This window comes from Nyctereutes procyonoides, unplaced genomic scaffold (genome assembly GCF_905146905.1).
Source record: "Nyctereutes procyonoides isolate TBG_1078 unplaced genomic scaffold, NYPRO_anot_genome, whole genome shotgun sequence".
Taxonomy (NCBI): domain Eukaryota; kingdom Metazoa; phylum Chordata; class Mammalia; order Carnivora; family Canidae; genus Nyctereutes; species Nyctereutes procyonoides.
The window spans coordinates 40,552,857-40,624,945 of NW_026575052.1; the positions used below are offsets into that span (position 1 = coordinate 40,552,857).

The window sequence follows — 72,089 nt, forward strand, 5'->3', positions numbered from 1 at the left end:
AGATGTTTTTAAGATGAGTGTTTTTAGATGAATCCATGTTGTTGCATGGATCTGAATCTCCTTCTGTTATCACTGTTTTATAATTCATTGTAGATTTATAGAACAATTTGTCTCTCCATTTTTCTGTGCTAGGCATTTTTTATATATATATTTTTATTGGAGTTCAATTTGCCAACAGATAGTGTAACACCCAGTGCTCATCCCGTCAAGTCCCCCCCTCAGTGCCCATCACCAGTGCTAGACACTTGTGTTGTTATTTCAGTCCCGTGACTAAAGCTGCTTTGAAAATTTTTGTATAGGTCTTTTTGAGAAGGTAGGCATTATTTTCCTGAGGACTAGAACAGCCTAGGTTGATTTTTTTCCATATGGACAACTGCATAAGTTTCCTACTGCTCTTGTAACAATACCACAAACTCAGCAGTTTAAAACAATACACACTTTCCTTATAGTTCTGGAGACCAGAAGTCCAAATTGGGCTTTCCTGGGTTAAAAAAAAAAAATCAAGATACTAACAGGGCTGTGTTTTTGTTTTTTTCCTGGAGGTTCTAGAGTAGAATCCATTCCCTTATCTTTTTCAGCTGCTAGAGCCTGTCCATGTTCCTGTGCTTCTAATAGTCTTCCATCTTCAAAGCCAGCAGCATAAGACCAAGGATCCCTCGGGCCGTTTCTGTCTGGTTCTGCCTCTCTTGCCTCTCTTGCCTCCCTCTTCCATCTTTAAGAACACTTGGGATTACATTGGGTCCACCTGGAAAATCCAAGCTACTCTCCTGTGCTAACCTTGTCTGTTGATTAGCAGCTTTAATTCCATTCATAATTGTGCTTTGCCACGTAAAGTACATTTTCACAGGTTCCAAGCTTAGAAAATATTATCATTTCAAAATCTTCAATATAGACTTCATTAATGAGCTACTTTACTTTTTTTTTTTTTTTTTTGAGACTAAGTCTTTGAAATCAGTGTGTATCCTACACTTAGACCACATCTCGATTTGGGCTAGCCACATTTCAAATGTTTATAAGCTACATGTGCTTGGTAGCTCTAGTATTAGTAAAGTTCTAGAAGCTTGCTGCTTTCACTTTTAAATTAAGCTCTCTGATCCATCTCAAAATAAGTTTTGTGTATGTTGTGTAAGAGGGCTCAAGATTTATTTTTTAACATTTATGCAGTTGCTCCAATGCATTTTATTAAAAAGACATTCCTGTCCTCATTGAGTTATGCTGGCTCCTTTATTGAAAAGCCAGTAATTGTATATGCTGTATCCTCTATTCAGCTCCTTTGATCTATTTATCTATCCTTATACCAATATAAGCTCATCTTTAATTACTATAGATTAGAATAAATCTTAAAATCTGGTAGGGCAAGTCCTCCAATTTTATTCTTCAAGTGTGCCTTTGCCTACCTTATGCCTTCTGTATTTTTTGGTCTTTGAATTCTGATAATCAGCAGTTTATTATTATTATTATTATTAATTTAAAATACAAATTAATTTTCTTTAACTCCAAATGTCTAAGTACAAAGCTACTTTAGAAAAAAGGGTGCAAGTTGTACCGCCTCCACTAGTCAAAAAAGTATGTGACAACAGGACGCAAAGACCTTCTGTGATGGATCCTTTTTTATTTTTTTTAAAGATTTTATTTATTTATTCATGATAGACACACACACACACACAGAGAGAGAGAGAGAGAGAGGCAGAGACACAGGCAGAGGGAGGAGCAGGCTCCATGCAGGGAGTCTGACGTGGGACTCCATCCTGGGACTCCAGGATCACGCCCTGGGCAGAAGGCAGGCGCTTAAACCGCTGAGCCACCCAGGCTGCCCCTGTGACGGATCCTAAGCAGTTCTACTCTTTTGATCTATTATACCACAAGTGAACACATGGAGATGGTTGGTGGAAAAACAAGCAAGAGTGAGGATAGAGAAGACAACTCAAAGGAAGGCTGATATATGCCAGATTACATAGAACTTTTGAAAGATTTATATTCTTTCCTAATTTTTAGAAGAGCCATAAATAGAATGTTTTATAATAAATATCAAAGCAAAATTTTCTCCCAAATATTTATTTTTTATATATGTATATATGCATTTCAATAAATTTAATTCATTTTATGACCAACAGACTCTAAGTTTTGAGAGGTGAATAAAATGAAGCATAAGAGAGTAAATTACATAATTTGTTGTCAAAGACTATAAGAGAAAGAACTGAAAGTAGTTCCTACAGTATAACCTATTATAGTAAAAAGTTTATTCTTCATTCTGTTAAATGCTCTGCTAAATGTTTAGTTCACTAATATCCCTATATATTTAGAGAACAATGATAATTCAAGGTTATAATAATATTACCTTAAGAGACTAGAGGATTTTTTCCACAGGAATATACACTTACTAATTATTAAATATCTGACCTTTCTAATTATCTCTTAAGGGTCAGGCACTTTGGCTGACTTTCTTCTGAGAAACTGAGACAGCACAGAAAGATTTTTGGTAATCCAATGTTAAGCATATTTAAATTTATTTTCCTTGAAAATGGATCATCTAAATATGCTATATATATTAATATTTTGCTCTCCATATTCCTCTAGTAACTGCTTGGGTCAGATTACACACCAGAATAATATTGCTATGGGGAGGAGGACTTGTTAAGTCAAGAGTTGGGAATGAAAGGGGAAAAAAATCATCTCTGTCTTCCACTTCCTGGTTTTGGCTTAGTACCAAATCTGAAGGCCAGTCCTGAATGCAATCCTGGGAGGGAATGTGATTCTCCAAGAAAATGCTTCTCAAAACTGTATATGCGTATGAATCACCGGGGATATTTCTTTTAAAAATTCTTTTCTTGTCTCACTCCCAGAAATTCTGACTCATAAATCTGGCATGGGGCCTAGAAATATGCATTTTTTAAAGATTTTTGTTTATTTATTTTGAGAAATGGGAATGGGAAGAGCAGAGGGAGAGGGTGAGAGAGAATCTCAAGCCAACTCCACACTGAGCTCAGAGGCCAATGCGGAGCTCAATCTCATGACCCTGAGATCACAACCTGAGCTGAAACCAAGAGTCAGATGCTTAACTGACTGTGCCACCCAGGTATTCCGAAAATACATATTTTAAATAAATGGTATTTATGATTCTCTCCCCCAAATTATAAATATTCATTGGGGATTGACTGTGAGTAAGACACTAAAGGAACTAGGCAAGGCTGTAGGGCCTCTAGAGTCTGGTCAGGTCCTTCCTGTAACAGAGCTTGTTTTTAGGAGAGGAGAATGGGTAGAGGAAAAAGAGGATGAATATGACCCTCATTGTGTTGAGACCCTGTGCTGAACCTAGAACCAACAGGCTAGGGCAGGCAGTGAGGCCTGAATTCCCAGAAAGAGGGTAAGATGAGCTTGGAGGGGCAGAGTTGGTGAGAGAGGATGTTCTGCAAGGGATGGGTTTAAAACTGGATCTACACAGAAGCCAGTTCTGGGACAGAAATAATGGATCACGAAGTCAAACTTTATAGATTCTTTTCACCTTTTGCTTTCTCCACAATTTTCATTCCTAGTCACGGAACACTCAGGAATGACTCACTGTGCCCCATCACTTGGTGACAAGGTATTGAAGTATACATGGTCAGTCGTGATGAGTTAGGGCATCCAGGACCTAGAAGTAGACACCCCATCACCTATGCCATAGTTGAGCCAGAGCCTTTACAATCAGGTTGTCTGTATTATAACTGAATGGGGATGGAAGAAATGGAATTTTACAATTGTTGAAGGTTCCATAGAGATAAAAAAGATATATACTAATCCTAAAGTCCTATTACCACCAGATGAAGAACTGAGATTATCAATCCAGCAGTTTACTAAACTAGAAGGGGAGAAGTTAAGGAATGGCCAATGCAAGGAGGTAGGTGTAGTATAGCTGTGTCAGAATCATAGCAGGGCATTAATAAGGTATGGTTTGTTCTCCTTTGCTGGGCTAAATTCATGTTTTTAAAAAAATTGTAGAACAAACCAATTAAGGGTAGGAGTTTACAAGGAAAAATCTTGGTCCCACTATGGCAAAGAATTTCAGTCTGGTATGTAAGATACAGTATCTGAGCCATGATATCTAAAACACAGCAGCTGACAGGTAGTGGTACAGAACCACCATGTATATCAAGGATTTTTAAACCAGAGCAGAGGAATTGTCCAAAATGCAGCTGGGGGTTGATGACAAAGACTCTAGGATACAACAGTAATCAGAGTTGTGGTCTATCACTACTGAGGACATCACTCTTCAGGAAGCAAGACCCCAAACTACAGTGAATTTTCAGGGGCATGCTTCAGATATCAAAGGGATTTCTGCAGTGGACACATTTTCAAAATGAATATCCAAACACAGGAACGAGAAAAGAATGTTCTTGTAAGACTGAGATCAAAGGTGATTTCTAAACCATAGTAACAGCTCAGAATTCCAGCTTGCAGAACAAGTGTTCAAGGTCAAAGCTGGGTCTCTCAGCTCCAAGCTAGAATTCTGTAAATACCTCTAGCTCTAGGTCAGATTTTGTCCTAGAGACAGGGAGACAGTCAACTGGTAAGAGATCAAAATCAGAGACAAGAAACCAAACTGGGCCTGTCAAAGGATCCTCTTCTTTAAGTTGGAACCGACTTTTTAAGATAACTATCCAATGAGTTGACCTAAACATTAACCAATTTTATCTGAATATCTTTGTTTCATACCACTAAGGCTTTGATCTTGACAGTAGTCCCAACTGTATAAATTTCAAAAGTGGTCACCTATTTAAGGATAATTTTCTGATGAAAACCTTGCAAATTTATGATACTACAGATTTAGCTTGTAACAAGCCTGATGATAACATTTATTTCATCATCTTTAGCTCTACTGTCTTAAGGGCCATAGAGAAGATGGTAAAAATTTCCCCAAATAAGAACACAGCATATGTTAACTGACCTCAGAAGCTTGTGTCTCTCTACTCCCTTATTATATTTCAAAACAAGAATAGTAATAATTATCTGTGATATTATTATGCCAAGCTCTCTCAAGAATGGAGTTTTTAGCAAAAAGAGACCTGGTCATATTTTGCCTTCTTGGGTTCTAACAGTGTACCTGACCAAAATAGTTATGCAAGAACTTTTGTCAAACACAGCACCTGGGTGGTTCAGTCAGTTGAGGGGCCAACTCCTGATTTTCAGCTCTGATCATGATCTCTGGGTCTTTTAATTGAGCCCCGTGGTGGGCTTTATGTTCAGTGAAGAGTCTGCTTGAGATTGTCTCCCTCCCTCTCCCTCTGGCCCTCCTCACCACACTTGCACTCTTTCTTTCTCTTTTTCTTAAATAAATAAATAAATAAATAAATAAATAAATAAATAAATAAATCTTGAGGATTTTCTCTCTCCCTGTCCCTCTGCCCCTTTCCCCATGCACACAGACTCTCTCTCTCAAATAGATAAATACTCAAAAAAAAAAAAAGGAATCTCTCTCTCTCCCTCTGCCCCTGCCCCTCCCTGTGAGTGTGCTCTCTCTCTAGAAAGCAAGCAATTAAGAAAGAACTTTTGTCAAACGAACAAATGACTGATAATTAAATATTCATTATTCTTTCATTTTTCTAAAGAACTATAGTATATTATTGAAAGAAAAAACAGACTATGAATTTATGTTTTCTTTAGGTATTTTGTTGCCTTTGCATACTTTCCTTTACTCATTGTATCCTCTCTTATCACCAAGGACTCCAGCAGAAATGCCATTGTTTGGAGAATAGCCAAGTGACAACTGTTATTCCTTCTCAAAGGAAGAGACTTCTTTAAATCTGCAGGAATTCTGCTCTGTACCTTTGATGTGAAAATTTTATCATCTATTTCTGGGAAAGCTTGCTATGTTATATAAGAATATAAAGAAAGAAATGAAGAGCGTCTACCAGCCTTGACTTCTGCAATCTACAGATTTCAGCTTCAAAGCAAAAACAGCAGATTAATTTCTCAAGTCTTGAATTTTACTTGGAAGGAAAACAACATTCAGATCTGATTTGCATCTTATGGCTCCGTTTTATAAATGGCAAAGCTGTAAGCTTGTGCGCAGAGCTCCGTCTGGGTCTGGCATCTGTGCTCAGGCAGTGAACCCTAAAAGTGGTGATGAGCTTTCTACCTATATCTGCTTTTTGAAAGATGTCACTGTGAAATGTGTTACTGCCCGCTAGCGTGTGAACAACACCCCAGCCAGAACCCTTTAATTCTTTGTTGTTGGAGACTATTCCCCCTCTGGTAATCACAGTCTTTGTAATGCCAGTGTCTCTTCGGCAAAGGTCATAGCTCAGAATGATCCACCTCTTCCCTAATAACTCCTTATTTGTTCCTTTCCTTAGCACCACGTAGCTATGCTATTCTTCACCTTACTGAACTTCATTTTTGCATTCCCTTATCCTTCCCTGAGCATAATTGCGAGCAAAGTGGATATAAGGTAACATTGACAGGTGAGAAATCATGCTATCATCTCCCTCAAGAATTATACCATTTTGCAATCTGAAAGGTTAAGATTTGGGAAACCAATCATTCCAAGTGACATCTTATGTAAAAGACACATCTAATTTTATCGTGTTGTTAAATCTTTATGCAGATGATTAAGTTTGTGAATTTTTCCACTGCAGAACAGACACATTATAACCAGCCCCTGCCATCCAAGTCTCTTCAAATTATATATATATATATATATATATATATATATATATATATATATATTTCATATAGTATGTGCATTTCACACACACACACACACACACACACACACACACACACATAGAGTCATTACTTAGGGGCTTTATCCTTTCTTGGTAGACATTTAACCCTGCAAGTCATATCATTTCTGCTTTAGGATGGGCAAGCTGGGGTTGTCTGCCCCTAAAACAAGTCATAGACATCTTACTTACTTCTTTTCATCATTCTAAAAAATCCAAGGAAAGTAAATTGATTTAAGAGAAAGAGAGGAAAATGTCCTTGTTTAAAAAAAAAGGATATTTTTATGGTTTTAGGTTGACAATTCTAACCTAATTCATCCTTCAAAAAACTCATTGGGATTGGTAGGTGAATCACAGGTATAATTACACACCAATTTCCAAATTTAGAAAATGTGCCACATGGGAAAACATATGGGGACTTCACAGAAATTGTTAGGGCAGCAGGTGGTTACAGAGTTGGGGTGAAAATTGTTTTTTTATTCTCAAGGTTAGGTCTTTTGGCTAAAAAACTATTCTCAAATGCTACTCAGATGACTGCCTACATTAGAATAACCTGAAAGCCTTTAAGAATCAGATTTCTATAGCTAATCCCAAGAGATTTTCATTCAGAACATCATTTGTGGGGCCAGGAAGTCTGTATTTTAGAAACTTTCCAGATGACCCTATCATACATCTAGATTTGGGAACCAGTAGGGAGAAGTTTGTTTGTTATGTTCATGAAACCTTGCAACAGAAGACTCTACCTTATAAATGTCAACTACAGATTAGGCATCTTGAGACTTTAGCAAACAGTAGATGAAATAGGTTGGTCCCAGGGTCTTAATGAATAGTAGAAGCACCAAGGAATTGCTTTAGCTGCTAATTGTCTCCACTTGGTCAAAGAAACATACCATCTAAGCAAAAATGTATTCTTCTTGTGCAAAAGAACTACACAGAACCAGTTTTCTGAGCAGTGGCCCCTCCAACCCAGTCATTTATGAGGAGTCCCATGGCTCAGCAACTCATGTACTGAAATTCTGAAGCTGCCACAAACATCCATTCTATTCTTTTACTTCAGACTAAACAAATTTAGAGGAATTGCAATGATTGAGAAACCTATTGGAAAGGTAGTGAAGGCCTCACACAGAATATAATTATTTAATGTATGCTTGAAAATATTGATTAGTCACCAACTGTTAAGCATATTGTGTCCCTTAGATAAAGTTTGTTAAGTGAATTTCTTAAATCTTCTGTAACCTTAATAATTGTTAAATGTATTATTTCTAAGCCATATGTCTAAAATCGCCCACTATTGTGGAGATTTGTTCATTTTCCTTTGCAATAATCTCAAATTTTGCTTTTTATATCTTGTGGATAGTTGTTCAGTGTACATATATCTAAGAATATTTTGCTTCCTTGGCAACTTGCTTCATTTATGATTATGTAACAAGCCTCTCTTTGACAATGTTTCTTCCTTAAAGTCGGTCTTGATGATATTAGTATTTCTTAGTAATTGTCTGGTATGCATTTCTTTCTCTGCTTTCAATTTTTCTTTCTCATATTTTAAATATGTCTTTCATAAGTAGTTTGTGGATGAATTTTTTAAGGCCTAATTTTTACAATCAGTTTAACTAGTAACTTGAATTCACTCATGAATATTATCATTACTGATATAATTGTTTTATTTTGTGCCTTTGGTTTTCTTTACTTTGTTTCTCTTTTCCTGCCTTTGACTATATTGATCAGATTTTCTCTGGTTATTCTTTTTTCCCTCCACCAGCTTGCCATTACACATCCCATTCCTATTCTTTTAGTAGTTCCATACATACTTCGTTTCAAAAAGTTTAAAAAGTACTCTCTTTATTATGTCCTAAGATCAGCAAAGATTTTTTTTAAGAGAGAGAGAGAGAGAGAGAGAGAGAGAGAGAGAGAGAGTCAAAGTTCTCTCTGGAAAAATAAACTGAGCAAACTTAAATTTTCTGAAAACTTGAAGTCACAGTATACTGATCTAGACAATAAATAGTACTTCAGAATTGAGTCATTTCTGTGCCTTCATTTTATGGGGATGAAGAAGAGACTGGAAGAGATCTCAGGGACCTCCTAGTGAAGGAGGAAGTCATTAAGAGCTCAAAGTTTCAGCAAGTCTACTTAGGGGGCTCTCACACCTCTCTGGATGTGTTGGATCTTCCTCTTCCTCCCATATGCCAGGAACCCTCCACAGACTCTCCACAGACTTCCTGCATATTCCTTGGACCCCTGTGAGATGGGGGCAGATGAAAGTCCCAGTGTGGACAGACCTGGTAGCCCACTTGTGATTTCTGTGAGGCATGGTCATACTCTTTGCTTGGGAAGTTTGACCATTCTTCACGAAGTCTCCAGGAAACTCCTCCTCCCTCCTGAGGAGCTAGACTTGCTGTTCTCTTTTGGAATTCCTGTTAATTCCAAGTCCTCTGTTTCCTGGTTGGACTCCAACTCATTAGCTTCTTGTTCAGTTTTCTGTTCTGGCTGCGCCTGCCCTACAGATGGATCCATCAGTCTGTCCAGCCCCAAGGATGGGAGTGTATTGATATCCAGAGGATTCTGTACAGAGCCATGGTGGTCCCTGGTCAGGTGTTCTGTTCTCCAAGGATCCTAACCATATTCTGGATTCTGGCAACTGGTTATCCCTGTGAGGACAAGACCACAATGAAAGAAGAAGTCAGAGTTAGGGATGTGGGACCGGGTTCAGGGTAATTATACAGACTTAATGGTTTGTTAGGATGCCTTCAGTTGCAGGAACCAGAATACCTCACTAAAACCGGCATAAGCAAGGAGGTTATTTATTGATTTATGGGCTTAAAAAGTCTCAAATGGGGCTATTTTTAAGTGATGCGCAATCTAGTGGTTTAAAAGATGTAACAAGTCCTCACGGTTTTTTTCCTCTATTCTAGCTCCAATTCTCTTGTATTATTTTATTTATACAGGACCTCACCTTATGGTCCTGAGAATGCTGCCAATAGCTCCCTGAGCTATTTCTTTATTATTTGTGTCTGCAGTGGAAAAAGATCATCCTTGACTCAGCATTTCAGGGAAAAGTTCTGGGACACTTGAGGTCACTGGCCCACTACTGGTTCAGTCACTCTAATCTAAGAAAGAATGCTCTTATTGGTTTAGTGTATCAGATGATACTCCACTGGACCAGAAGTACAGTTCGTTTCCTTGGAGCTACATGGATCCAAATTTCAAGAATCAAGAGATGTTGGACAAAGAAGAAGTTGTGCTGGCAGGGGCAGGAAAATGTCCATTGTGCTCAGATATACATGTCTTAGCAGCTATGGGATCCAACAATTCCTCTCCTTTTTATTTCTGATTTTTTGACCCCTTTGTGGTTTCTGTAAAAATGCTATCAATATGACTTCAGTCTTTTCAGTCAATGTTTCTTCTACCTGTCTGTTCCCAAACCCACTTCTTCAGGAAAAAGTTGCATCAGAAATAATATGATATTCCATTAGATTTATAGACTTTCTCATTGTCTAGGAGGCACTATTTTGATCAAAAGGTTTTAATGGGCAAATTTACCTGCATATAAGTCACTGTCTGTGGGGCATCTGAGTGGCTCAGTTGATGGTTTAAGTATCTGCCTTCAGCTCAGGTCATGATCCAGGGGTCCTGGGATTAAACCCCACATCAGGCTCCCTGCCCAGTGAGAATCTGCTTCTCCCTCTGTCCCTCCCCCTGCTTGTGTTCTCTCTTCCTCTTTCTCTCTCAAATAAATAAATGTCTTAAGAAAAATAAGTCACTATCCAGGAATTAAGGACTAAGGTGTCATCTCTGTTTTGTTTGGGATATTTCTCTGTTTGTTATTATTACCTTGAGTATGCTTAACCACTAAAACAAAATAATAAGTGTCAAATCAGCTAAAAGTTTGCACTTCTCAGTTAGAGGTTTATAATATCCTGGGGTATCCTCTATACTGGATACATGATGTCCAGGAACATTCACTCTATACTTGTACTATATTTATGGAAAGTGGTATATTTCTAACAGAGAGAGGGGGAAGGAGAAACTTTTGACTCACTCCCACATAGGTCTTGACTCTCAGAAGAAAGAGCCACATACTTATCTCATACAAAACTGGTCAATCTTGCTAGAGTCATTTCAGATAAAATCAGAGTAAGTTTAGCTACCATGCAAGCCATATTGCTGCCAGTAGAACAAAATGCTGACTGATCCCTGTTTTATTTTCCCTACATGCCCACAGTAAACTAAACTCTATATTGCATAAAGCTGCCTCATGTTAAAAAGTAGCCACCCATTGCGTGTCACAGTACCAATCCCGGAGGCACAGATGTATAGGGTGGGTGCGGGCCAAGGAGAAAACTAAAATGCTGTAGTCTGGACAATGGATACTCAAAAGTCTAAGACACTTTTCTTCTACCCACACATTTTTCAATGTGTGTTAAAATCCATTTGAGAAGGAAGCATGACAATGAGTCTGAAGAGAGATGGATGGGTGTAAAGCTGGCAAACTTTCATTGGCTTGAGTTTACCAATGCCTTGGATGCTCACAATTTCCAAACACACTTGTATCTCAGAGGAGGCTACCTGAGGAAGAGCCCAGCTCCCTAAGTACTTGTGACACAATCTATGTCCTCCACGCAGCTCTGGCTCAGACTTTGTCACCTTATAAATCCTGTGTCCATGTCAGTACAAGAGTTCCAGCTTCCTGCTGGAGAAAGCCCTGGTGACCCCAGGACTCACCAGCTCTCTGTCCTTGCCATGGCTGTGAAGGTTGCTGGGTCTGCAACTTGGCCCGGGCCCAAAAGTGTTAGTTCTTTGGACTGTCTTGAGTGAGAGCCTCAGCTGGAGAGGAAATGTTGCGCAACGTCTTTTGTCACAGATAAGATGTAATGAGTCCAGAGGATGTGTGATTAAAGGAAGCTCACAGGAAGTAGGGGTGGAAATTTTTGAGAACCATTTACAAGGCTTTTTACCTAGTCACGTGAGTAAAAAAAAAATTAAAAGCATCAAAAAGTAAAGGGCAGCTATTTGATTGAGACTGTGAAGGCAAATCCATTGAATTTGAGGCTGGTGGGCTAGAGAAATGGAGGAGGACAAAGGTTGACATGGAAATAAAAGTTACTCATAATTACCCCAGACCTGAATTGATCAATCTGTCTCTCTGAAGCTCACAATAGCTATTAAGTAATGATTTGACATTGTAAGGCCTGTGGCTAAAGACACCAAGTTTAAAAAGAAAACAGTGTACTTTCTTCTTCATAGCCAGGAGAGAGGGTAAGGCAGGACATGGGAACTGAGACTTAGGGAAATAAGCTGCTGAGAAAGGGTGAGTTCTTTGAAGAGACAAACCAATAAATACACCATGGCAGGAATCGGAAAACCTAGTGTCAGAAATTCTGACAGCGCAATCCATGGGGATTTTCACATGGACCCATGGATTTGAAGATTAGAGACAATTTATTGTTTTCCTTAAATTGGTGGTGTGGCTGCTAGCAACATAAAAAGCCATAATTCCACAAAATAGTATTTTAATGAGTGTAGACTGTTCTCTCCATAATATCAGAGGCATGGTGTGGTGGGGAAAAGAGTGAATTAGGAGTCAGGAAACCTGGGATCTAGGGTTGGAGATGCCCTGTAGAAACTCCTGCTTGCCCATTGCTTTGTCCCATCTGTCAAATACAGTTTGAATTAATTGTTCTTTAAGAAATATTCTAGCCCTAAATTTTAGTAACTTCAATAGATTGAACCACAACTAGTAATTAGGTTGCAGTTTTATTTAGTCAGATTATCTGTATGGAATCCAAATCTTACTAAACACTCTGAATTGATAATACCCAGAATAGGGATTTATTTGATAGAATGCAACCCTATGCCTTCCCACCACTTACGCATTTTGCCTTCTTGATTCTGTTGGTATCGCTTTAAACATGTTGTTTCCCCTCAGACTGTAGAGGAGATATGTTGTAGGCATCAAAATAAAATATGTAATTATTGAAACTCTTTAAGGGAAGCTTTGTGACTGCCATTTTACAGATAAAGAAACTGAGGATAAGGTAAATGGCCTAAGGTCACAGCGCTAATAAAATGGCAAAGCTGAGGTTTAGTTTCCAGAGTTGCTTCAAAGGCCATGTCCCTTTCCAGAGACCAAATGCTCCAGCTGAGTCCTTAGGAAATGGGCTCTGAGCCAGTTTTAAAATACTGTCTGCCTGAACTCTACCCCCAATCACACCCCCCATGACAGAGCACAGGCTAACAGGGCTCAAGAGACCTTGGTTATACCATGGGCAAAGTTGCCACCAACCTTAGGGATTTGGGAAAGGGTTGAGTCCCACACATTCCCTTCTGCTATTTTGAGATTTGAAATGCTATTCACACAACTCAATCACTTCTTCAGATGTGAATATAGTCTGTGCTTGGAAGTGCAATTTTTGTTCTCTTATTGGTAGCTTGCCTACTTGTCAATCAGTGTGCGCAGTAACCAGGAAGCACCTTATGAAGAAATTAGCAGACAGCTGGAATCTGACTCTACTTTGCTATATTTGGCCAAAACTAGGTTTGAAAAACATCTCAGAGTTAGGACAGGGTTCCCAGGTGCCTTGGGAAAACTTCCTGGCTGCCTTTCAGTGAATCCCAACTATTTCAATTCTCACATGGGGGAACAAGAGAGATGAAGAAGAAGAGGGTGTTTTTTTAGGAGCCAGAGCTTCACTTCTTTTAGGCAGAACCACAGCATGAAGTCCATGTGACCTCCAGTGAGGAAAAATTAATCTAAGAAATTGCATCACCTGTAAGTTGTTTTCATGAATTCTCTCCTTCCCCCTCTCAAAAAAAAAAAAAAAATACAATGAGGATACGTATGTTAACTCTTTAAAAAGAATATGGGGGAGATGTGTATCACCTTCTGGGAAAAATAGATTAAAAAAACCCTGATAATTGCCACTTTGATTTGCACCTCTGTGATAACTGCATTTAATCCTTTTCCTGCTGTTATAAGGGAAAAAGCAAAAATATACATACTTATTAAAGTAACATCTCCTCAATGTTAAAAAAATGACCGCATTTTCCCAAAAGAAAAAAAATGGCCTCAGTTCATTTAACAGAATACATTATTTACTCTAAGAGAAATTACAGCTTTAAGAATTCAAATCAGTAGCACCTACATGTGAGTAAACATTAGGCCAGTGTGTCCTGAGAGGAAGGCATGGTACCTGTTTTCATGTAAATGATTACAAACAGTCATTGTACTAGGAGCTTTAATACTGCTCAGGACTTACAGGATTGCACTCATGAGCAGTAAATCTGCTAACACAAAAGTCCTCCTCCTGGCTTGGAGTCCTAAATCCTATTCCGTGGTTCTCTCAACTGTAGGATGTAATGATCACCCAGCCCAAGGCTGCTGGGGAGCAGAACCAGATGGTCTTCACCTACAGAACTGGCATACCGACAGGAAGGTATCATAAGAACAGGGATTATTTTGTAATTAGGATCAGTCCTGGCATGAAAAAGTTGGGTTTTCAAAAGGTGCATTATGACTGAAAGGAATTATGGCTGATTTTCAAAAAAGACTTGGTTTTTGTTAAACTCGACGTTCTGAACCCTAAAGAAGGAGCTCTTCCTCCATCCCATCTGGCTAGAGTTGTCTTCACTGCATTTGCCAGGTCGAGGGATGGTTCTTGTGTAGGTTCCTGGGGCTCTTTGCACACTGACTACACTTTAGAAACTCATCACGCAGGCTGCCCAGGGCTTCCTACAGCTAAGGCATGGCTCTTCTAGGCAGGTTCCAGAAGACCTTTCACAGTCCTATGCCAGGAATCCTTAGGAAATGATGCATCAGTAGCATCTGTCCTGTGCAAGTTATCCCAGGCATCATTAGGGAGCAGGTCTGTGGTGACCAGGATAGCTTAATGCATAAAGACATAGATCGTTGCACATTCAGATTTTTCAAATTAATAAAACCACACATTATGCACACTGATCAGGGTTGTTTGTCTATCTATCGATCAATCATTTTCCTAATATGTTGGAATGCAACTCCATCCTTTCCCCTGCTTGTGCTTTATGCCTTCCTGCCTCTGTTCTCATGACTGTAAACATGCTACAGTTTCCGCTAAATAAGACTGTAGAAGAACATTGATTTCTTTGAACTGACCTGTCAACATCTTTTGGGAGGAAAATGGTGTGTATATTATTTTTTCTCTCCCATTCCTTGTATGTGTGTATACTGTGGTATGTACGTGTCATAACATTTTGACAATGAGGCTATCTTCAGGGGTAGTAAATTTCCCATTAATCAAGGCATTTAAGTATAAATAAGTTGGTGACTTGGCAGAGGCATTCCAGAAAGAAATTTCTTACCAGATGAATGTTCATTCACATGTCTCCATAGTCTATGGATACTTTAATATGTGGTAAGTATAACATTACAGTATGGAGGTTGTTGATTCAAGTGTAAACATGTAAAAATGCCAGTTTTCTAGGGTAGGCTTTCTCGTATGTTCTCGTCTCATCTATAATCCCATCTAGTTATAGATATTAACAAAATAAAGAGATCACAGGTGAGTATAAGTGAAAAATTGAGCACACAATTTCAGTAGAGATACAAGCAAGCTATACCATCATTATTTGTAAAGGCATGGAACACATTTAGATGAAAGTTCATGATTAACAACAGAATTTATGTGGTGCATATAAATCCATATTTAAAATAATTCTCTTATATTTGTGAAATTTTGATAATTAGGTTATGAGATCTCATCAGTTGATAAATATTTTTTGGTGTCAGCTCTGCTATTTTCTGCTTCATCCCCTTTCCCAGGCTCGCATTATCAGTATCATCTTAAAACCCCAGGCGTCTATTTGCAATGATTAAATCAGTGCCAACTACATAATGTTATCTGCAAATACCTTTAACTGGGCCCAGGTAAACTGCACTGTGTCCTAACATGCAGAACACAAACAAACGGATGGCATCGACGCAGCCACCCCGTGTAATGGAGCCCTGTCCTTACCTCTCTCCTGTGATGTGACACCCAGCAGGTGGCTTCACGGGCTGCAGCCACTACAGCCACCCAGGGCCCGTGTTCAGAAATGCCCCACCGTTGGCACAATGCTCTGTCATCACAGTCTTGAAATCGTTGATAACTGTATCTTTGAACTTGTGTTCTCTCTACTGATAATACGAGGGGATTTGCCTTTAAAAAAAAAAGAGTAAGAAGCAATAGTTTAGCAATTTTGAGAAGAGGTGAAATTATATGATTTGGAGAGAGGGGGTGGAGGGCACGGTGAACTGATGAGGACAATAGGGTAGGGCTGTCTGGCAATGTTGGAGCTTCACTGGCTTGGTGACCATAAATTTGTCATTGTCTGTACGATCTTCTCTAGTTATGTTCACCCACATAGCCTAGGTAGGAAGCAGCTGAAGAGTTAAACTTCAGGAGGGTTGAAAGCTGTAGAGGCAAACACAATGGAGGAGAGCAAGGAGCATGCAAAAGCACTTGAAATCCAAGCTGGGTGAGAAGGAAAATAATGACCTTGTGGGAGGAAAGTCACTAATGAACAGATGGATCGCAGGCCGATGAGTTTAAAGAAATGCTTTGACTGCCAAACTATAAGTTAGTTGGGAACACAAGAAATCCTGGTTAGCTAGGGGTGGGAGGCAGTTGAAATAAAGACTTTGGAGAAGGCACAGTTATTGGTAATTAAAAGCTGGGCGACGTGGAGATGTGAACATGGGAATGCATCGCTGAGATGCGAGATAAACGAAATGTGTGTGAAAAGGTTCAGACACAGAGCCCCGGGGGCTGAGGACTGCATTTTTCTGAGGTCTCAGCAGTGACAGCAGTCCAGGAGGAGAGAGGGGAAGCAAACTAAAATCTTACATGGGTGATGGTAACCAGGAGGAAGAGCAGGTGTTCTCACCTATGCCATGTGTTCAATTTGCTGGCTGGCTTGAGGGGAGAGTAACCATCACCCCGGTACCAGGTGCATATGGAGGGGGCACAAATCCCCTTCACACTAAAGAGAGAAAAGTGAGATTTCAAGATACAGTGAGTACGAGAAAGGAAAGAATGTTATCAAGCAATGAGGAGAGAGGAGAAAAGTAATTTTTAAAAATCATTTAAAATGTCTCATTACTTCCTGCAAAGATTAGGTCTGTCACAGTTCCAGTCAGAATCAGGAAATTACTGATTCATTAGGTTAGCTTTGTCGGCTGAGCTGGATTTGTCTCCACACTTTCTTCTGTGGATTCATATGTTTCAGGTTAAGATACCATGAGGATCATGAGCAACATGGGATCACTGGACACACAGTAGTTTCAACCTGGCCACACTATCAGAATCTTAATGTGGAAGAGTGGGATTCAGGTTCCAAGGACCCATGGGAGTGTGAGACAGCCTCAGCTATTGGGACACAAGACAGGGGTGCCAGCAGCCTGACTTCCACTGGGGCAGTGACTAAGTTTCAGGAGCTAATGGGATGGAGGAAATATGGGGACTCTCACAGAATGGATCTCATAGAGAACCACTTCATAACACAACCATACCCACTACACACAAGAATTCAATCTTTCTATAATTTATAATGGCATTTATTTATATCCCAAGGCTGTGTTAGCATGCATATGTTTCACTGCATCAGTCTTTAGGACTAATATTCAAACTGAAACATTAGGCAAGAATCCACATCTTCTGCTAAGATAACTGCAAAGAATGCATCTGCCCAGCTGTTCTGGGTCACTGGCCACATTGCTGTGATCCTCTATATTTTCTGGCTAAAGGATTTGCTCATCTACAACAGATTCCCACTTTTGTGATATGGCATAAAAGCAGAGCCCAGGATCATTAAAATGCTGAAATGTTGCAGGTTTGGTATATTATTTTTAACTAGCTTCTCTAATAAAATCTCATAATTAATCTGGGTGCTTAGGGAATAGGATGCTTTAAGCTTTTAAAAGTTATTGACTGTTCATCGGAAATGCTTTCCTTCTCTCCCTCAACCTCTTTACTAGCTGAAACTGGCCATAATTCTGGGTGTTATTTTCATTGAAGAATCATAGGTCTAGCTCTAGAAAGAACCTTGGAAATGATGACATTGGATGAGTGACTTATCAAAATCATGCAGTTAGTTAGGGGCAGAACCAGATTTAAAAATATAAACTAGTGAAATAGGAGCCCAAGAATATCCTCTAGATTAGTTTTCTTCACTCAGTCTCTGATAATAGAATAAATGACTTTTTACTGAAAATACAGAAATATATTTCAGATTATTTGGGGTCTCTGATTGTTGACAGAATATAATTTTCCTTCAGTGGATATTTGAAGATATTTTTCTGTTCATATTATTATTCTTAATTTTAGCCAGTGTCACTAGTCAAAAAAAAAAAGGCAAAGAAATGTTAATTTGCAGCAAGCAGAAAACCAAGGTTGCTTTGAGTTATACATGGACTTTTTGGTGTTATTATCAATTTAAATAAAAGTTCTACAGCTCCCTTTAGATGACTTTTGCAAGGTCATTGCTTTTGGATGAGTCATCACACTGCTCCTGGAAAATGACTTTAGGAATAAGTCATACGGAGATTTGAAAGAGCCTTGTTTCTCACTATGACAGTTATGCAAGTGGAAAGAATAGCCTTGAATCCAAAGAAAGGAATAGCTTGAACCAGGACATTTCAGTAACTATACAGACTACTTATTTCCAGAAAATGAACCTGTTTATCTCTATTAACTACAGAGTTGTGTATTGATACTATTTATTTGATTCCTGGGAAAGAGATTTGCCAAAATAATCTTAATTAATATGAATATGCCCATAGATACCAGCATCTCGGCTGTTTGGCCAATTGCATCCCTAATGAGGCAGATGTCAAATTTAGACACAAATCCCTATAGCACTTGGCTTTGGAAGCATGAGTTTTTTTATTCAGGACTAAAAGTCCATTTCAGACCATAGGTATGCATGGGTAATAGATGTGTCTCTTGATAATTTGATAGTTTATTTGGGAATATTCAGTATTAAAATTCATACATGTCATATTTTCATTGTTGCACTCATTATTTCTGGGCCACTGAAAAGAACTGGATGCTTTAATAAGAAGGACAAAGAGAACAGCTTTATTTTCATCAAAGCAGGTATTAAGATTTTTAAAAATGCTGCTTCTCCTTAAACTTCTTCTTCATTAATTTCTTAAACAATGACCCAAAATGAAATTTCAAGAGTTTTTCTTCTGCATTTGATATGTAAGTGAAAGAGTCATATCCCATTGTCACTGTGTACTAAGTTTCCACTAGGTTAGAATAAGTAGTACTTGTAAGATACTCTCATATTTATCATGAGCCTATGAACCATACATCTTATTAGTTGATAAGACTATGAGGTAGCTAAAGCAGGGTCTTCTCACCACCATTTCACTGTTGAAGAAATGAAAGCTCCAGAGTCATATGATTTGCTCTATGTGCCATAACTAGTTTGTGTTCCTTCAGAATTAAGCTTTATAAAATTTAGACAGCTCACTGATGTATGAGAATATTCAGACCTACATCTATAGAGCTCTATTTCTACAAATAAACAAAGCTCATGCTTCTCTATATCTTTATTTTTAGCTTCATAATTTTGTCATCCTCTTGGGCACTAGTCTTAAGAGCTCTTGAATACTCCTTAATTCTGAAGAACATCACTTTACACTTCCCAGGGAAGACCTCACATTTCAATGCTATTAACCCTTTGCTCCGGGATTAGAGAGTATCACAGTAACAGGTTTAACAGAGAGCTTCCAATGAGATAATCAGTTTACAAGGGCCTGAGAAAAATCAAGATCATACCAAGGACCAGGACTGGCCATGACCACAGCAGTGTCCTTGTCCTGGACAGAAGATTAATCTATGATCTATTCACAAGCTCCTTGAAATCCCTTCAGAGCTCAAGCCTATTATTAACATAGGCCCTTGCAAGGCTGTTGCCAGAAAAGACCTTGAGAATCAACCAGTCTAACATGTTCATTTTATAAACAAAGAACTCTGAGACAGGTCTTGATGGGTGAGAGAAGTGAGTCAGCATCTCACAGTGAGTTCAATTCAAGCTGAGGCTGATTCAAAGGCCCTGACTTCCAGACCCGTGATTAAGTGCTTTCATATTAATTTATAAACAACTTTGGGCTAGAAACCCATAGCAATTTTGAGGTAAGAATATCAATCATTATTTTATAGATGAGGAAACAGAAGCATGGGAGTTAAAGGATTTACTGGAGGCCAGGAAATGGTAGAGATGAGCTAGGATATGTGTTCTTTCCACACAGCACAATCCATCCCACCAATTTGTAGCTATTGGCTTAATCACTAAGTCACCTGAAAAAGTCCTTTTATCAGGATCTTGATTGTGATCACAATCATTATCATTCATTCACAATCATTCATTCAACAAATATTTATTATTGACCAGCTATATGCCAGGTATAGATATTGATAAGATACTCTTAAAAAAAAAAGAAGCTAAGTTTAAATACAGTTAAGTCTCATTCTTTACTGTGGTTATGTTCTATAAAATCTCCACAAGGCACTGGATTAGCAAATACTGAATCATGGCACCATAGAGGAAATACAGGGTGAGGTTCCTGCGAGTCTCTGCTCACATTTTCATCAATCGATGCGTAGCCTTGTTTATGTGTGTCTGTTTAAAGACACCTTATTAACATACATATTGTTGATTCATTTTCATTGAACTCAGCCAGGAGCATCATAACTTACCTGAATGAAGCTTGTCTAACACATGTATTTTCTCTCTAAGGCACATCCCAGCCTTCTTGCACTTGTGAACCCTCGACAGCACTTTAACACCATACTCATGTACCATTTTAGACAGGAAAACTATCAACAAAGAGAACACAAATTCAAAAAGCATAGTCCTAAATAGGTCCTGAAAAAGACACTTGCATATAGCCTGAGAACTGAAGTAGGAGGGCATCACCTTGGTTGACCTCAGCTGGGAACACATGCATCACGTGGCACAACTTTTTCACCACTCTGTCCATGTGCACCTCTATGAATGACTACTGAAGCACCTGGAGTACTGGCTTGGTGGTCCCAAATAAACAGAGTAAGTAGGCAAATTCACAAATGTGGAATCCATGAATAATGAGGTACAGATGTAATTAAATCATTTACTTGATTTACTATATTTATTAAATCAAATAATTTCAAATTCTAAACAAAACAAAATAAATTTAAAATAAAAACTCATTAAATATTTAGTAGTTTAAAAGAAAATTAAATCAGATTCCTGTCCTTACAGAGCCTGCAATCTAGAACCACAGGTAAACAGTAGACAAATAAACAAAGTACATTATTTTCAAATATGACTTCAATGAAGGAAAAGAATAAGGCAGGAGGGACAGTAGTATGATGGGGCTCTTTTTTTCTGGGTGGCCAGCATTAACTGAAATTTTGAGTCTAAACTGAGCACAGGAAGTTAGCAATAAGCATGACAACTCGGGAAAATTCTGGAGAATCTACTCTCACTGTTACCTCTCTTCCTTTTTACCTTGAGAGAGGAAGAAAGCACTCATAGCTCCTCCTAAAGAAGAACTTCTGCCAGAGAAATATATATATATATATATATATATATATATATATATATATATATATAGAGAGAGAGAGAGAGAGAGAGAGAGAGATGATATAGATATGTATAGATATAGAGATGTGCATACATGGATATAGATAACAGATCCAGATATAGTATAGACATAGGTATATCTATCTATATACACACACATAAAGGACCCTGAAATGAACTCACCCTCTCTCCCTACTCTTTAAACATCACTATTATAAATGAGGACTCAGGCCAATCACTCTGCAGTATAGGAGGGGATAGAACAATATGAAATTCTTTTTTTCAACTCTCAGTTAAGAGGTACTGACCCAGATTTTTGTATAAAGTGAAAGCAGTAATAAAGAAGTAAAATCAGTTCAAGGGTTTTCTAGGAAACATATCATATCCTTATCACAGAAGCAGATTAACACATTTTAGAGTTGGAATGGGCTTAAGAAATATTTTAATCTAATCACTTCATCTTATAGAGACAGGAACTGAAGCACATTTGCTCAAGGTTATAATTACTTGTAGGATCTGGGTAAAAGAGATTAATTTTAGATGACAAATTTACTTGGAAGGAGATATATATATTTATATGTCCAAGGCTTAATAAATTTTTAGTATTTGATAAAAGTTGAATTGTTAAAATATATGAATGGTATTTTTAAATGTCAACTGAATGCATTTAAAGAATTTTTTTAAATGTCTAAATGCCAATTCATTCCTTGCTAATAGGTAATCTAGTACTTTCTATCTATACATCAGGCACTGATGAGGCAGCTCTAATTCAAGCAAAGATCCCTTTACTAACTTGAATGTTATAGGCCATAAAACTTAGAATTGTGCCAAAGCATTTTCAAAATCAACTTTAAGCAGGGAACTAAAAATATTCAGTAAGGTTTTTAAAATTTAATCTAAAAAGTCCTCTGTATTAGCTTTTACCTTTTGTGAAGATATCTATATTCTCTATGGAATGATTATAGATCAAAACTGTTCAAGCCAAGATATAAAGACCTTAAAATGCTTTAGGGCTGACATTAAATAAATAATTAACCCCTAATAAGCAAATAAAAAGAAAAACTGGGAAAACATTTGCCACATAACTCAAATAATTAGCAATTCTAATATAAAAGTAACTTCTAGATATGGGAAAGAAGATACTTACCTCCATAGACAAATGTGCTATATAAAGGAATAGATAGCTCAGGAAAGAAAGATGAAAGAAAGAAAGAAAAGAAAGAAGAAAGAAAGAAAGAAAGAAAGAAAGAAAAGAAAAAGACAAATGCCTGTTAACCATATGAGAATATGGTCGATCTTACTAATAAGAAACAATTAAAATTAAAACTACATGAGGAACCACTTTTGCTATCAGATTGGCAAAATTTAAAGTGTGGGGAAATAGAAACTTTTGAAAATCACTACCATCGATGCAAAATGAAAAAAGCCCTGTGGAAGGAAATTTGACACTGTCTTCCAAAACTACATCTGCATTTACCCTTTGACCAACAATCTCATTTTTTTATATAAATTTATTTTTTATTGATGTTCAATTTGCCAACATATAGAATAACACCCAGTGCTCATCCCATCAAGTGCCCCCCTCAGTGCCCGTCACCCCATCACCCCCACCCCCACAATCTCATTTTTAAGAATCCTTCCAACATATGGCAAAAATAAAAAGTGATCTATTTACAAAGCTTTTCATGGTAGCCTTGTTTGTAGTAGCAAAAGACCGGCCATTACCCAAAGGGCTGTCAGTGGGTGTCTTCATTTCCTAGAGTTGCCTCAACGAATTACCACAAAGTAGGTGGCTTACAACAACAGAAACTTACCATGTCACATTTCTGAAGGCCAGAAGTCTAAAATCAAGATGTTAATAGGGCCATGCTCATTTTGAGACTGGGAGAAAGGAATCCCTTCCCTGCCTCTTCTAGCTTCTGGTGTTTGCCAACAATACTTGATGTTTTTTGGCTTATAGACACATCAATCCAGTCTCTGCTTCCATTGTCATGTGGCCATCTTCTCCCTGTGTGTCTCTCTTCTCTTTTTATAAGATTAGCCATATTGGACTAGGGTCCACACAATATATGAATATAACTTCATCTTAACTTGACTATATCAGCAAAGACTGTAATTCTAAATAAGGTCACATTCAAAGGTACCAGAGGTTAGGATTGAACACATATTTTTTTGTAAGGACACAATTCAACTCCACATTAGTGGATAGATTGAATAATCTATGGTGTATCAACACAATGGAAATCTATACACCTATCATAGGAATAATTAATATATCTATATGCTACTATAGAATATTCTCTAGAATATATTATTAAGTTAAAGAAAAAGCAAAATGAAGTAAAGTATGGATAATATGTTACTATTTAACTCTGCCAGGATTGCTTATGTGTTTATTTTAAATTATGAAATAATAATAATAATAATAATGGTAATAATAATAATGGAGTTACCTAAATAGAGAATAATACAGGTGGAGCAGAAATACAAGTGAAACCTCCACAGATATCAGTTGTTTTGTGCATCTGATTTCAGAATCATGTAAATATTTTATGTGATTACAAAATAATATTAAAATTTCAAAAGCAAACTCTAACCATCAAAAGCAAAGTGAAGTAAAATGAATCTGTGTTTCCAGTTGGTGGAACTGATAGAGGAACTATTCCAAATGACTCTAAAATGCAGTATTTTGAAAGTCCATCCCTTAGCACAAAGGGGAACTGTAAGAAAAAACAAAACAAAAAACAAAAAAACAAAACATAAACCTGAAACCACTTATGAGCAATCATATTGTTGGTGGCAGTAATCAGCCTGTTATGTGTATCATATAGATAATGAAGGAAGAAATCCAGTGATTATGTTGGTGTTAATGAAAACCAGGATTTTGGCCTAGGAGAAAGGTAATACATAATGAAATTAAGGTTAAATAAAAATTCCACGGTTAACAATTTCAGTTGGATACAGTGTGATGATGGTATTGTGATTATACTTCAACAAAGGGGTCTTGCCTTTTAGAGACAAACACTGAAATATTTACAGATGAAATAATAGCTTATCTGGGATTTGTTTCAAAATAGGAAGGGAAAAGGGGAAATGAATGGGTCTCTAAAAGAAACAAATTTTGACTATGAGTAGATAATTGTTTTTTTTTTTTTTGAATCGATAATTGTTGAACAAGGTTGTGGGTACATGGAGAATTCATTATACCATTGTCTCCACTTTTGTATATGTTTGAAATTTTTCACAGTATATTTTTCTATCTATACCATATTCATTACATACATATATAAGTGTATGTGCTATAAATATGAATAGGCATATATTGATTCATGTTCTAAATATTTTTACATTCAGACATATGCCTAAGTACATATACTTAGTAAGAACCATAAAAATGTATAAATTTCTCTAAATTTTATGTATTTAAGTAATCTCGACACCCAACGTGGGGCTCAAACTCACGGCCCTAAGATCAAGAGTCCAAGAGTCCTATGTTACACTGACTGAGCCAGTCAGGTGCCCCCAAAATATATTTCATTGACCTAAGTGCCCTATCACTTAACTTCTTGGCATTGAATATGCATTGCCCTGTGAGCAATCACCATGGTGGCCTCTCAGCAACAATGTCTACCACAGTCACCAAATTAAATACACCCACCTTCCCCTTGGGACATTTACCTACCTATATGGAAACTCCCTCAGAAAACAATAGAAATTCTAGTAATTCCCCTTCTTTTTAATTTCTCAGACTCAACCACTCCAGAGTTTCTGATTCCCAGCATGATGTACATGTAGCAATCACAGTGGTGTATGGATCGTGGGCACTCTCCTGCTGAATTTCTGCAATAGGGTTGAAATATGTCACCACTGACACCTGTTTCTTTTCTAAGCAGCACCAGATGCCTTGTAGGTTTGATCTAATTAAAATTTGTATATTTTTTTTACTCTGATCGTCTGTTCACCATATTAATTTGCTCATCAGTAGTAAGGTTCAATGACCCTAAAGTCTGATGATGAATCAGATGAATCAGATAAATCACACCTCTTCCCCTAGGAAGGAATGAGTAAGGATTTGGAGAAGGAAGTTCAGTGTTGGGGGGTTTACTGTAGTGAAAGCGTGTCCACGGAAAACTTGAGGCCAGAAGAATAGAGGCCCCACTCTTATACTTCTGTAAACCCTCTCACTTATACTTTTCAGGGGCCACACTTCAGCTACTAGTGAGTCTCCTCTTTCTCATCTCCAAGTTATACTCATATTTTGTTTTAAATGTATGGATATGCATGAATGTTTATACACATTTATTCATGTCATGGTCCAGGTATTGATTACACTTAGTGGAATGAATATATTTGTTTACCTTAACCTATTTATAGAGACATTTCCTTGGTTGTTCTCTATCTTCCATAGTATTCTCCATTCACGTTCATGGTTGCATTCTAGGTTTCTTCCTTGAGTGCTTCAGAATGAGGCTCTTGGAATAAAAGATAAAGCTTCAATCATTATGGCTGCCTTCCTCCAAGCTCTTTAACTTTTCTCTTTCCAAGAGTGTTGATACTAAGAACATCTTTTTCTGGTGAGTCTGAGATGCTATATTACCCTCACCAGGGAACTATCTGGACCAGAGCTAAGAAGGCCAACGGAACGTGCTAGAAACCAAAAGTAGGTTGTTTGTGTCTCAAGCAATTTATTAGGATTTAAATTTAAAACAAACGTTTTGATTTTGCACACATTTTGAGCAATTGACATTCTTTGGGATAAGAATTCTAAAATCTTGGATCAATTTACTGTTGACACTGATTTGAGCTTATTTATCCCATGTCCAATTGTGCGAAAAAAAGACTTGGCCAAGAAGGCCTAAAAAGCCACCTGCAGTCATGGCATTCCCAGGTCTAAAATCAAATGGTGAATACCAAGTGGTAAGTTGATCATATTTCCTCTGATAGCAGAAACCCCATGTGGCTCTTTTCCATCTGTCTATGCTATGATTATTAAATGCATTAACTGCTTCCCCTAAAGTATTTCTGCTCAAAACTCAATATACTTACCAAATGCCTTGGGGTCTGACTTTCCCTCTCTTGAAACTTTCTAAGAATTCTCAGAAAGGAAAGAATTTCAGAGTATCTTTGGACAAGGCTTCACCTTGGGTGGGGCTGTGACCAGCAGGGAGGATGTGTCATTGGTAACCCAAGGTGATCTGACTGTTAGTTACACCATCTGGCCATTTGGAGTGCCAATATGTAACGAGAGTAACTTCAGGCACAGTTCAAATATCCTGTGCATTCCTGCAGAAAGACAAGTAGTGCTCTAGCTTCAGGCGTTGTGGTCCTGACATCAGTGGCAGGGAAAGACCACGGAATGGGATGATTCCTCTGTTCTCCTTATCTGCAAATGGAGTCACAATTATTGCTTTCCTCTAGTACAAAATAGAAGCTGAGTTTCAAAACAGAGGAGGGTGGGTCACTCTGAGAAAATTTAACATAGTCACAAAAGCTAGTAATGCAAGAGGGTGTTTCTGAATGGAAACTGTGGTAAGCCACTGTTTTATTTTTATGCACAGTAGTCATTTTTCTTCTAAGTATGCAGTATACACTGGCTTACCTATTCCAGAGAAGTGGAGCCAGTGTCCTGATTGGTGGTTACAATCAGAATTCTTTATTTGTTTTTTCTATATGGAAGTTGTCACTTAATCCATAGAGAAAAAAACTAGAGCTACTCATAAAAGACATTCCAAAGGAGAGACATGTGAGGGACTTCCCTTTGCAAATCTAACTATTAAAAACATGTGATAAAGTTAGACTTACCTTCAAATTTGTGGAATATTTAGGTGGGAGACAGGGCTTTTTGTATGCTTCAGATCTACAATACTTACAGTTCGTTTTGATTTGATTTTGGAGTTGCAGTTCCCTTTTGTCCAAGATCATACACACACCCAACAGTCCAATCCTACCCAAATTTGTTCATTTATTTCATTTATTTGACTGGTCTGGCAATTCACATGGTTTTACTTAGGCCTGGGTCGTCTATGTGTCAATATTGAGGACAATTAGTAATTTAGTGACAGATTTCAATTCAAGTTGTATGTATGTCCTGGCTATATGACCTTGGGCATATTCTATTATATATATATATATATATATATATATATATATATATATATATATATATATAATCTCAGTTTCTTTATCTGTGACATATGGAGAATAAAATACCACAAAGATGATAAAAAGATTTCATGAGAGGACACAAGTATAATGCCCTTAACATGAAGGATAAGCATGAAGTTAGTATTAACTGTTGTTAGACTTAGATATGCTGAGTCTGCGCTATCAGAAAACTTATAATTCTTTCACTTTTGAACATGACCCTGAGCTCCCATTATTTCTCATTAAAAGCTGGGAGAAAGAAATAAAACCTATATGAAGCTGAATGGTTATTAGGTACATATAACTATACTTTCTATTAGATCTAAGGCATAGCCTAGGTAAATACGCTTACAGTATTACATGTGGCAAAAGAGAAATGTGTAAGCCAAGACTTGATGACTCTGGCTGATATGTAGCTGCAAATTTTAGGACTTAATTCAAGAGAATATTACTGCAGTTTCGACATGTGGATGCTTAGAAAATATAAAATTGACAAGATTTTATATCTATGTTATGTTTGAACCCAGGATTATTCTAGAAAAAAATGTCTTTCATTTATCCAAATTCATTTTCACACACACAAAAAAAAAAACAAATTCATTTTCACTCTTCCCTTCACAGTTGACAAAACTAGGTACTGGCTGTTTTTATAAGTATGTGGTTTGTGCTCTCATTACAAATGGAGTCATCCTAATAAGTCATTAGCAACGTGTGTAGCTCCCGGTACTGTAAAAACATTAAGATTTTGGTTAGAGTGAGAGATAATCCATAATTTAAGTGGGTATTAATTATGAAATTTGAGGCACTTAACTACAGTACCATAGACAAGCAGCTAGATATTTCAACTATTAGAAAATGATCCATTTTCTATTTGAGTAACCATCTTTACGGTGGGGGAGGGTGGGGAGGATATTAGCTTAGGATATTTTGCCAGCTGTCTGGAAATGAAACTAAAGCAATAGAAAAGGTATTACTCAAGATAACAGATAAGGGAAAAATAAAACAGAGGAGCTCTCAAGTATGATTTTGTGTGAACTTGAGTCTCTTAAAAGTCACTTTCTGAGGCGCCTGGGTGGTTCAGTGGTTGAGCGTCTGCCTTTGGCTCAGGGCATGATCTCAGGGTCCTGGGATCGAGTCCTGCATCAGGCTCCCCACAGGGAGCCTGCTTCTCCCTCTGCCTATGTCTCTTCCTCTCTCTGTGTGTCTCATGAATAAATAAAGAAATCTTTTTTAAAAAGGGGGAAAGTCACTTTCCACATGAATATTCTATAATTCTGAGATTATTAACTCTTGATAGGGAAGGAGTGAATTTAATAAAATCACCGGATTTCATGACTGACCCTCATGAGTAATCCCTCCTGTTAGAGTTAATGACACACATCACTTCAGGCTTGAAACCGTAGTATTACTTTGACCCACCATTCCCATTACCCACTGGAGACTAAGCCACTACTAGTCAGCTTCTACAGGGCTCATTGCCATTCTATCCTTCCCAGGTTTGCAGTCAAGCCCTAGGGCAAGCTTTCATTGCCTCTAACCTAGTCCTTTCAAACAGCCTAACTGCTATTTATAATTCCTACCTTATCACTTATAAACTCTCCTACACATTGCTACTAGGTTAATATTCCTGCAAAATAGCTTCAATCCTGCCATGCATTTGACCCAAATTTTGACGGTTTGGCAATGTCCAAACTCCAGAGCCCAGCAAACTTGGCCATCTCCAGTATGGCCGCAGTCTTTGACAATTCCCTTTATATGCTTTCTACACATCTTCATTTCTGGCACATCACAGTTACTTCACAGCCGAAGAACACACGCTATACTGTCTTATGTCTGAACCTTCTCCTGCTTTTGGTCTCCTTCAGGTAGCAACTGATGCCCTTAAAAGCCTTTCTGATTTACTTTCTGAAAACCTTTCTTACTCCTTCCCCATCATCCTAACAGGTAGCATTAACCAACATAAACATCATTCTTGCTTAGATCATCTGCTGCTTAGAAACATTCTGAGCATTTGTCCAGGTAACTATTCTGACTGATTTTGATTGGGCATGCATGATAAAATATTTGCCTTTTATCCCTTATATTTTAGTGGAAGTTTGAACTAAAGTAGGTGGTAAACACGGAATCAATTTTGTTGGATTTGGGGAGAAGAGAGGAGAGAAATTAAGACCAAAAAAGTCAAAGACATTTCTCCACCTGGCACCTACCCGGACCTGGTCTGAATCTAGCTGCAAGAATCTATGGAGGGGGCATAATCAAATCTACCACGTAAATCTGTTGTAGAGCAAGAAAGACAAACTATGGCCTCCCTGGTTGATTAGAGAGAAGAAAATGAAAAGCTGATCTGGACTGTCTTAGGATTGGTGCACAGCTTGCTTTGATACTGCACTACAGTCTGGGAAGGAACACTATCGTTGAATCCAGAGTCCGAGACTCCCATCCTGGCTGTGCAACGGAGTCACTGTGGGACCTCCAGCGTATCTTCTCTCTGCACTTGAGCTTCTTATGAAACAAATGAACCAGCCCTCTCAGGGCCCCTATCACCTTGATTAATTATAGTATGATTTATGAGTTCTATAAAAACTGTATCTCCTTTTTATGTAAACACTTTGAATATTGGGTCAGACCAAAAGAATGTTTACAGATACATGTATTAAAATATCTTACAGGCATTTCCCCTTGATCTCTCTGTTGTGACATTGAGTTTAGGGAATTATAAAATGCCTGAATGATTTTGGAAGTGAGGGGAGAATTGACATTTCTTCTCAGGCCATCCCTTCCTTCTTTCCTGCTCCATCTGGAATCTTTCTCCCATCCTTAGTCGTGAAGGATACAACCCTCGTAAACACCAACATATATGACAAGGAAAGCATTTCTGAGCTTGCTATTTTCCCTGCCTCTTTAGTTCATTCACAGCTCCTGTGGTCTCTAAGATCCAACACTGCTCACCTCCAATATTCACTAGATATTTCAGCAAATGTAAGAGAACTGAAAAAAGCAGATTTTTCTCTAGCACAGAATGTGTACCTTAAAGCCAATGGGACAAATAATCTCTTTCAGTCAAAGAAAGCTTAAAACACTAGATTCCCATCAAACTCCTATTACCTACTCTGTTTCCCTTTTGTTCTCAATAGTCTCATAATTGGTATAAGATGAAAACAACGCAACTCTTAGGACTGAAACCACTGACTCAAGAGCAAAGATCACTTGGTAGCTTTCTAACCTGAACTTAGAACAGTTCTAAGGTTCTGTCACTTAGAACCAAAGTGACACCCTCACCACAGGAGCAATGTACATTCTTGATGTCCTTAACAAGACCTCACATCCCCTGAGTTCTCAGAATGCAGTTAACACACTCTCCAGTAATTGCTATACCTATCTCATTTGCTGTCAGGTAATGCAGAGTGTCCGTCAGTTTAATTGAGCAGGCTCAGGAACAACTTTATTTCCTCTAAGCCTCTAAAATGTTAAAAGGAAAAAAGAATAAAATATCTATCTGTAGACATCCTAATTATCAAGTGATCCCTAAACTACTGATAAGAGATTGCTTCCAGGCTTCAATATTTGTACTTTTGAACAGATTAGAATCTCTTTTCTTTTCTTTTTTTTTTTTTTTTAGAATCTCTTTTCTAAAGACTTTGTTGGCTCTACCTGTAGGTATGTTGTGACTCACCTACGGAAGATTTGTGCTCTGTTTAGGAGAAAACACAGTCAAGCTCCTTAATTTGCTCACCGAAGAACACCACTGCCTGTCTCACTGTTGAGAGCACACTAGTTTCCTTACAATTAACAAGAAAACTCAAAATAGCTGCCCTTCAGTCATTCTCCAGAGAGCTCCTGTCAAAAGTGAATCTCAGATTAATGATATTCAAGAGACATCATTAAAGTCAAGTTTTCTCCTTCTAGTGAGTTCTAATAAGCAATGCACTTGGACTACATTAGCTTAATTCCCTTCCCAACTGCCTCTGGTGCCAACAGACCAGATGTCTCCTCCCAAGGCTGCTCCCACTGTGTGGGAGACCACCGCCACATTAGGCACCACTGACACTTTTGGCAGAAACTATAGTCTTGTTCTAGGTGACACCAGCTCCTACTGGCTATCGCTGCAGATGCCACCATTGACAAAGCCGATATTCTAAAAGTATAACACCAAATGGGCACTCTGTTTTGGAATCTATGAAGTGCCAAAAAGTTAGGTCACCATGAAAATGATATTCTGTTGGTTATCTCCCACAAATTTGCCAGCCATGCTCAGACATTTTTCAAACTTAGCAGTGGATTCTATGTGGGTACAAACATCCTACAACAATATTTTAAATGGAAACTACCTCAATTCATATTTAGAAGCAGGAGAAGCATGTTATAAGTCCAAATGTCCACAGTTTTTTCATTTATAGGAGAAATGCAGAAGAGACTGCTTGGGGTCAAAATAAACAGTCTTATGTGGTAGTATGTGACAGTATCCAAGTATAATTTACAGGCAGTAAAAGAAATGACTCTCCTCTAGATATAAAATTTACACAAGTAGAAAAATGTTTAGTTCAGTAATAAGGAAACCAGTGAGATGGGAAAGCTTGTTCCAAAAGCACTTGAAGAGCTCGAGTTTTCAAGCATTAAGAAAGAAAGGAAGGGAGGAAAGAAAGAAAAGAGAGGAGAAGGGAAGAAGGAAGGAAGAGAAAGAAAAAAAAAGTTAATAAAAAAAAACATTTAATGTCTTATAAGGCAAAGATACCATAAATTTTGAGGTGATCTTTCCTCCTGAACATAAATATACAATTTAACATGTTTCAAAAAAAAGAAAAGGATTCAAAAAAAAGAAAAGGAACAAACAAAACAATTGAACCTATTTATAGGCAAATGAAATAGTAAATAACAAGATAAACACAAGCATATGCTCCTAGAGAGTTAAATAATCAAAAGGTAAGCTTGCTAAACAGAACCCTAGAAAGAAAGGATATGCCTCCCCTGAGGGTATATCTAGGTTTTGGATAATATTCTCCTAACAGTCCTCCATTTTGGTCATAAATAGTTGTCAAAGAACATTCTTGATTACACTAAAAAAAGGGTAGGGTCATATTTTGGCTTGATTATTTACAGATGCAGGGCAAGAGGACTAATTACTCCGGTGAGCCTCACTGAGTCAGCAAATCTAGAGCTATCCAGTATTGAGCAAGTACTGAAGCCAGAGAATTAATGTCTTCCTGGAAATTTTTATAAGGTATCCCAGATTTCACTTTTTTTTTTTTATAAATTAATTTTTATTGGTGTTCAATTTACCAACATACAGAATAACACCCAGTGCTCATCCCGTCAAGTGTACCCCTCAGTGCCCGTCACCCATTCACCCCCACCCCCCACCCTCCTCCCCCTCCACCACCCCTAGTTCGTTTCCCAGAGTTAGAAGTCTTTATGTTCTGTCTCCCTTTCTGATATTTCTCACACATTTCTTCTCCCTTCCCTTATATTCCCTTTCGCTATTATTCATATTCCCCAAATGAATGAGAACATACACTGTTTGTCCTTCTCCGGTTACTATGGCCAAGTTCAAAAAGGGTGTTGCCTGAGTTCTTCTCTGGGATTTTGATGGAGTCTTGTCTCACATTTAGATCTTTCATCTATTTTGAGTTTATCTTTGTGTATGGTGCAAGAGAGTGGTCCAGTTTCATTCTTCTGCATGTGGATGTCCAATTTTCCCAGCACCATTTATTGAAGAGACTGTCTTTCTTCCAGTGGATCGTCTTTCCTCCTTTATCGTATATTAGTTGAGCATAAAGTTCAGGGTCCACTTCTGGGTTCTCTGTTCTGTTCCATTGATCTATATGTCTGTTTTTGTGCCAGTACCACACTGTCTTGATGAACACAGCTTTGTAGTACTCTGAAGAAAGTCCATGGTATTTTGATAGGGATTGCATTATACGTGTAAATTGCCCTGGGTAACATTGACATTTTCACAATATTAATTCTGCCAATCCATGAGCATGGAATATTTTTCCATCTCTTTGTGTCTTCCTCAATTTCTTTCAGAAGTGTTCTGTAGTTTTTAGGGTATATTTTGAGAACCATTTGAATGGTAAATGGTTCTCCAACCTTTTATTTTCAGGTTGTAGGTGTCCTTCTGTCTAAAATGAGTCTCTTGTAGACAGCAAATAGATGGGTCCTGTTTTTTTATCCAGTCTGAAACTCTGCGCCTTTTGATGGGGTCATTAAGCCCATTCACGTTCAGAGTTACTTGAACTTCTTCTTAAAGGGGAGTTTTAAGAGTCCCCCTTAAAATTTCTTGCAGAGCTGGTTTGGAGGTCACATATTCTTTCAGTTCCTGCCTGTCTTGGAAGCTCTTTATCTCTCCTTCCATTTTGAATGAGAGCCTTGCTGGATAAAGTATTCTTGGTTGCATGTTCTTCTCATTTAGGACCCTGAATATATCCTGCCAGCCCTTTCTGGCCTGCCAGGTCTCTGTGGAGAGGTCTGCTGTTACCCTAATATTCCTCCCCATGAAAGTCAGGGACTTCTTGTCTCTTGTTGCTTTAAGGATCTTCTCTTTATCTTTGGAATTTGCAAGCTTCACTATTAGATGTCGAGGTGTTGAACGGTTTTTATTGATTTTAGGGGGGATCTCTCTATTTCCTGGATCTGAATGCCTGTTTCCCTTCCCAGATTGGGAAAGTTTTCAGCTAGGATTCGTTCAAATACATATTCTGGCCCTCTGTCCCTTTCGGCGCCCTCGGGAACCCCAATTAAACGTAGGTTTTTCTTCCTCAGACTGTCATTTATTTGCCTTAATCTGTCTTCATGGTCCCTTAATTGATTGTCTCTTTTTTCCTCAGTTTCCCTCTTTGCCATTAACTTGTCTTCTATGTCACTCACTCGTTCTTCCACCTCGTTAACCCTCGTCGTTAGGACTTCTAGTTTGGATTGCATCTCATTCAATTGATTTTTAATTTCTGCCTGATTGGATCTAAATTCTGCAGTCATGAAGTCTCGTGAGTCCTTAATGCTTTTTTCTAGAGCCACCAGTAGCTGTAGAATAGTGCTTCTGAATTGGCTTTCTGACATTGAAGTGTAATCCAGATTTTGTAACTCTGTGGGAGAGAGGGCTGTTTCTGATTCTTTCTTTTGAGGTGAGGTTTTCCTTCTAGTCATTTTGCTCAGTGCAGAGTGGCCAGAAACAAGTTGTATTGGAACACGGGGGAGTATCACTGGTCCGTCCAGCTGGTCTTCTGGGGGAGGGGCCTGTTGCGTTGACTTTCAGGTGTTAGCACTTGGGGGAGCTGCTCTGCCCCTGCCTGCTGCCGGGCTCAGTGGGGGTTGTTTACCCCGTGGGGCCCCAGGAGGATCAGCCGCAGTTGCTATGGCAACTCTGGAAGCCTGGATTCAGCCTCCGCAGGAACTACGGGGCTCGGGGCTCTCGGTTCTCCGTCCGCAGGGCCTGGAGGCTCCGGGGCGGGGCCGCTGATCGGCTCAGCTCCGGGCAGGAGCGTCCTCGCTGTCCTGGGCCCTCCCGGCCTCTGCCTGTCCCAGGGGGAGGCCGGATCCTGGGCTGTGTCCCGGCGCCCTGTGCTCCGGGGCCTGCGCTGTTGGATTTGCGCTCCCGCCCCGCAGCTCCCTCCCTGGAGCCGCTCCCGAGCCCCTCCGAGCTGCTCCGGTGCGCGCTGCAGCCCTTAGGGAGCTCGGCGCACTCTCCCGGGGCGCAGGTGTCTGTTAGTGTCCCAGGGAGCCCGAGGGCATCCCCGCCCTCCTGGGTCCTGCTCTAACTCCCTGCGAGCCCCTTTCCGCCCGCCCGGGAAGGTTGGTGCAGCTCCTGCTCCTCCGGGACGGGGCTCTCCTGTCCTGGGGACACTCGCCCCGGCCTCAGCCCGGCTCCTCGCGGGGCCCCTCCCCCTCGGAGGCCTTTTGTTCCTTTATTTCTTTTTCCCCGTCTTCCTACCTTGATAGAAGCGCGGACTCTTCTCACTGTAGCATTCCAGCTGGTCTCTCTTTAGATCTCAGGCCGAATTCATAGATTTTCAGGATGATTTGAAGGTTATCTAGGTATTTTGGTGGGGACAGGTGATTTGGGGACCCTGCTCTTCCGCCATCTTGCCCCTCCCCCCCCAGATTTAACTTTTAAACATTTCTAATTATCTGCTCTTCCACTCAAAGACAGGAAGTCAAGTCCAAGAAATTTTCCTCACTTGCTACACTTATAAATTTATATGAATTTCTCTTTCCTTAAAGTTACTAAAATAAGCTAAGATCCTCAGCCTTCTGGGAAGTGACCGTCTTCATCAGTTGTGAAGCTGGAACTTTGTAAGCCTGGTGTACCAAGCCCGTTTTCTTCAGAAGACTTTGCAGGCATCGACTTCTTCTGTAAAGTCAACATGTGCCCCCATAATGGTGGGCTTCTCATAGCTGACTACCTGACTATTGCTCTCTAATGTGACACACCAACTAAGGCACTTGCAAAATCAACCTGTCTGTATCCTGGTAGTAGGAGGACAGATACTTATGGGGCTCATGCAAATAAATACATTGCCATAAGAAGTAATAAGACTCAGTAACAATATTTGTTTCAGAATTCGGAGGAACTGGTGAGAATCAGATACTTTTTTTTTTTTTCCAAAAAATGTTTGACTGTAGTTACAAAAGTATAGTCTACTAAATTGAGGACTGGCAAGAAAGAAAAAAGGCAAAGTGCTTCCTCAAATATCAATCAGAAAATAGGACACTAAAACATTAACAGTAATGTCTAAAAAGATAATCACAGTTCATTTTCTTTCATCAGTTCATTCAGCTTTATGTAACAAATTCTTGTTCTGCTGGATTTTGTGTCAGCAGTCTATTTTAATGAAATCATTTCTTCTGACTGAAAAGACTAAATTTACTGGTACGGTCAGAAAGCTGTCGTAAACTTCTCAGTTTTAAGCTTTGAAGGCTTAAAGTACATACATTTTTTTTTTTTTGAAATATCAATAGTTAGGAATATCAGCTATCATCCTCATCACAAACCTCTAGACTCTCTTAGTCTTTTGAAGAAACAAATTCTACTTTAACCATCAGTGATAAGCAGAATGCATTTGTTGATTATATTGAACAGCAAGTAGTTACTCAGTTATAATAACTAATAACAAAGTAGAAGAAAGTAAAGTTCTCCACTGAGGTGCCACTCATAGCTCTCCTATCAGGCCCTGATCAGTGCTTCCCCTGAGGAAGAGAACATCCCAACAAGGACACTGACAAAATGCCAAGGCCTTCCAATCCATTCTGTAGATCCTACAGTCTTTGGAGCATTTATATTTATAATATTTTATCACCACAAAAATCCATGGCAGAGAAGGCCAAGATTCCTTTTCTTTTTTTCCTTCCCTCTCCCGCTTTTTTAAAAAAGGCAGACAGCCACATGTGGTGCTTCATTTGGATGTACCTGGAGCCTTGGAAGTTTGACCATCTGATAGGCTCCTAACATGGACTTTGGTCCTTGGTCATGATAGAAGGATGGGTATCTGATAACAATAAATAGTTGAAGTTTCATTACCTATTAAAATGATGATACAATATTTAAAGTACACACAGAAAAAGTAACATGACTAAGTGATCCTTTTTTTTTTTTAAATTGGAGATTTAGTTAGGAGATGAAAAGACGGAGAGGGAAAGAGAATCTCCAGCAGACTCCCCACTGAGCAAAGCACCAACCACAAGGGGCTCAATCCCAGGACTCTGAGATCATGACCTGAGCTGAGCTGAAATCAAGAGTCAGATGCTTAACTGGCTGAGCCACCCAGGTGCCCCTGATCCTAGAAGTGAGAAACCTGCTATTCTTTGTTCTTTAATAATTAAGAATATAAGCCCAACACAAAGCAAAAGTTATTTCTCTTGGGAGTCATTTCTGCTCTAATGGCAGATTACACAGTAGGTAAGAATAGCTTTACCAACCAATTTGCTTCTTATTTTAACAAGGAGGAAAAAAACAAGTTTATTTTTTCATCAGTGTGTTATTTGATAATAAAAGACTCACATACTTCTTGAAAAAGTGATCATCCTGAAAAGTCCATCGAAATTGAGCTAGCTTGAAGCCAGAGATCTGTCAGCTTAATTGTGTGTTCAAGTGCTGCTTGGTGAACCCTGGACAAAAATGGGTTCAATAATGACAATTACCTCCTCTTCCCCTTTTAACTGTTTTTCCGCCCTGGAAAGGATCTCTTTGAGGATATAGCTGGCGTTTAGCTGGTAAATGAATCTCTCTTGGGGCCAGATATGCTCAATCTCCAGTTTCCCAATAAAGAGATTTCTCCAAGGTCTGGAGCCTCATCACCAGTGGAAATGTAAATACATAGCTCCAGAATTGACCTTGGAGTTGATCTCACAGTAGAACCCCTTGTCGCATGAGGAAATAAGTTATAGTATCCTTTCCAAGGAGAATAATTAAGCAAATGCCTACCCCAGCTCCCAATGAAATTGGTATCTACTTTGTCATATAAATTGCGGGAAACTTTAGAGTGACTTTGTAATCTCCTGAGAGCTTCCAACATGAAAGCTCTCCATTGGACTAACTTGGCAATAAATCAAGTATCTTTCCATAGTGATTATAGAGAGGTCTCTCTTTGTTGACAAGATCTTCTCCAACATTCACACACTCTACTTTTGTCCTTCTCTATGCTCTTGCATATTATGTTTCAATTTCACACTTTATTTTAAAACAGATTTTCTCTTTTTCCCTTGATAGGCAACAACAAAGCTCATTACTTTGCATACACAGCTGAAGGTGTTTACCATTATCATTCCTCCAATAACCTCAACTGCTAAGGAAATTTAGTACGTATGCATAAAACCTTAATATATAAGCATATATGTAAGCATACTTATATAATAACATAACAACAGGAAGGAAAGTTTTGTATACGTGTACTGAATATACAGATATTCAATATTTTAAATTAAATTGGATCCCGAACATCTTATCAAGCGGATGCACTACATAATTAATACTGATATATTTACTATTAACATAAAAATGTTGGACATCAATTTTAAGAAACAAAGAATATAAAACAAGTTTTAAAAATAGAGGAAAAATTTAAATAGGGAAAAAGCATTTGTTAGAATCATGTATCCTTGGGCAAATCTTTTAATGCCCTAGTATTATATTAAATGATAATGTTCCCCAACACTACATCTTTGCCTTATTTCTAAATAAGAAGAATCCCTGACCCCCCCTCCCACCCCATGCCATGGATATCAGACTTCCTGATATCCAGTTGACTCTGCAGAGTTACTGAATGTATACTGGATGCAGATGATTGTCCTAGGGTAGAAAAGAGACAATGTGGAGACAGTGGAAAGAACATGAATTTCGACTCACTTATCTGTGTTTTAGTTTCCTCCTCTGTAAAAAGATCATTTCAACACCCACTTGCCAGAATTATCTTAGAAGTGGTGTAGTAGGTACACAATACTGGGAAGCTGCTACTATCATCAACATTATTGCCATTCTGATTATAAAACCACTAAACATATATTGATGATTCTCATAATACCTCATAAGTGCCACAGTGGAGATGTAAATACAGGCTAGCTAGGGCTTGAGAGGAGAGAAAAATCATTCTTAAGAGATTAATTTCCCCTTTTAGACAATTACTGGTTTTCAAAACCTGTTTATTTAATAAAACCGTTAAGATTATAAAGGACTAATTAATGTAGCAAAGTTTATAAGATAAGCAGTGATTTATGCTTTGCGATGAGTGAGCCTTTTAATCACTCAAATCTAGCAACGCTACACAGGGAATTGAAAAAAGGGACCAAAGTGAGCTTCCCAGACCGAGTGGGAACATGAGGGCAGGGAGGATGGCAATCGGGGGGATGGAAAGATGTCCCCTCAACGAGGGAGAGGTCCCGAGAAGGGAAGGTATACTAGGTATGCCAGGTACTTCCGAGGGAATAAAAGCAAGTGAAATTCTGGTGCTAGAGGCCTTTCACCCTCATTATGTGTGAAAGTTCTTTAGTGGACTCAGAATAAAAATGAGGTCAATAATAGCTCAGGAAGAGGCATTAAAAATAATATTCATCATCTATTATTTAACAACTAGATATCCTATAGTAAGAACTGAAGAGAACCACATCTCCCTCCCTCATCCTACGTTCGCATTGAAGGTATCCTCCCAAAGGAGAACCGTGAATGAGCTGAGATGGGAGATAAATTCCTAGTTACTTCTGAGATCCAGTGTGGAAAGCTGACATATAATGCAAGGTAGCGAAGCCACCTCCCAATTTGCCATGCTCATGTGAGAAGAATTAAAGCATCAGCTCTGCAAGTAGGACCAACTGTTTTCACAGAGTGAGGGCTCAAAGGAATTCTCTCTGCCTCTAGTAGTCAATCCATATCATGCTTGACATAAAAAGAAATACAAATAAAATAAATTTAATAAAACTACAAAAATAAAATAGCTGATTTTATTAAACCCTGTATGCCAGGCACGTGCTAAGAATTTTACATTCATTTTTGTTATTAATTTTTCATAGAATCTTCTGAAGTGGGTATTTTATCACCAGTTTTAGAGTCATCATAGTAACATAGCTAAGTAAATGGCAGAGTGAAAATTCAATTGCAGATCTGTTTAATTGTGAAGCCCATGGTCTGTACATGGATTGCATTTACAGTGGTTTTTGTTAAGTGCATTTCTCAAAGTAACTCTAGTTCTGATTTTTTCCTCTGTTCCAAATATTCCCAAGAAGGAAAAGAAGGTGGTAGGAAAAAGTGGTGAAGGCACCATATGGTCCAGCAATATTCCATGGAACTAAACATTTGGGGACATTCATGAGCATTTTTATGAACAAATGTACTACATATGGCTATTTCTACACAAAAGAACAAGTGTTCATGTACACGTAGAAGTGAAGCTAATTTATAGAACTCTGTTCACACAACTCATTTTAAGCTACTTATTGACTTTGTAGGACTGATTTATGCTTCTATGGTAGAGTTAAAAGTCATTATGAGAACAGCTTGAGCCACAAGTTCCCTTCAAGAGGTAACAGGATGTTGTTTTAGAAAGGGACACTTTAATAAGGTGCATGGGGCCAAAGAAGGGTCAATGAGAGCCCAGCTATCAAGAGGGAGACCTAAGTGCTGCTGTATTAGAAATAAATAAAATCGGTGGTGAAAAGTGCAAAGAAGAGAAGGAAAAGGACATGAGAGACAAGTGGAAGAGGATATTCACCATGATGCTAGAAGAGTTTTGACTATAGTACCATCCAAGCTTCAGTTTTAAGTTCTTTATCTCTGAGTCTCAACATCAACTGCTCCACTTTTCTCCCAAACTTTCAGTACAGTCTGCTGCCTCGACTTAGCTGTACTTGTATATGGGTGTGCACGTCTGTGTGAGTGTGTGTGTGTGTCTGCATTTTAGCAAAAAGCTGTGGAGCTTTAGTGAGATCCTCTTTCAATGGTATGAGTTCAGAGGACACAAGAACTCAGAACCGAGATGATCATGATAGTGGAAATCTCTGAAGAGCCAAATAGTGGAATGTACTTAGAGTCAGAGTGTCCCATGCTGATAAGAGTTACAAAGACATTCATGACAAAGTATGTATGCCAAAACAGAAGGTAATAACGTTGTGTACAAGACTGCTGCATAACTACTAGGTATTTATTCAAAGGATACAAAAATACTGATTTGAAGGGCTCATGCACCCCCATGCGTATAGCAGCATTATCGACAATTGCCAAATTATAGAAAAAGCCTATATGTCCATCGACTGAAGAATGGATAAAGAAGATGTGGAGTGAATATAGATATATTATTCAAATATATATATTAAATATAAACATATATTTATTCAAATATATATTATTCAAATTATATATATATATATATATATATATATATATATATATTATTCAAAGAATAAAATCTTGCCATTTGCAATGACCCGGACCTAGCTAGAGTGTATAACCAAAATAACCAAAATAAAGTCAGTCAGAGAAAGACAAATATCGTATTAATTTACTCATAGGTAGAATTTAAGAAATGGAACAGATGAACATTGGGAAAGGGAAAGAAAAATAAAATAAGATAAAAATAGAGAGGGAGGCGAACCATAAGAGACTCTTAACTCGAGGGAACAAACTGAGGGTTGCTAGAAGGTAGGTTGATGGAGGATGGGCTAAATGGATGACAGGCATTAAGGAGGCACTCGTGATGAGCACTGGGTATAACATGTAAGTGATGAATCACTAAATTCTACTCCTGAAACCAATACTACACTATGTGTTAACCAGCTTGAATTTAAATAAAATCTTGGAAGAAAAAAAAAAGACTTGCACGAATGAAAAGAGATAGTTGGAAAGAATATAATGGGTTTTCATGAAAATAAATAAATATCTTGAGATTTCTTCAGTATCCTTCAGTATTTAATGCAAAAGTGTATTTAATGATGAAGCTTAGCAAACTTCTATGCCTTCACGGCTTTACTGATAAAGACTGCCAGGCTATCAAGAATACAGCATAACAAAGCTATAAATTTTATGTTCTATATAAGTATGTAAATATCTTGGATGTGTAGCTGATGAACATTTTTGAAGAAAGCCAGGAGGCAATAATGGTTTTACTAACATTTGACTTTTTTTCTAGAGTGACAATCTGGCCTGTTTATGTCACTCATTGGAATAAATGCAGTTTGGGAATTTCCATGAAAGCTGGCACCACCCTGGAGACACTTCTCTCAGAATGATAGTTCTATTACAGATACAAGCAAGCCTATATGGGCAGCACAGGTGTGCTTTTGGCAGAGCCAGTAATACAATACTCCATACAGAATGTGTTCATTTTCACTGTAGCCCAGGCTTTCAGAAATTATTTTGCTCAATAATCTGTAAAGGTGGCCACTTTTCATCAGGCACCACCTTGTCCATCATCAAACATGTCACCATGAAGAAGGGCCTGCCTTGTACTATCTTGTAACACATGGTTCAGTTCAAGAAGGTGACAAAGAAGTGACTTTATTTGATCAGTGGAACTTAACAAACTGTATGTACTCTCCTTTTGTGGTTTTTTTTTTTAAATATTTGGGTCTAACTTTTTATTGCTAGAGGAATAGTAGTTCATTATGTAGAAAAGAGTTGTTCTTATTACTTTATGTGTCTTATTACTATTCCGGTGGACACCTGGAATCATATAAATAGCTCTGGGAATGTTATTTAGCAGAGGACCATTCATGCTTCTTCTTCTCAATGTTCTAAAAGTCCTTACTGTATGACTTAACAAGGACTTCAATGCCTTTGCTCTTATCTATCTCTGACCTTCTGAAGGTGCTTGTTTCACCCTTCCTCTTTTTCCCTCTTTTCTTCTGCTTTATCTCCTCTTCCATTAGGGGTTGGGTTTTTTTTTTTTTAATGCAGAAATTTCAAGACAAAAACAGAGTCCTATTGTTCCTCTCATTCTAAAATTACAACTATTTTCAGCTCTAATTATCCAAGGCTTTATTTAGAAACTCTAGCTTATTTTAAATGGTAAAATTTTTTACATCTACCTTTCTTGCTTGTCAGAATGAATCAAAGGATGACTGAGGCATCCTCTGATGGCTTCTTCCTTGCTACTGTGATCTCATTTCTCAATGACACACAGGAACTGGTGTTCAAATGGTGCAGCCCACGCAAATCCACTCTACCAGAACCAGGGTGCAACCTCTATTCCTTACTTTTAAAATACCACTTTTTCAAAGGTGGGAAACTTTCTACTGAATAAGACTGTCATTTCAGAATCAAAAGCAGTCTGACCCAGACTTGAAAGTTCTATTAGCAGAGGCGTCTCACTCTTTGGTACTCAGTGGATATTCCTTCCGGAGATATGCTAGGGCTTATTTAGATACTGGCTTTCTGGCAGGGGACGGATGGGAAGTCATCTGATTTACAGCATCTGACAATTCCCATGGTGTAAACACTGACACCATGGCTAAATTCCAACTACCAACAAGATGTCATCGAACAATGGAAGTAAGACAGCTGTGCAATTACACACCATTCTATTTCCCCTATACAGATACCAATGTAAGTTACCTTAAAAGGATAGGTAACATAAAATGTAGTAAGATCATTAGAAAATGATGAGCTTTTAGCAGCTATTACCTTTGTTTTTGTTCTTATTTAGTTGTAGGTTTATATAACTCAATTTTTAATAATGAAAGTGTTTAAAAACTGGCTCACAACATTCTTGAAAAGTTAACAACTGGTCCTTACAAGCCGGTGTGAGGCAGCTTCAGCACACCACCAGCTTCTTCCCTCTCTCTCAATGCCTGCTCCATCCTCATACTCACAGATTAAGGATGGGAGGAGGATAAACAAGTAAATACTTATTGGACATCTAGTGTGTTTGAGTCAATGTGCCCAATTATTTATAGATCTCAACAAAGTAGAATAGTATTGATTGCATACTTATTATAGGCCAGGCCCAGCACTAGGCATTTTTTCCTTATTACCTCATTATGTGCTTACAACTGATCTATGAAGTGAGTGTTAATGTGAATTTTACTGATGAGGAGTTCGAGGCTCACAGAGGGAAAGAGCTTCCCCAAACTATATCATCTAGTAAGCGAGGATCAATGCAGTAAATTAGGATCAGTACTCACGTGTCTTAGACTTCACATTCTCACTTTGTTATTTACCCTCATAGTAACTTCGTGAGGCAGATTTTACTACTGACTTTTACAGATAAGGTTTAGAAACAATGAGGGATAGTTTCAAGACCATATAATTTATAGATGGGAGGACTGTGTACTTTCAAAGCTCATGATTTGTCTACTGTGACATTGTGTTTACCTCAACTTCAAGATGCTCCTTCTGCTGAGGATTTAAGTTATTGGATTTACTGAGTTACATTCAAGTCTCAGAATTAAGGAGTTACCCCCTCAACAAAAGCAATTGTATATTAAAATAATATAGAAGCCAAAGAAGAAGACAGTGCTTAAGACTAAACAAAAGATCCATAACCAGAAATGTCAAGCAATAGCCATGATCCAGGAACCATCAGATTTTTGTTAGCCTAGGCATCCTAACACTTTTCCAGCCATGTTCTTTATTCTGCCCATCAGAGAAAGAGGTCACCACTCAATATTTGCAACAAAGAGTTTCATTTATTGCCTGTTTACACAACTGAGTGCTGTACTTGAGCTTTTCTGAGCAAAATAAAAGGTTGATATTACATCTATTTAGCTTCATTCTTTCTTACTCAAGATAGACCTCTTTAATATAATAGAGAAGTTGGCTCCCATAAGCCCCAACCTCATACCCTTCTAGTATATAATTAAAGGGGCAAGAATATCCCACTATTGGAAATAAGAAACTCAATAGCAAGTCACTCTGATTGCTTGGTTTGAATAGCATGTGCCTTGCTGGACCAACCCAAGTACAGAGCAATGAAATGGTTCGGGCCTGGTCATCTACCTCTGCGGTGGGGACAAAAAGTTGGTTACGAGGAGTGGGTAGTCAGGGATAAGCAAAGTACAGTTACATTAAAAAAAAAAAAAGTAATGAGAAGACCTTCTGAACAGCCACAAACAACAACGATCAGAATGTATTATAATAAAATTTATTCTTATAATATCTTCTACGTTGCCATGCCTGGCAATCTGATTATTGGTCAAGCAGGTTCCCTTAATTGAAATTGTAGGTTTTTAGTATAGAGAAAGTAGAAAGTATTAAAACTGGCATACTTCATATGAAGCCCACTCTATCATTAATTCTCCCTGGATTTCCATAATTTGAAATTGCAAATAGTGGGTTCATTAGTAAGTTGGGCAAACAGGGACATGCTTTACAGAATCATCTTTCTAAATTCCACTTAATGCGGGGGTGGGGGGGTAGTGTTTCACCATTATGTGTCCATATATGGGAGGAATAATTCTGAAATGCAGAGAGCAGCTGCTAGCTTGTGGCATGGCACCTCCTACCATGGTGCCTCTCAAAGATTCTCTGAGCAGAGACTAGAGGATTAAATTGGAGACCAGGAAGAAAAGAGCCTTTTCCTAAAACACACATCAATGCCAAAGAATAAAACAAATGTCTCATTTGTTTTATGACAATAAGACAAATGTCTCATTTCATAAAAGAAATGAAAGTAGGACAATTAAGAAAATAAGTGCATTCAACTTTATATTTGTCACACAGTAATACATAAAATATAGGTATGTGCTTTTACTTTGTTGGCTAAAAAATAAAGTGCATAAACTCATTCCCTTCCTTCACTTAGAAGTATAACCACATTTTTTTCATAGTAATGTCAATAGTTTCCTTATTTAAACAGTAACTAGCCAGTTTCTGATGCTAAGGTAAGCAGAGAGTATGGAAGACAAAACTAGGAAGGAAATTTGAGAACAAAAGAATGTTCCTTCACAGTTAACAGGATAAGCCTTGACACTTAGGACCCTCCTATGGTGAAAACCTTGGCCTCCACTATCAGTACATTATCTCTCTTCATTTCACAGGTTTCCTAGGGATTAAAAGTGACAAAGTAGTACAATTCCCACTTAGAGAACACTAAAAAAAAAATTATGGTCCTCAATTTCTATCAGTTCCATTGCTATTTACCCCTCTTATTTAGCTTCTGAATTTGGAAGGAAAACATAATCAGAAAACTCCATGTGGACTGAACATGTAGCACCTGCAGGGAGTCACATCTTTCAGAGGGAGAGGTTACCATCTCTAGGCATCAAAACCAAATGGGACCATACCCATCAGGAGAAATGGCATAGGACCCCAGGAGACAGGATCTCCATTTTTTGTGTGGCCAATCAGATGTCTGTGCAGGAGATGTAGAAGAGACCACGTTTCTGATGTTCCTGTATTTCTTGGCAGTTGAGTACCATCATGGAGGGGCTGGGATTTTCTTAAACATTAGCCAAGGTTCCAGTGACAAATATTTAGTTTCATGAGTGTCAAGAGGAGAAGAAGGCATGAGCATCTATTTTTATCTCATGAAAGCTCCTTGAAGATGACAAAACAATTAAAGAATTAAGGGGCGAGGACACAGTCCAGGGAAACCTATCTCTGGTATAAAAGATCGATCATAAAGCTTATTTCTCTCATCCCCCAAAATAACACATTTGCACACACACATAAGCATATGTGTGTAGACACACACCACACACATACATACACAGAGGGTGGCTGAAGATCCCCTTTTCTGTCCCAGAAAGGAAAGGCTCTTTTCAAATTCCTTATTCATATAACTGACACTCAATATAATTTCTTCATTGCTTGAAAACTGTCCCAGGTAGAAACTGAAGTTGTAGCCAAAGGGTAAAACTAGGGATCAGATGTCTCTAATTTTTTTTTTCAGAATTAAAATGGAACAAGGACTTTGAAAAAAAATTTTTTTAAATCTCCAGAAACATCACTGTTTCACGATTATTGGACATTCTAATGTTTTTTACTTTACCAACAAAATTCTGGATATATAAAACAAACTGAAACTAGGTAAAATTTTGAAATCTCAATTTGGGTGACCACTCTTTTTAAAGATATGCATACATCTGTGTGGAATGTGTGAAAAAGGATGGGTGAGCCTCTACAGGATTGATTTGGTGAGCTGGTAAGTCTCTCATTCCATTCTTTACCCAAGCCTTGGTGCTATTTGAGCTGAACCATATTTCCTTGACTCACAAGGATGTTTTCAAGGAATCTACCATTTTGGTGATGAATTTTACTGTTTCTTTTCCATTTGGTGAATATTTGTCTGCATAGCAGGCAACAGACTCTTCTTTGGATTTTTCTTAGGGAGCTAGGGTAAACAAATGGAAATACTCAGAGAAAAATTAAGGAAAAGAGTACTAAAATAAATAGATTTCATACAGTACAATGCAGTCTTTTTTTTTTAGTACAATGCAGTCTTAATAAAATTTTTATGGTACCCTTGAGAGTGATATTTTGCTGAGAAAAAAACATGCAGATGTTTACTTTTGTTTAAAACATAAATATTTGACTTATTAAAGTTTTAGATGAAAAAAATCTAGTTATTTCTTCAGCTTTTAAGTTTAGCCAAATGTTATTATTCTGTGTCTAGCAAATTTTGAAAATGACTTTGAAAGGGTTTCCATTTAAAAACTTAGTTCAAAAATTTTAAAACTCTATTTTACAATTTCATTTTCTTTTCAAGTGTTTCCTTCTCTGAAATAAACAAAATCCTCGTGAAAATTAAATTGTTCCTACAGTTCTAACCAACATAAAGAGAAAGACTGCCTCTTAAGATCACAAGTCTAAATTGGTAACTCAATGATGGATTTTAATTTAAATTTACAAGACTATTGCTCTAATGGGCCACATTTTTATTAAAAAAAAACTATTAAAAGCTATTAAATTCTAAGATATTTACTCATTTTTAAAAGATACAAAAATATTTACTGTGCTGTCTGGATTTTCATAAATACCCTTATCCTCATTCTTAAATCTTCAGGTGGTTCACATCTGTAGAAGACAATTAACATCCAAGTTAACAGGGATTACTTTGCATCAATGGTTTTAGCCAATATCTAGAGACATGCAGGGCATCTTTCTCCCTAATCATTGAAGATACTATGTAATATTAGGAAATGTCTTCTTAGCAATACTTGAGGGTATTAACAATTACAGAATTCAGTTGGTTCACTGCCTAGAATCTTGTTGACAGCTCTGAACTCTGATAGTTGCTATTCATTGACTCAATACTTCAAGGGGCTAAAATAGGACTGATATACAGGTTATAAACATCAATTAATTTGGATATCAATGCAAAACACCAATCCAGGTTTACTACATGTATTTCATTGGCTCAGATGACATGTAAATATCCAATAATGAAGACTCTTGAGCTTGATGGGACTCTCATAAATCAGTGTCCTTAGTGGAGTTCAGTCCCATATGAACAGTATTCTCTACTATTGATGGGACTCTCATAAATCAGTTTCCTTAGTGGAGTTCAGTCCCACATGAACAATATTCTTTACTAACATGAAACTATTCTGATATATATTTCTGTCCCTCCTCATTTTGCCCCTTAGTGACCTAATATATAAAGGAGGTGTCACTACGTGTCCCCAGACTCATAGTATTATTAGAATTAATGAATAATGTCTCAGATAATTCTTATCAAGAGAATTCTGTCCAAGAATAACATGCTGTAAGCTTAGCTAATGAGCCTCTTGAAAGAGGCTCAAGTATGATAGGAAGGATGCTGGACAATGTCTGATTCATTGTTCAGCCACTTATTAGCCAGTGAACTTGTAGAGGTCCTTTAACCTTTCTGATCTCTCTACATGGGGATCCCCCTACCTGCTTCATAGAAATGCTATGAAGATCGGAAGATAGAACATATATGAATGGACTTGTGATGAGTGGAGTGCCACACAAATGTGTGCTCTATGTTACCGCAGATGGTGAACTCCACAGTCTGCATCTCTGGAACTGACTTCCATACTGTTGGTCCCAGTACTCTGAATAGGTCTGGGAAAATGTAGTGAGGACCCTAGAATGTGATTTCAGAAAGATAAATGCCATAATAGCATGTATTATTATTCTGCATTTCTCAATTCAGTAGTGTTTCCAAAAGCTCCGTAATAGAGAATTCTGGTACATAAATACTCATGCCTATGGCTCATATTTGTCTTCCTTGGAATGAAAGACTGAGGCAATTTCACACCTCTTAGTGAATGTTATGAACTACACTCTGTCTGAGCTAACATCTTGTCTTAAAAAAAAAAAAAGAAAGCTCATTCGTGCATATTTTCTATCTACTCTGATCTCTCATTCAAATCAAGTTGCAGGCAAAAGATCAAAAGGAAAATAAGAAATGTTAATTAAAATGTAATGTAAAGCCAATAGGAACCTTTAGTTTCTAGAAGCAATTTTTAAGAAAGACTATCTTAGATAAAACGAGAACATTTAGGTACCAAAAGACAAAAATGGACATAAATAACAAAGGCTAATGATGAGGAATTTTTAAAACAAATTTGAAGAAGTCTATGGACAAGAATTTGGGGTGAAGCTTGACAGGACTACTGTGGGTATATCATAAAAAAAAACAAATACAGAATCTATAACTGTATGAAATTATGTATGGGCTGGGCTGTGTTTCTTTGATTATACCATCACTTGACTATTCCTCTAGCAAATCTCTTTTCCTAAAACAAAATAATATCACAATTAAAAACTTGATAGTTCATTTTTGCCATAAAATAGAGAATCCTAGGCATTCCATCTAAGCACTCATACTGGTGTGGCAAACAATCTTCACAGTTTGAATTGATTTTAAAGGACAGGGTGACATAATTCCTAAATTCTAATTCCCAGTGTTACTACAGATTTTTATGAGTATTAAGTCAATGTTTAGCAAAAAGTAGAAAAAAATTGTATTTTTTTTTAAATTGAGTGTGTTCTTAAAAAGAAAATGATCAAATTTTAGTTTGAGTTAACAAACTAAAATCAGAGGCTACTCAAACTTAAAAGAATAATACGCATGTACATCAGAAAGTTTATGGGGCTCCTGTTATTAGTTTTTTCAGGACTGTAGCAGAAAATCAGGCATTAAGAAGCACCACATGCTAACTACAATTTTCAATGTATTACTTAAAAATAATAAAACAGGGAAGAGAAATTATTCACTCGTGTAGTCAATATTCAGGACCCAGAGCACTATGTGTTTTGAGTCCTTGGGATCAAGAGTACACGTGAAAACTAATTAAGGGTTCAAGAAAAAAAAAAAAAAGTAAAACCAACCTGAGTATTAGAAGACAAGTCCTTTAGGTAAGTACTTAAGGAACTGTAGTTACTTAACTTGGATGCGAAAGGACTGTCATCATTGATTTGAATGAAGCAGAGTGACTAGAGGGTTCCATTTCCTCCAGGCCTGAAAAAGAGGAAACAAGGAAGAAAGGGAGGTTAGTTATGAGGAAGAACTATCTGCCTATAAGTGTTCTTAAATACCAGCTAAGATTGCCATGGAAGGCGTGGGCCAGCTTTACCAAAGACCTATACTTTCAGGAAGGAAACCATCTATCAGGGAGTTTATCATATAAAACCAGGCCATATTTTTCCGGACATCTTTTCCAGTTGCATTTATCTTTGAAAAAAAATATTGTTATTTCATAGGAAAATATTCCTTACCATGCTTCTCCCACTCTGTAACACCACCCCCCAAGAAGCTACTTAATCACCAAATAATCTGTATATCAGAGTATGATTAAAGTCTCATTAGTCATTAATGGTCTTAAACGGTCCCTTTCTCAGGAATGAATAGGCAAAGAAAAAATAACTAGAAATGAGTCAGAATCAGACTGTTCTCCTTGGAAAGATATTCAGTAAATTTAAGCATTTTTAATGCACATAATGACATTTTTATTTCCATTTCTGGAATTTATTTGTTGGTAGGAAATTGTCTTATCTCTTGAATACCTTTACCAAGGCAGCCATTTTCAAAAGACACAGGGATAAGTTCAAGAGAAGGAAGGTTGGCAGCATATTTCTATCTGTCATCGAGGCCACAGCCTGTTCTTGGGCTTATGAGTGCCAGCACAGGATGACAATGTGCTCCACCTACTCTCGTCATACCAGCCTCCATGTCGATGTTGAACATATGGTCCCTTAGGGGAAGCTGCTGGTTCCCATTCCCAGAGCTTCCTATGTCACCAAAGAACATCATGTTCTTAGAGAAAAAAGAAAATCATCCTCAAATTCCAGTATCCCAGGCCATTTAGGCTGTGTTTAACAGCCTGACACCAGAACCATTCCTAAAATAATCCAGAACTAACTTTAGCAGGGGTCTGTTTTTGTAGAGGTATAATCAGTAGTTATCAGTCTATCCAAGTACACCATGGAGTCCATGGGTCATTCTTGGATTGACCAAGAATCATAGTCGTAAGGTTTTAGAATAATTCTATTGCATGCAAGCTCGCTCTCTCTCTCTCTCTCTCTCTCTCTCCCTCTGTGTGTGTGTGTGTGTGTATATTTGTGTGTGTGTGTTTGTATAGTCACTAAGAAGTCAAATAACTCTAAATGAATTGTGGTGGCTACATGACATGGAGTCAATAGGAGCTTTGTTTGAACTGGGGTTCATATACTGAGTGAAAGATAAAGATTTGTCTTTCAGAAGGTGGGGAACAAAGATCAACAGTCCTTGATCTCCCAGAAAGAATAGCGGAGGGAGTAGATGTACACTAGTAGTTTTAGAGAATCGAGGACCACAAGCTTTGTCCAGTTCTTACTGGGGGTGGAAGAGGGAACATAGTAAGTAGGGATGTTAGGAGAATTAGCAAGAGAAATGATTTTGAGTACGGAGAGAAGTCAACTGATATTTCTATTCTAGACCCTGAAAAGAGAAGTGACAGTGATCTATTAAATAGCACAACACAGAGATAAAGAGCTCTACTTCCAAGTATGAAGTAAAATCTAAGGGTCGATGAGGAGAGATTATGAAAGATCTGTCACTGGTAATGGTTCATAACCTCAGTCAAGTGATTGCTAGAGAAAAGCTGAAGAACCTTGCCTTAATATGACAGAAGCAAGTAATATGGGGATAAGGACTGATTAGGTCAAAACTTGGAAATGCAACATACAACGATAGCCTTGGTGAGTTAGCGATGACCTTTCAGAACACACAGAATACACTCCTGAGATCTCTTGCTCTTGAAAGAAGAAAATTATTTAACTTATTATGAAAAATTTCAAATTTATACAAGATCTGAGAAAATTATATAATGAACTTTCCTGTCACAATCATGAAGCTTCAGGAATTTTCTACCCAGGACCAAATTTCTTCTATCTAGGGCTCCTATCCTTCAAGTGACCCTGTCATTTTGTGTGTGTGTGTGTGTGTGTGTGTGTGTGTGTTTAAGATTTTATATATGAGAGACACAGAAAGAAGCAGACACACAGGAAGAGGGAGAAGCAGGCTCCCCTCAAGGAGCCTGATGTGGGACTTGATCCCACACCCCGGGATTACGCCCTGAGCCAAAGGCAGACGCTCAACTCCTAAGCCACCCAAGCATCTCTCACCCTGGGTTTTGAAGGAGATCTCAAATCCCTGACCATTTCATCTATAAATATTTCAGCACATATCTCTAAAAAAACAAAGTTTCGTCTTTAAAATTTAAAAATATTAACATTTAAAATCACACTTTAAAAGATTAGCAATAACTGAAGAAGGGAACTTTGAGGTAAGTGAAACTGAGCTTCCAGAAAATACGTGGAAGGGACTGTGCCAGACTATTAAATGTGACCATTGGTATGACCTCCTTTTATCCCAGGTTGAGGGAGGCTGTGGGTGAGAGTACAGGAACACTTAGTAAGAGGACGTAAATGTTTAACTGAAGTACCTTGTTCTGAGACTGTGTTAGCAGTAATGAAATGAAAACAACTTCAAATACAAAGAAATAACATCCCTTGTTTTTCTGCACGTAAAGGGAAACGAACTTTAGTTTTTTGCTTTAGTATAGATTCTTTTTTCTATTGGCCCAGTGAGAAATAGAGATTGGTAGGTAAGCAAAGACCATATTGCTGTTGCCTATAGTATACCTAATGATAGGTATCGTTGGTAATCATGTTTCTGCATATTAGTGTAGCCCTCTGCAATAAGCTGAGTATGAAATGCTAAGACAAAGTGTCCCCACAAGATCACTTAGCTGTGTATATGTTACAGGAACTGTCTTATCCAGGAAGTCTGCAGTTCCATCAGGCAAGATGTAATAAACATCAGACCCACAAGATGTCGACCTAGCTGTATTAGTCTGCTTGGGGTACCACAACGTAATATCACTGATTGGGTGATGTCAATATGAGTTTATTTCCCCACTTTTCTGGAGGCTAGAAGTCCAAGATCATGCGGTTTCTCATGTGGGCTCTCCTTGGCTTGCAGATGGCCACCCCCTTAACCTCACATGGCCATTTTCCCTTCCATGTGTACTCATGGTGGCTCTTCCTCTTCTAATTAAAAACACCACTCCTAAGGGGTAGGGCAGCAGGTTTATGACCTCATTTAACCTTAGTTACCTCCTTTAATTCTCTGTCTCCAAGTATAGTCACATTGGTGCTTCCACGTACAAATTTTGGAAAGACACAACTAAGCCCATACACCAGCTCATTCTAAGACCCTGAGGGAAGTAAACTTGTGTTTTTGTTTTTCGTCTACAAAGACGATCAGTCATTCTCTTGAAACATGAGACCTGAAGATTTAATTATTTTTCCTCCTACAATTTCAGCCTCTAAATTGTATATTTAAATAATTTTATTTAAAGCTTGAAGATTATACTTATAGGTCTAGTTATATATGCATATATTTCATCTATAATTTCTACAAAAAGTTTGACTGATGTTAGGAAACATTATTTGTCCAGTTTGGACACTTTTTTCTAGGGAAGGTCATGAATTGTTCTCAATCCCTATAGGAAATAGCCCTTAGGTATATGTATTTTCCACTAAGGGCTCTCACCTTTCTTTCTCCAACTACTCAACCCAAGGACAGTTGATCCAAAAGTTGGACAGCAACTTACAAAGAAAATTGGTATGGAAACATGCTTCATCAGCTTCCCTGACTTTGTAATGTATATCAAGAAGTCCTGTAAGAAAGGTAGTTAGCAGGGAAGCTAAAGCTAGAAGGGCATGTAAAGAGGAGAGCCACTGGTCACTCTGGCCAAAGGAAGCTGGAAGAAGGCAGACAGAAGAGAGGAGCACAGGGGCTGCTAGGAGAGAGTTAGCAATCCCAGAATTGCTTTAGCTTCCAACCTTTTCCAGGCCAAGCTCTAGATCTGGTACATTCTTAAAATAACACTCCTTTTTTTCTGAAAGAAACTTGAGCAGATCTCTGTTTTTACAAACAAGAGTCTAATAAAGAAAAAATGCATCCTGAAATATAGCGTTCTCTTTCTCCAACTGCACACTGAGAAGCCAAATGACTCTCAGTTCTTTTGATGATCTTTCTCATACATTTTCCATTTTGCCAGCACAAGCATCCAAAAGATAGCCTGTCTTGATCTGTGAACATTAAAAGATTTTAATTTTTGTGAAGCTCCAAACTGTGAAGTTTGCTTTGGTGGTACCTGTTCCACATCCCCACCACCCCCTTCATAATACTCCAAACTTTTAGTTAATACTTTCTCCCTGACCCCATTTGCAATGCCCTTGGGTTGCCTCCTGCCTACCAGCCACTTTAGAAAAAGATTTATTTATGTATGTATGTATGTATTCATTCATTCATTCGTTATTTATTTATTTATTCATTATTTTTTAAAGACGTTTTTATTTATTTGAGAGAGAGAGAACCATAAGGGAGAGGGAGGGGCCGAGAGAGAAGCAGACTCCCCACTGAGCAAGGGAGCCCAACACAGGAGGCTCGATCCTAAGACTCTGGGACCATGACCTGAGCACAGGCAGATGATTAACCAACTGAGCCACCCAGGGGCCCCTAGACAAAGATTTAATACCAGACTTCTTCTACACTTTGCCCTCCATTTAAAGCTCATGTATATCTTGTAACAGAGGATTTTTCCCTTCTTTGCTATGATTTGAAAACTTCTGACAGATATATGCCACCTGTACTAACTTCTCAAAAGTTTAAAACTTTTTAAACTATACCTCTCACAAGAATATTAACATTTTTGCCAAGGGACAAAAAGGAATGGGTACGTGACTGTGAAATTTGGAACACTAGAAAAAGTTTATCCCATCCCTTTTCCAAAGACCCAAAGGTGACAGGCAGTGAAGTAGGAAGCCCAATTTGCAATATATCTGTTTACTTAAAGTTCAAAACCTCTTGACCTGTAAAGTCCTTATATACATTGTACTCCATAATTTTTATAGTTTCTATAAATAGGAATTAGAAAAATATTAGAGGGAACTTATTTGAGGATATCTTCCCAGGTTAGCTCTATTCACTACACAGATTAAGAATGTATAAAAGAGTCGGTATCTGGTGTCAGGTTATCAGATGTTCACATATAGCTGGCCCAAAAAACAGTTTCCTAAATTAAATCATTATCAATAACCAGCTTCATTATTTTCATCTGCTCTCACTGTCACCATCACTGGGTGTGTAACAGGAAAAAGGAGCAGTGGAATGTAGAGATTCATGGCTTCTCAAGCTAGATTGTCCAGGATTAACTTTGGGTTCTATCACTTACTGCGACCTTGGGAAAATTTAGTCTGTTTTTTAATTGTTACCTATAAAACAGAGGTGATAATAGATTACCCCTTCATAGAGTTGTTTTAAGGATTAAACAAAATAATGTATGTAAAGCACCTAAAACTGTGCCTGGCAGATAATAAGTATGGTGTGTATTATGATATCACCATCTTAATAATTAGATACTACTTGATAATTCTCAAAGCCTTTTAATATATATTACTTGGTTTTTACAACATTCCTGGAAGTGGGTAGGAAAATGATAATTATTTTAGGGATAAGAAAAACTAAGGCTCAAAGAATCTAAGTTTGCCAGAAGCTCTATTTAAAGCTCTATTTAAAACAGTCCTGTCTCAGGGCATCTGGGTGACTCAGTGGTTGAGCGTCTGCCTTCAGTTCAGGTCATGATCCCAGGGTCCTAGGATGGAGTCCTGCATCAGGCTCCCTGCAGGGAGTCTGCTTCTCCCTCTGCCTGTGTCTCTTCCTCTCTCTCTGTTTCTCTTATGAATAAGTAATTAAAATCTTTAAAAAAAAAATCAGTCCTGTCTCCTTAAATTCTTTAAAGTAGGCACCAATGGTAGGGCTTCAGAAGATCAGCCAAATGCTCCTATTACAAGCATTACCATGATCTGGGCAGGGGGGTAGGTAACCTTAGAGAAAATGGTCCTTTTCCTATAGTTCTGTGTTTACTAGCTAGCAACACTTAACAGATCCTAGTGGATAACATGAGTGTGGTGGCCACTTATCTCCCCGCATAGTATCATCCTTATTTGCCCTGCCTAACCACTTTTTGCAAGGGCTCTAATGAGTTCCACCCTCCCTTTTCCAACAGAAGGATTGTGCTGCCCTAAAGACAGACTGATTAAAAGGCTATACATGTTCTCTGTGTTACAAGGAAAAAACTAATATAATTAAATGTAATTCAAACAATTGTAAATATTTTTTTTCATTTGTAACTCACAACAGAAGCCAATCAATTTTAAGACAGTTTACTTTCTTACTCAAGAAAGTCTGCTTTCTACTATTCCTATTTTTCAAACAGTTTAAATGTTTTGTTGCTTTTATTCCTGTTTCAAATGAGAATTTTCTAATGATTTGTTATTATAGTTTATTTTTTAATTAAAAACATTCAACCAAGTACCTTAAATCAATTAATCTAATCCAAGTTAAATGAAGCAAAGACTTCTACCAGAACTTAAAATGCATATCCGTTGTTCTTAATCACTCATTGCTGTAACTGCTTTGACAGAGTGATGCATCCTCTGGTTTCCTAAGAAAATACTACAGTAAAGCAGTGTTAATTGTATCTTTAATATTTATTGTGATTTTTTCATTTGATCTCAGCAAGAGTCATGAGCTGATAGGTTGATACTAATTTACAATGCTCTTTGAAATTCTTTTAAATGTTCATGATGGGAAATTAAGGAGAATTAAAAACATCATCTTCAAGAAATAGGGTTTCCACTTCATGTGTTTTAAGTATGTCTAAACTCCCAGGAATTACAAAAATGCAAAACACCTTTACACCCGAGTTTGCATATTTGACTAAACTATTCATCACCAGTCACTGGAGCTTCAATTCAAATACCACCATCCTGAGCCATCCTATAGAACTTGGTGCAAATCTCAATCTAGATTGAATGTGCTACAAATACAACCTACAGTATTGAATCAAACATGTGTCTAGGATAATCAGCTATCAAGGCCAAATCCAATACCAACTCTAGCCAACATGTTCACCTTGGACATTTCTCTTTCTCAGTAGGGCAGAGAAAAAAAAATAAAAATGGAAATCATGAGGAGGCTAAAAGATACATACTGAAATATCTGAAGTTAAGCTTAAAGAAGACCAAAACCCAAACAATAAATATAGTCTTACTTAGAGTCAAATAGCAATCATATTTTCAGAAAAGTAAGACAAGAATGAATCATTTTGTAAACATGACCATCCATCTGAAGGGACTTCTTTAAAATGCCATAGACAGAAAACCTTGAATTATTAACAGAGCTATTAACAGCCAGAAGCACTTGATTTCCAAGGTTATTGCTTTGACAAATGCAGAACCAACTCTAGCTCTCCCAAGCTAAAACTTTTTAAGAAAATATTTTCTCTGGTTCATACTTTATGATCCTAAATGATGAAAGAAGAGCATAGCAAAACAACTGATAGAAAATTAGCTTCCTTCTTAATCAGTACCTTCCAAAAAGGATTTCCATGACCCTGAGTACATCATCTCACTTATATGAGAATTTTTAAGGATATTTTAAAACCCAGCCATCAAGTTTATTTCATTGAAGTGCCCAGGACACACTGGCTATTTTCACCAGCCATATAATTCTAAGAAGAAACTATAAAGAGAGGCAAGTAATGAATTTTTATATCTGGGCTTCATATTTCCTCACTCTTCCCTGAGCCCCTTGGTAATTGTACTTGAGCTTGTGTTTCCCAACCTGAAATATGGGATAGCTACATTTAAGCAAGGAAGTGAAAGATCTGTACACTGAAAACAATAAAACACAGAGGAAAGAACTGAAGAAGACAGAAATAAATGAAAAGATATCCAGTGTTCATGGATCAGAAGAATTAATATTGTTGAAGTATCCATAGCACAAAAAGTCATTTATAGAGTCAATGCAATCCCCAATAAAACACTCCATTTTTCCCCACAGCAACAGAAAAAAAAAAATCCCAGTATGTGTGTGGAACCACAAAAGACTCAAAACAGCCAAAGCAATCTTAAAAAGTAAAGCTGGAAGATCTTTTTGCCTTATTTCAAACTATAATACAAAGCTACAGTAACCAATACAGTATGGTATTGGCATAAAAACAGACATACAGACCAATGGAACAGAACTGATAGTCCAGAAATAAATCCATGTATACAGTCAACTAATGTTTGATTAGGGAGCCAAGAATACTCAATGAAGAAAGAATACTCTTTAAAATAAGTGATACAGGGGAAAATGGGTATTCATATGCAAATAAATGAAATTGTACCCCTGTCTTACAAGAACTAAATCAAAATAGATTAAAAACTTAAATGTAAAACCTAAAACTGTAAAACTCTTACAATAAAACATAGAAAAAAATCTGTTTGACATTGGAGTTGACAAAAACTTTTTGGACGCAACACCAAAAGCATATGCAACAAAAGTAAAAACTAACAAGTGGAACTACATCAAATGAAAAGCTTCTGTGCAACAAAAGAAACAATTAACCAAATGGAAAAGTCAACCTATGGAATGGGAGAAAACATTTGTTCGCATATATTAAATAAAGGGTTAAAATCCAAAATATGTAATGAATTAATACAACTTAATAGCAGAAACACTGGTAATCTGATTTCAAAAAAGGCAAAGGACCTGAAAAGACATTTTTTCCTAAGACATACAAATGGCCAACAGGTGCGTGAAAAGTTTTTCAATATCACTTAGCAGCAGAGAAATACAAATCAAAACCACAATAAGATATCAATTCATACCAGTCAGAATGGCTATTATAGAAAAGACAAGAGATACCAAGTGTTGGTAAGGATGTGAAGAAAAGGGAACCCTCATGCACTGTTGATTGGGATGTAAACATGTACCACCACTATGCAACACAGTATGGAAGTTCCTGAAAATATCAGAATTACCATATGATCCAGTAGTTCTACTTCTTGGTATATGGCTGAAGGAAATAAAAATCACTATCTTGAAGAATTATCTGCACCCCAATATTTATTTCAACATTATTCATTATAGCCAAGACATAAAAACAACCTAAGTGTCCAACAATAAATAAATGGATAACAAAAATGTGATTATAATTATAATATATATACAGCTACCCATGAACAACATGGAGCTTTAGGGCCCTGACCTCCCATGCGTCAAAAATCCATGTATAGCTTTGACACATCAAAAACTTAACTATTAATAGCCTACTGTTGACCCTAAGCTCTACCAAAAATATAAACAACACATACTTTGTACATGTATTATATTTGTATTCCTACAATAAAGTATCCATTAAAAATGTTATTAAGAAAATTATAAAGAAGAGAAAATACATTTACCATGTTTATCCAAAAAAATCCATGTATAAGTAAACTTTCTCAGTTTAAATTGGTGTTCAAGGGTCTGCATACATATATAAACAAATATGTATACATACATATACAGACATATATGTATAGATGTATATTTTATATGCATATTTATTTATGTGTGTATATAATCACATTTTATAAGTATTAAATATTAATATTTTATAATTAACAAAATTATTCTGTTATTAATACAATAGCACATGTTATTTACATGGTTGTATAATTAAATAATATTAATATTATTCAGCCATAAAAACACTATCATTTACAGCAACATGAATGGAATTTGAGGGCACTATGCTAAATGAAACAAGTTAGAGAAAGCAAATTTGCATGATGTCACCTATATGTGGAATATAAATATAGCTGAACTTATGAAAACAGAGAAGAGAATGGTGGTTGCCTGGGGGTTGGGGTGAGGGAAATGGGGAGATAATAGTCAAAAGGAATAAACTGCCAGTTATAGGATGAATAAGTTCTGTGCATCTAATATGCAGCACGGTGACTACAGTTAACAATATTGTATTACATACTTGAAAGTTGCTAAGAAAGTACAACTTAAATGTTCCAATACAAAAAGAAAAAATAGTGGTTATGTGTGGTGATGGATGTGTTAGGTAGCTAGCCTGTGGGCAGCAAAGTCATCTCTAGAATATGGACAAAGCCCCTGAGCGAGAAATGCGTTTTGAATTAGGTCTAAGGACGCATTGAACAGGTAAAGGTGAAAGGAGATGGGCAGAGTACTGACAACGTCTATTACGGTTCTTCCTCTTTTTTTTTTAAATTTTTATTTTATTTTATTTTATTTTATTTGGTTCTTCCTCTTTTATCACACCTCTCTGAGCTATTTCTGGCTATTTCTTTCTAGAGAGACAAACTCCAGTTTCTTGGGATTATGGCGTTTGGAATCAAACTTCACCTCATAGAGAGGCGATTTGCCTTAAAGGCCGCTATAAAGTAGGAGATATTCTACAAAAGCACTTTTTTTTAAGATTTTATTTATTTATTCATGAGAGACACACAGAGAAAGAGGCAGAGACACAAGCAGGCTTCATGCCGGGAGTCCGACGTGGGACTCGATTCGGGGTCTCCAAGATCATGCCCTGGGCGGAAGGCAGGTGCTAAACCGCTGAGCCACCTGGGCTGCCCCTACAAAGGTACTTTCTATATTGAGTTGAGTGGGGAGGTGGAGAGCCCTGGATCAGAAATGGAATGGAGATTTTCCCAAACTACATGCAATACCCCACAACCCTGTTTTGAAAGTGACTTTCTCCCTCCCTCCCTAGAGAAGTAATACTCTGTGTGAAATAGCAAAATTAATTGCATACTTCAGGCATGTTTAGATAGGAAGAAAGTAAAAATTACTAAAGGGCTCAAATGTAAACAGTCTGTCACAGTCCTAGCCCTAGTGTGAGCAGAGAATATGTGATTTTAGAGTGATTTCAATTTTGTTGTAGTAAATCTGATATCCTCATAAGCTTCAACTAAAGGAGCAATTTTGCTCATAAGTAGGGCCTAAGTTAGCATTCTAAGCAAATATTTTTCTTTGTTGATAGAAATAATTACTTTATTAAATAGAGTAGTATTGATAGCCTCTATATAAAGCCATGATTTATCACCAGACAATTTTGTTCTAAGAGAGTTTTAAGAGAAGTATTCAATAATTAAAGGACATTAGTAACTTTGGCATCTTGTTTCCAGAGGGTTATTACGGTCTTAAAAACTCTAAGAGGTAACTATAAGATACAGAAAGTTAATAAACTTTAAGAAAGAACAATTTCTGACAAGCAAAAGCATACACAAACAGGCACAATGAAAACTTATGTCCAGCCAAGCTAAAATGCTCTGCTATCAGCTCCAGAATAAATGGTTTTAGTGAGAGATCAGATGACCACATGTCTATAAAAGAAGAAAGGATGGAGGGAAAGAAAAGAATCATTTTAAAGTGGTCTATTTTATTACTAAACTCTAAACTGTTCGCCAAAATTAATGCAGAATTACCTAAACGTTCTAAAATATAAATATCATATTAAATGGAGTAGATCATACTAGAAATTCTTGCCTGAAAAATCACCTTCCTAGGACAGGCGAGTAATTGTTCTGGCACAAAGTCATGGTGATGGCAGATGGTATCCTTCTGCCCAAAAGGCCAAGCTCTCATTTTGCATGAACTTTGAAGAGCTTTGTGCTTTCCAGTTATAATTTTCACTGGGGGAGTCTCATCATGCCAGATAAAGAACTATCTTGGGAAACCTTGCTCTCAAAAAACTTTCTAGTTTATTTACTTACTTTATTTTTTGATTACTCTTAAAACAAACAAGGGGAAAAATAATACCATGGTAAGGAAAAGGAGAAAAAAGTGATTACTGGAAAGAATCTAGGTTCTGTGCATGTTTTTTCCTCATCAGTAAAAGCACCAATAATCAATACAAGCAGATAATTATTTAAGGCCCATACACACAAATAAGATGTCCTCCTGGGCACAAATCTTGCACATAAAAATTTTACTAGCTAAAACTATTTCTTCCATCATGCATTCATGTCTTCTTTCTATAACAAATTACCACAAATATAATGGCTTAAAGCAACAAATTAATATTTTTGGAGGTCAGAATTTTGAAATAGATTGTACTGGGATAAACTCAAGATGTGGGCAGGGATGGGTTTCTTCTGGAAGCTCGAGCAGAGATTTTGTTCCCTTGTCTTTTCCAGCTTCTAGAAACCACTGCACATCTTGATTCCTTATCCCTTCTCCCACCTTGAAGTTAGAGCATAGCAGCTACCAACTTTCTCTTAAAACTCTAACCTACTGGCTTCCATTTTATAGGGACCCTTGTGACTACACTGGGCCCACCCAGATAATCCAGAATAACCTTCCCAGCTCACAATTCTTAATTAAATTATATTTACAAAATCCCTTTTGCTATGTATGTTCACAGGGTCCAACAATTAGGATGTGGCCATCTTGAGGGAGAGCATTATTCTATCTGCTACACATGGAGATGTAATAAAGAGGAAGAGAATCAAGTCAATGTTTAAACAGCACTGGTAACCAGAGGACACAAAACCTAACAGCAATAACAGTTACCATTTACAGAAAACCTAATAGATTTCAGTCACTTTACAATGTCTTACTAGGCTTCATAATACCCCCTTGGAGTAAGGATTACCACAGTCTTCCCACAGGTGAGAAACCTTAACCTCCACACAGTTCCTCTACAATGGCCATGCAGAGAGGACCCTCGCCTGCTTAGGCACCATGTGGACAGAGAACATGGTGCACGTCCACCCAGGAAATGCAGCCCTGACTTTGCAGCTGCAGACTTCTCTCTAGAGCCCAGTGCTACCTGGAATTAGCCATCATCTGTAAGCCTGTGTTTAATGTGAATGCAGAAGGGTGGGGATGCAGTGACGAACATGTAGGAGATAGAGTTTGTTTCTAATGGTCCTGAAAAGTAGGTCACACTTCCAAAATATGAGCTAGACCACACCCAAGCTTAAAGAGGAATGGAACTTGCAAATCTTCTTTGACCTAAAAATACTAAATTTGGGGCTTGAGAGCTTGAATTTAAGTATTGCCTCTGCTACTCTGTCACTCAATTTCTCTGTAACACTGGGCAAGTTCCTCATTCTTCAAGTGGGGAGAAATTATTATAGTGAACATTAAATAAATGCTTTCAAAAATCACAAATCTCAACAGGCCACTGCTCTACAAATTATTTTACTGAATTCCTCTGGTTCTTGGGATAAATAATCTTTTGTGTGACTCATGAGGGGCCTGAGTGAAATGACCCAGGGCTCCCAACCAATATCACCATATGCCCCATTGACTCCCTTTCTGTTCTTACAATGTCCCACACTCTTTCACACCTCAGGTTCCACTACACAAACTCCTTCTCTGTCTGATATTATCTTCCTCCACTATATGCCTGGTCAATTGCTACAGATCCTTCAGATCACAGCACAAAAGTCATGTTTCTCCCTTCTCTAATGGGCCAAGTGTCCTTCCCTCCTACTTCCTGGAATGCCACCCCTCTTACCCATTTAGTTAATCATCATCATCCCTAAAAATATGCTCAAAACTCACCTTCACATGAAAGCCTTCCTTAACCACCACTCCTCTGGACTGGCTAGATTTCCCTATTCTATCTTCTCCCAGCACACTGTGCTTCTCTATAATAGCACATATCACAGTCTTACTAAATAATTATCTGCAGCTTTCTTGTGTGATGTCCAATTCCTCCCCCAGAATGAGTAAGGAAGCTGCATTTAGTTGTTTGCCTAGCATAGTGCTTAGGCAAGTGCTGGGGCATTGCAAAGCACTTGACGTTCTGGCCAGGTTAAGTGCTCAATTTACCACATCTTTCAGCATAATTGATCTTTCTATAAAAGTAGCACAATCAACAGACACTCGGATGCATTAGTCTTTCAATAATTTATCTTGAACGATAGATACTTCTCAAGCACTTACTCTGGGCAAGACACCACACTAAAGCATAGCAACAGATGAAAAAATAAATGAGAAACAGTCCCACCTCCCAAGAGCTTACCAGGGGTGAAAAGGTAATGAGTAAACAAGTAGCTTTAATCCAGGGTAAAGTATGTGAAGAATCACAACAAAGGTCCCCCCAAAACTATAGAAAGTTAGAAGAAATAAAGAAAATATCTGACTTGCAGATGAGAAAAGGCTTAACAGAAGGCATGTATTTTGGTGGACAGACAGAAATTTCAGGAAATAAATCAAACAGGAATATAAATAGAACATTTCAAGAAGGAAATGAACATGAACAAAGAAGAGAGGAATACATGATTTATAAAATAACATACGTAAACTGTATTAATCTATCTGGTGAGTGTTTTGCAAATAAAGTATCCAAATTTGCTGACAGATTATTTTCTAGAATGAGTCTTCTGTGTAGATATAAAAATTAGGAATTATCTCCATATTAAAATAAATTTATTAAAATAAATGTATCCAGATTCTGAGCATCTATATGCAGTATTCTGAAACAAATCTATACTTCACATTGCACAGAGCACCCTGAACATTTCTGATGTTTTCAAAGAGAAGAATCCAAAGGATATATGTCCCATCTACTGGGATAGCCCTGGGTTTTGTGGAGGATTAAAGATTACCCTCAAGTTCTTTGACGCTCTTTTCCTTCAATTCTGAGGTCTGTATCTCTGGCCCTTGAATCTGGGCTGGCTTGATGGAATTGTTCTTGCCCAAAGAATATGGCAATAGAGATGTTGCATCAGTGCCTGGGCCCAGGCCTATGAGAGAGGCAACTTCCACTTCTTGCTTCTTGGAAGGCTCACTCTGAGGAAAGCCAGACGCTGCTGTTGAGACTGTCACATTGTGAGGAAGTTGGAGCGAAACATTTTGAGAGGTCTCATGTGGAGAAAAGACCAGCCAGTGCCAGATATTCCAGTCATCCTCAGCCAGGTGCTAGACATGTGAGTGAAAAATGTCATCTTGGATATGGAGAAGAACCAAGGAACTCAGACCACAGCCAGAACCAAGGTGGCAAACACAGTGCCCAGTGAGCTACCCCGCAGAGGCCCCAGCTATCACACAGTAGAGAGGAGCCGCCCCTGCTATGCCCTGCCTGATTTTCTGACCCATGGAACTCTGTGCATAATAAGGTGATTTCAGTTTTCATTACTAAGTTTTCAGATGGTTTGTATATAGCAATAGATAACCAGAGATGATATTTTCACTAGGGCTAACTAGTGAACATGTTTTTTTTTACAAATACACTAGAACTTCTTTCTCAGAGTAGTAGTAATCAAAGCTGACACATAGAAAAATATTTACTGATTTCATACATATTCCACACTGAAAATATTTTTCAAATTTCCTTCTCAGAAGCAATTTATGTTTCAGCCAAGAAGGAGGGAAGGAAGGAAGGAAGGGGAAAAAGGTAGGAAGGGGAGGAGGAACGAGGGAAGAGGAGGAGGGGAGGAGGGGAGGAGGGAAGAGGGGAAAATTATAGTCGTTATTTTATATTCATATCTCAATTAAAGTTCAAGTAAATCAATTATTACCACATTCTCTAGACTTACCTCTGGATAGGTTTTTTTTTTCCCTTTTTTTCTTTAATTTCTCAAAACCAGTCTCCAAAAATGTTAAAAACAGTGCCAGATACTCTCAAGGCAACTCAAAGCAAAGAGTCATCGAAACATTGGATTCATTTTCTTGATGTCCAGCATCCCCAAGACATCTGTTTTAAAGGACACAGAACTCATGTGGAGGCCAGTGATCCGGTGACACTGGAAAAAAAAATCAATGTCACTATGAAGAACAACTAAAGCTGAACACAACATGACGGGTATGATGGTGAATTGGCTTGTGGATCTTGTTTCTTCCGCAATATCAAAAAGCCTCAGTTAATTTATCTTTGTAGGTTTATCCTGAATCTCTTCTGCTATTTGCAAAAACAAAGTGTTCGGTTTCACATAGCCAGGTTGATAGAAATAGTTCTTCCCTTACTACTTGCTTTTGTTTTTTTTCTTTTTTGTAAAAAGAGAAACATAATCCTCATTGAATAAGGCCGATTTATAGAAAAGGGAATGTTTTTTAACACACCAAGCCCATCCCTGATACATAGCAGCCTCTGAATCTCATATATTCTTACAAATTAATAACCAGTCGTTTAAGCACCTTATTATTGTGCTTTCTTGTTTGTGTTTTCTTTTGATTTAAGCAGGAGCCATAACCACTTCCTAAGTAGCTTTATGTCTTTGACAAGGACATATAAAAGACCTCTTTCAGACATCAAGGAGTTAATTCTAAGTCCAGAAAATATTTAAAGAGGAGTAAAGCCAATTATTGTAAAGTTTTGCCCACAGAAAGTTAAAGGGAGCTTACTTTACTTGTTGCCTTGTTTGAGAAGGAAAATGAAAGGGAGGTAGGATGTGAAAACAATGCGACTGATGTGGTGGATAAGGCAATAATGTTTAGACTACACGACAACAGTGCTGTGATAAAGTACAGTCATTACATGATATAATGAAATGGGTTTGGGTAATTTTCTTAATATACCAACAGAATAATCATGTCCTAAGCAAAACGGAATAAGCCACTATCGGGCATTTCTGGTGTTACCTCCTGTAAGGCAAGATAAACCAAACTCTTCCCTCTTCTACATCCTTGCATTGCACCTGGTTAAAAGCTCTGAACTCCACAAATGTACTGGAATTTTAAGTTATAATAAGCACTTCAGATATTTTCAGAAAAAGGCAGGTGTGTGCTCTTCCTGTGTCATGAGATGCCCTAGGCAGCTATAGAAAACCTCGTATCTTAAGAAGGAAAAAAAATTTTAAAGTTTAGCACCAGGCGAACTCCAAGAGTTTAGCTTTGGGACTGCCACCTACAGAACGTGAGAAGAGTCTCAACATGCATTCAGTAGCTTCTCAATCATTTGTCAAAAGAAAACCTGAAGTGTGTGTACCAGGTGCTGCTCACCCTAGGAGGCTGGAAATCACTGACCACAAGGGAAATGTCCAAACTTTAGGCCATCCTGTATTATTCAAGTTGTTCCCCTTTGTGGGCAAGCAACTCATTGAAAACAAAGCGCTTTCTTCGAGAATATAGATTTTAATAACGGGCCCAGTTATATGGCACAAAACTCCAGGACAGTGTTTGCAGAGGGCAGCTGCCAATGAAAATGAGGCATTCTGCTATCTCGTGTGCTTGATAAAATGTGCACAACGTGTGCTTTCTGCTGGCCAGAAGCTTCCCTTACATATCCATTAGGGATTTGATAGCTGCAGTAAATGAATCACCATGTTCCAAACCAAACGTAAGAGTGGCCTTTAACTAACTATAGACAATCATTACAATTTGGAAATCTGATGGGGGGGCAGGGTGGGGGAGAGGCAGACAAACTAATTTTTAATCATCATAAGCCATTCCAGTGCTTTCCAGAGGCCTGGATACGAAACACATGCTACGTTCAACACTCTCAAGGGCAGCCGATCCTTATCACAGCTTCTCTTGTTACCACACGTGGTCGATTACTTCATAGCATTTTGCCATTTCATTATCTTTTAGGTGAGTCTTTTTACTGCTGATGTGACTCGGAATTTTCCCCTCAAGGTTTTCACCATCAGGCCTAAGAAATAAAAGATTTAATTCTGGAAAAGACACTTTGGCAACACTGAACCCACTTCCCCACATGGCACCAATTAGCTGTACTGGGTCCCAGCTGCAATGGGTAGTGGAGAATGTACATCCTGTCTTCTCCGACAGGACATTCACTTCCAGGTTCACTCATTTACGCTGCCCAACTGGCCCCAGAGGCATCTGGGGCTGTGTGACTCACACACACTCTGCAAGCCCTGTGAGGGGAAAAACAATTAATTTCCATATTCTTTGGAAACTGTTTTTTCATTACTACTACAATAAACTACAAATTAGGTCAGGCAGAACAGATTTAGAGATTTAATAAAAAGAAGTGAAAAGAGTAAGCTGTAGCAATCAAACAGACAAAAATATAATATAACCACTTAGCATACTTGAGCTAGCAAAACAAACCCAAATCCTGACTTACCTTAATGAAAGCACTTTATGCATATACTGCTAATGGCAGTACCATATGGAATCATCATTTGGAAAGCAATTTCACATCATAAGCAAAGGCTATTCACTCATTCATTCACCCATCCATTCATTCACTTAAAAAGGTGTTATTGTTGTTACCCTTGTTTTAACAATTACAACATGCCAGGCACTGTTCTAGGGCAGAGACTACAAACAGAATTAAGGAAATGATTATCAATCAGAAGTAACAAACAAGGAAAATGAGATAAATTACCAAAAGGAAAGGAAAGGACAGAAAAGAAAGAAAAGAAAAAAAGAAAAAAGGTAAATACAAAAGGTATTGGAAAAGGTGAGATCTGGGGATTTGGGGCTGGGTTGTGTATTAGTCAGTCATTAAGTTGTGAACACATTCCACAAGTGTTTATTGGGTTTGTTCTGTATGTCAGGATGTCAGCAACTGTCATAGGCCCTGGAAATACATCAATGAACACAGCAGACAAAATTCCTGGTTCTCATGAAAATTACATTCTAGAGACGCAGACAATAAACAAGTGAGCAACATCTACAGGAGGCTGATTAATGTTAATGAGGAAAAGTAGAGAAAGATGAGGAGAATGGAGAGGGGGTTGACATTATAGGTAGGGGAAGCCAGGGAGGCCTTGTACAGAAGGTCACATTTGATAGAAAGTTTGAAGGAACTAAAGGGTTAAGCTACACAGATCTATCTGGGCAGAACATCATGGGAAAAAACGATTGTGGGTATGAAGGCTCTGAGGGGGGATCATGCTTGATCAAGCTGCGGGCTGGAGGGGAATGACTTGGGGCAGGGGGAGGAGGATATGTGGGCTGGGAAGCCATGGGCATCCAGGCTGTTTAGGTCATGTAAGTACTTTGCTATTTCATGGCATGGCATGTCTGGTCATTAGACGGCTTGAGCAGGGAATGACAAGTCATGTTTATGTTTGAATCAGTTCACTCTGCTCTGCTGTACAAAAAAGGACAAGTGGAAAGAGGGAGATCAGTTAGGAGAATCTGCTAAGAGAGAGACGATGGTGTTTTTGACAAGAGCAGAAGCCAAGGAAGACATGAGAAACGATTATACTCAGTATGTATTTTGGCAGCAATGCTGACAGAATTTGCCAATGGATGGTGGGTCGGGGGTCCTCTGCACCACCCCCAGGTTCTATGATATGCTAGGACTCAGGGGACTCGGCAGATGGTTGTATTCGCAGCTATGATTTACTACAGCAAAAGCTTACCTAATAAAATCAGCAAAGTCGAAAGGTGCATGAAACGAAGGCCAGAGGAAACCAGGTACAAGCTTCCAAGAGTCCTCTCCCCAGAGAGTCACCCTAAATGTGCTTAATTCCTCCAGCACTGAATTGTGATAACATGTGTGAAATGTAGTCTTTCAGGAAACTCATCAGAGACCGAATGCCCAAAGTTTTTACTGGGGTCTGGCCACGTAGGCACCCTCTGCGTAGCACGTACCAAATTTCCAGACTCCCAGAAGTAGGCAGGTGTCCAGTGTGAACATCCTGTGTGCCAGCAGCTTGGGTACCACCAACCGCTCTTGTCAGTTAGAGAATGGTGGGGATTCCCCAGAAATTCATATTCCTGATATCAGCCAAGGGCCAAACAGCAGCAGCTGTTCTAAAGACAGAAATCTCAGGTTGACTAGATTAACTCTTTGCTGGACAAACAAATAGGAGGTGCGCAACAAAGAGCTGTTCAGGAAGAGAAATGGGGAGTATGGGGATACTCTAGGCAGTGAGAGAACATATATGACAGAGGACAGGAATAGAAATATTTGACATCTCATCCTTCACTTAGATGTGGACAATAAAATGCCCTGGAGAAAGGATAAAGATCATTTCTTAGACCATGGCAGACATGCTCCCTCTCCTTGTGGAGATTATTTACAATTCTATTGAAGAGCCAGATACTAATAAAGCAATCCTTAGGTCTGTCATTACCTTACTAAGCCAGGAGTGGTCAGCCCAAGCACAAGTAGAATCGTGAGGAAAAACCCTGAGTAGCAAGTAACATGGTGCCTAGTCCACACCTGAAAGGTGGCCAGTGAATAGGAAAACACTTTCTAAGTCCTTACCTGTGCAAACAACTGGCTAACTATCAATGTACTGACATCTTGACCAAGGACTGGCCCTATTTTATTTACTCATTCAGTAAGTATATATTGAGCATTTACTAAGGTCAGTTATGTGCTAGGCAGCGGGGTCACGGTTCCTGACACTACGCTGTTTGCAGCCAGGGGAAAAGAGATAGTCACTGGGCCCCTTTGTCCTCCACTCCCACAGATTTTTCCCAACTTCTTCATTCCCATTGCCTCCAACTCAATCTCTCTCAAACCTGGATCACCATGGGAACCTCTGAGTGATCTTCACATTCTAATTCATTCTATAGTCTAAAGTCAAATTAGGTTTCTTAAAATCTGATTCCAAGAGGATATATGATGTTTAAGAATTCTTAGTATTTTTCTACTTCTCATATTATATCCCAAGATCAAAAAACCAGAAACTATCATTTAAAACCCTTCTAAATACACACTCACACACACTAAACCTCTCACAATGAGCCTGCTCATTTCCAATCACCATCCCTTAAGATTACATTCTTCCCACCAGAAAAACCTCTCTCAAATCCATTCACATGGTCCTGACTCTTTTGTGGGACACCTGTGGTCCCTTTCCTGCACAAGTCATTAACTATCTGTCTGGTGTACCCAAACTGTCCTCCTTTCTACAGCTCACAATATCTGCAGAACACAAGCACATCTTTCCCTGCACTCTTCTCTTTGGTGATGTGGGAAAACTTCATTAGCCTGACCATACCACAAATTATCTCAGAATGGGGGACATTGTGTTTTTCTAAATTCTAACTACAGTGTCTAGAATGATGCTTAGCCATAGTATGCCACTGTGTCACATTTATTGACTTGATTCATTGACTTTACTACTCCAAATGTCTAGCCTAGATCCTTGTCTTATCTATATGCATAAGTCATCTATTGCTGTGTAACAAATTTCTGGTTTAAAATAACAATAAGTATTTATTATCTTTTGTAGCTTCTGTAAGTCGGGAATTTGGAAGCAGTTTATGTAGGTGGTCATGGTTCAGGCTCTCTAAATGAGGAGAGGCTCTCTTGATGAAGATGCAATCAAGATGTCAACTGGGTTGTCCTCTGAAGGCCTGACTGTGTCTGGAGAATCTGCTTCCAGTAGGAGTCACTCTTTTGACTAACAAGTTGGAGCTGATTGATGGCAGGAGACCCAGCTTCCTCTTCTCCTCAGGAGTTTTCCATTGGGGCTGCTTGTGTGTTCTTATTACATGGCATCTAACTTCCTCCAGAGCAAGTGACACAGAGGTTATGAGACAGAAATTTCTATTGGTTTGTGACCTAACCTTGCAAAAGCCACATAGCATCACTTCTGTAATGTCCTGCTTGATCTATCCTACACACATCAACAATAGTCAATGTGGGAAGAGACAACATAAGTACGTGAATACTAGGAGGCAAGAGTTACTGGGGCCATCTTTGAAGCTGGCTACCACACTATATATGATGAAAATTTACTACCTTCGGTTTATTGTCTCTGTTAAGCTCATTACTTTAAGGAAATCTAACATGAAAGAACTGAAAATATTTTTAAAAAATGAATAATTATTGGAAGCTTTTACACAAGGACTATCACTCTTCAAAAGAATGTCTTTAATCGCAAGCATGCCAGATTTTGAGGATAGCCTCTATGGTATTAAGTAGGAATGGTAAGCAACCCTGTTTTCCATCTCTTAGTATAAAGCCTTAATTTCTTCACTAATAAGGTAACTTGGATCCCTTAGCCTTACACAATTATTTCTCCCTTCTCTTTCCTTCCACTGATCCTCACATACA

At 38.0% G+C, this 72,089-nt stretch overlaps 1 long non-coding RNA gene across 1 annotated transcript; it reads right to left on the reverse strand.

The window, feature by feature from the left end:
- Positions 1-8,620: 8,620 nt before the first annotated feature.
- LOC129514258 (uncharacterized) lies at positions 8,621-27,356 on the reverse strand. The gene is made up of 6 exons (XR_008665366.1): positions 26,428-27,356; positions 25,646-25,759; positions 20,420-20,539; positions 16,599-16,694; positions 15,689-15,871; positions 8,621-9,346 (listed from the first exon to the last, which is right to left on the reverse strand). It is a non-coding gene; the product is annotated as an uncharacterized LOC129514258 (long non-coding RNA).
- Between the last annotated feature and the right edge of the window lie 44,733 nt (positions 27,357-72,089).